Genomic DNA, 72089 nt, shown 5'->3' on the forward strand with positions numbered 1-72089 from the left:
GATATTCACGGACTATGATTAGATTCCAAGTTCTATAATCACTGAATGTGATTTGTTCCTAAGGAAGGTCTTGCCTGTGTCATGTAGGAACCCAGGGATGGAGCCCAGGTAAGAAATCAAGGAGTCATCCTCCACTTTGTTGTTCACCTTCTGTGTGTTCCATACATCACCCCAGCATGCCCCCTGCCCTGATGTACGGCCTTGTCAAATGCAAGCTAATGCTCCACATGGCACGCATCTGTGCCCACCTAGCAGACCACTGAGGAGGCTTCTTCAGAAAACCTCAGTCTCCTCTTTTTCTCCAAGTTTTATCAGTTCCAGACACTTTATTGGTGCTAATCAATGTTTATTGAGTGAAAATACAGAGGTCGATTTAGCAAGGTAGTTAAATGATAGAAAAAATAACCCCACCAGCAAACTGAGGCTAAACCTCAAGGAGAACTTCCTTTGTGTTTCCTTACCTGTGTTATTGTGTTGTCTCTAGTTCAGCAACCCCAGAGGTCTGCCCCTTGGCGACTCTCTAGACCTCCCAACGACTCCCACTCAGTCTCTGCTTCTATCCTCAGGCCCTGCATTGTCCCTCTGTGTCTTTCTCTCAGCTCCAGCAAGAGAACAGAGACGTGGCCAGTCATGACACAAATGAACCTATCTATATAACAGAAACAGAATCAGGGACATAGAGAATAGACTGGTGGTTGCCAAGAGGGAGGGGGTTGGGGAAGGGGTGGAGTGGGAGGTTGGGGTTAGCAGATGTAAGCTATTACATGTAGAATGGATAAACAACAAGGTCCAACTGTATAACGCAGAAAAATATATTCAATATACTATGAGAAACCATAATGGAAAAGAGTATAAGAAAAAGAATGTATACATATGTATAACTGAATCACTTTGCTGTACAGCAGAAATTAACACAGCATTGTAAATCAACTATACTTCGATAAAAAACTATTAAAACTAAAAGCTAAAAACTAAAAGCAGGCATAGGCAATATGTAAACAGATGGGCACGAGTGTGTTCCAATAAAATGCTGTTTACAAAAACAGGTGGGGTGTAGTTTACTGACACCTGCTTCAGTCCTCGACTTTCTGCATCGCACTCCGTCTCACTTCTCCCTGCTTGAGGTCTCTCGCGCCTGGTGTTTCTGGTCTGTTTTATTTATCTGTTCCAATTGCTGTTTCTGATCATCTGTCTTTCTTTTTCTTTATTCCACCTCAACCATAACTCTACTCAACCTTCTCATTTTCTCCTACGAGGACTTATCGATGGCCTCCTTGGGGGCTTCCTTTCCCTCACCTGCCTCTCTGGGCTGTTCTCAGCCTCTGGGACTCAAGTGGCTTGAAGAAGCTTGGAGCGGGGTCTTTTTATCCTGGGCTCAGCCTGGCAGGAAGAAACCAGAGGGTTTTTCCCACCTTTTCCTGATGTCACGATGTCTCACTCAGCTCTTGAAAACACTTGCCAAGTCCCCTCTTTGCACTCAAAACTCTAGTTTGGTAGCTTTGGGGTGAATAAAAACATTTCTATTACCTCTGGAAGGATTTAGTTTGTGTGTGTGATGGGTAAGGCAGAGGGATATAGGAATAAATGCATTTTCTTCAAATGTACTTGCTCCTTCAGTGGAGTTTGGGTGAATATATCTTGACCTCTACCTTATATCTTTTAAAAAAATTTATACTTTATTTATTTGTTTTTGGCTGTGTTGGGTCTTCATTGCTGCACACAGGCTTTCTCTAGTTGCGGCGAGAGGGGGCTACTCTTTGTTGTGGTGCGCAGGCTTCTCGTTGCGGTGGCTTCTCTTGTTGTGGAGCACAGGCTCTAGGGGCACGGGCTTCAGTAGTTGTGGTGCATGGGCTCAGTAGTTGTGGCTCGAGGGCTTAGTTACTCTGCAGCATGTGGGATCTTCCCAGACCAGGGATCGAACCCATGTCCCATGCATTGGCAGGCGTATTCTTTATCACTGCTCCACCAGGGAAGTCCCAGACCCCTACCTTATATCTTAAACAAAAATTAGTTCTGGGTGGATTATAGATCTACATTTGAATAGTAAAATGATAGAACTTAAAAAAAGGGAGAGAATATCTTCATGATCCTGTCAAAGCAAGAACTCCTCAAACGGTGACTAAAAAACATAATTATAAGGGGTAAATGATCAATTAGATTTCATTAAAATTAAGAACTTCTGGTTGTTAAAAGACATCACTATGATTGTAAAAGGGCAAGCCACAGAGATGGAGAAGCTATTTGCAATACATATATCTCACAAAGGACTTGTGTCCAGAACACACACACTCACACACACACTCCTACAGATCAACAAGAAAACAAGAAACAAAAATAGAAAGATGTCCAAACAACTTGAACAGGCAGTTTATGGAAGGGTATTTCTAAATTTCCAATAAACATGTAATAAAGTGCTCAATCTCAACAGTCACAAGAGAAATGAAAATTGAAACCATAATGTATTATCTCCACATCACCATTGAAATGGCTAATGTGAAAAAGACACCACCAAGATTGCTTAGTGTGTGGAACAGTTAAAACTTTTATACACTTCTGGTAATAAAAGTTGTATTAAAAATTTGGAAAAATTAGCAATATCCACTAGAACAGGACTTTCTATCCTCTGATCCAGTCATTATACTCCTAGGTATGTACCCAACAGAGGTATATACATAGAGTAACAAAAATATATGAATACAAACGTTCACAGTAGCACCATTTAAATTTTTTTAAATTGGAAACTGCTAAAATGACTGTCAACAGTAAAGTGGATACATAAATAGTGGTATATTCCGAGAAAGAGAGACTATACAATGAGAATGAACTACAGCTACGATCCACAATTACACACTAGGAAATGAATGAATCTCACAAGCACTACTTTGAAGGAAAAATCCAGTCAATAAAGAATTTATGCTGTATGATTTCCTTTTTATGAATTTCAAAATAAGAAAATCTGATCTGTGGTGTTAGATGTCAGGATAGTGGTGCTATTTAGGGGTGGATAGTACCTGGGAGGAGACACAGTACGATGGGCCACTGGGATGTTGGCAACATGCTATTTCTTCATCTGTACATTGGTTATATGGTTTCAGCTAGTGAAAGTTTATTGTCCTTTATACTTAAAGTTTGTGTTATTTTATGGATTTGTACTTCAAATTTACTTGAATTAAAAGGTTACTTTTAACGTCAGTATTCCTGCATTGTAGTGAACAAGAGAGAGAGATGATGAGGATAGCAAAATAGGTAGGACCACAGTATGGAATGTTTTTAGGACAGTAAGGACTCTGGGTTTTATTCTGAAATGGGAAGATATTTGATAATTTCAGTAAAGACAGCGAATAATATTAATGTCTTAATATGATTTCTGCAGTTTTTCTGATAAGGGATTGTGGCACGAGATAGGAAGAAAGAGACAAGATAGGTGACTTTTGCGGTGGTTCAGAGGAAGGATAATACTGACTCCAACCAGGATAAGAACATTGGAGATAATGAGAAGATGAGAAGTGATTCTATTCTTAGTACAGAATTTTGGGGAGAAACTATATATGGGAAGTGAGGACACGAGAAATCAGAGATGAATCCTAGGGTTTAAAAATTATTATTATGTAAAAATTATTATTTAGTTTGTGGCTTGAGCACCTTTACATACATGGTGACATTGTTGTGTATATTGAGTGGATAGAAAATATTCCACAAATGATAGGTATGACAATATTACATAAAAAAGATAATGAGCAGATGTTATAAACAAGTTCATAACAATAAATTCTACAACTTATATGAAAAGTACAAACTCCTTGAAAATCAAGTAACAAAAACTAACACATACAGAAAATTTGGATAGCTCTGTAATGATCTTTTGACTTGTCAGCTTGGCTAGGTTACATCCCTAGTTATTCAAACACTGTTCTAGGTGTTGCATAAAGGTAGATGTGATTAATGTTCATAATCAAATGACTTTGAATAAGGGAGAATATACTAGATAATCTGGGTTGGTCTGATTCAATAGTTGAAAGACCTTAAGAGTAGAACGGAAGCGTGCCTGAAGAAATCTTATGCATGTACAGTAACTTCAGCCCATGACAGATAGTTTCAGCCTGCCATTCCTGGCAGTCAGCCCTATGGATTTTTGACTTGCTCAGCTGACAAGTCCTTGTAATATATCTCTTAATGTATATCTTCTACTGGTTCTGTTTCTCTGGTTGAACCCTGAGTAATACAACCCCTATAATTATTAGAGAAATTTAACTCATAATTCAAAGCCTCCACATTTAGAAAACTCTGCAGTCAAATTGGTTAACTAGTAAATTGTATCAAAAACACTTAAGGGAGAAAAAATATTAATCATACATAATCTCTTTCAGAAAACAGAGGAAGAGGGAATGAATACTCGCCAAATCTAGTCAGGGATAATATAGCTCTGATATCGAAATTTGACAAGAACATTCCAAAAAGTAAAATTACAGACCAGTATCCATCATGAACACAGAAGCAAAAATGTTTAACAAAATATTAGTAAACTGAATCCTGCAATATATTAAGCGGATTTATCACAAGAATGCAAGATTTATTTAATTATTCTAAAAATAAGTCAATGTGATTCACCAAAATTAACTGAATAGAGGAGAAAAATCACAGTATTATTTCAAAAGATGTAGAGAAAGCATTTGACAGAGTTCAATAAGCATTCATGATAAAAGTTTCTGGAGAATAGAAATTGAATGGAATTATCTCTGTTTGATGAAGTTCACCTATAAAAAACCTACAGCTGACATTGTACTAATTGTGAAATATTTTCCACCTAATATCAGGAGCAAGGCAAGTATATCTCAACTCATTACTTCTATTCAACATTTACTGGAGGTTCTAGCTAGTGCAATATGGTAAGAAAAATTAAAAAAATAAAAGCATGAATTGGAAAAAATGAAGCAAATATATCTTTATTAACAGATGACAGATGATATGTCTTTATTAACAGATGATATGTCTTTATTAACAGATAACAGATTTCTAAGGAATTTACACAAATATATATTGGAATTAAGTGACTTTAGCAATGCCACAGAATATAAGGCCAATATATAAAAATCAATTATATTTCTGTATACCATCACCAAACAATTGGAAATAAAATAAAAAATAAATTCACAACAGCATAGAAATCATAAAGTATTAGGACTATATTTAACAAAAATGTACAAGACTTCTATACTGAAAACTTTTATAAAACAATCCAGAGAAAAATTCAAGAAGATATAAATAAATGAACTGATATACAGAATTCATACATTGGATAACACACTACTTAAAATATATCAGCCCTCTTAAATTAATCTATTGATTCCTTGTAATCCCAATAAAAATCCTAGCTGGCTTTTTTGGGAGAAATTAACAGGCCAAATTTAAAATTTATATGGAAATGGAAAGAATCTAGACTAATCCAAATAATCTTGGAAAAGAACAAAATTGTGGGTCCCACACTATCTGATTTCAAGACTTAGACTTGAAGTCTAAGATGTTCATCCATCAAGAATGTGTCGCTTTGGTATATGATAGACATACAGATCAATGGAACAGTATAAAGAATCCAGAAATAGACCCAACATTTATGGTCAAGTAAAATGTGTAAATGACCAAAAAACATGTGAAAAAATGCTTAACAACATTACTAATCAGGGAAGTGAAGTTAAAATCCCCATGAGATACCATTTCAGATCATGAAAATGGCTAAGATTAAAGTAAGTGACTTAAACAAGCGTGGCAAGGATGTGGAACACTTGGAACTCACATACAATGCTGGTGAGAGTGCGAAATGGCACAGCCAGTTTAGAAAACAATCTGGCAGTTTCTTATAATGTTAAACGTACATCTCTGTTATGACCAAGAAGCTTCATTTCTAAATATTTATTTAAGAGAAATAAAAACATATATCCATAAAAGACTTGTACATAAATATTCATAGTAGCTTTGAGTAGCTCCAAATTGAAACAATCCAAATGTTTATCAACATATAAATGGATGAATAAATTGTAGATAATTCACACAGTGGAATACCCTATCAATTAAAAAAACCCTAAAAAAACTACTGATAAAAGCAACAGCATGATGGATATCAAAACATTATGTTTGGCAAAAAAAGTCAAATACAGCAGAGTGAGTTCTGTATGATTCCGTATGTATGATGTTCTAGAATAAGCAAAACTCACCCGTGGTGATAGGAATCTGAACCGTGGATGCCTTTGGGAGGGAATTAAGTAGAAAGGGGTATTGGAAATACTCTATATCCTCCTTGTGCTCAGATATTACAGGGACTGTTATGATAGGATCATGGTATCTATCCACTTAACTCATCGCCTAAGTTCTAAAATTATTCTCCTAGAAGTCTACATACTTGAATTATATTATCCACATTAGGCATAATGAAAAGACGTATTATATTTTTTCTTATTTACATGGTTTTTTTTATACATCTTTATTGGAGTATAATTGCTTCACAATGCTGTGTTAGTTTCTGTTGTACAACAAAGTGAATCAGCCATATGTGTGCATATATCTCTACACCCCCTCCTCTTGAACCTCCCTTCCACCCTCCTTATCCCACCCTTCTAGGTTGTCGCAAAGCACTGAGCTGATGTCCCTATGCTATGCTGCTGCTTCCCACTAGCTATCTATTTTACAGTTGGTAGTGTATATATGTCAATGCTACTCTTATTTCACCCCTGCTTTACTCTTTCACTTTTACTCTCAGTGGCTACAAGAACTTGTTGTATAAAATCTGAATCAGCTTTCTTGACCATCGATAAGTGCTTTCTTGGAAAGCTCCAGAAGTTCTGAAAAAAGTAGTCTTTTTTATACTCATACAGACAAGGGTATGTTATTTCTTCTTCATGGATGCTCTTCCAGGTGAGAGGAAAATGTTAGTATCCATACAGCGGCCAAACTGTGGAGATTTCTTTGAAAGTCAGGAGTTAGTTTTCAGGAACTGACATGAATTAGAACTGCTGGGAAAAGACTTGATATGTGCTCCAGTCCCCAGCTACATGTAGGCTGAGAGGTCCCAAGTCAGTCCTCTTCATGCCACTGGGATCTTCTGAGGACAAGAACAGCTTGGACAGAACAATGAATAGAGTGATTCTGTCTGGCCAGGTATGGGGCTGGTGGATAATTAAGACTGATAAGCACACATGGATGGATGGATAAATGTATGTGTGGGCAATAAACTAATAGAGCATAGAGGAAGTTCAAGCAAGAATTTAAAGTTTGTTTGCTGTGTTCCCACTGCTGAACTGAGGTCTAGAAATATAAAATAATGTGTCTAGGGTCGCACAGTGAATACCGGAACCCAGTAACCTGGTTGACAGTGCCCTATTCTTTCTGAGACATTATCAGCTCTCATCTCATGCTTGGCCAAATCTTAGTTTCCAGAGGGAAGAGAAGAGGAGAAGAGTCATTCTGCGAACTTTTATTGAGGACCTCATTTGTCCTGGGAACAGTTTGGTGTTGGGCATATAGCAGTGAGTAATACATGAAACTTAAACCCATCAAGGTCAGTGGACATTAAACAAATGGTTACATGAATAATTCTTTAATAATTCTATATGTGTCATGAAAGAGTGGTTCAGGGTTATAAGAGGATAAAACAGGAGGAACTAACCTTATGTAGAATAATCAATAGAGTTAGCCTGAACACTCTACAGTACATGAAAGTCAACTAGGGAAAGATAGCTCCTGGCTGAGAGACTGGCATGTGTGGTGGGTGGGAGGGAAGGAACGTGGAACATATGAGGAGCAGAGAGGCCAGTGTGACCAGAGCTCATAAGCCAAGCCAGGGGAGCATGTTGTGACTCATGCTTCATGGGATTAGATATGTGGGGATAGCCAAACAATCATAGCCTTACGGGCCAATGTTAAGGAGGTCAGTTATGTTTTTAAGTGTAACAGGAAGCCACTGAAGGGTATCAAGCAAATAACATAGTCTCACTTGTAGTTTGGCTGCAGTGTGGTTAATGGCTTATAGGGCATCAGGGGTTGAAGAAGACCAATTGAGAGTCTCTTATAATTAGGCCAGGTGAGAACTGACGGTACCTGGATGAAGGTAGCATGAGTGAGATGGAGAAACATAAATGGGAGAAATAGAGGCACTATCAGGTGGAACTGTTAAGCTCACAATATTAGCTCCAATTATTCTAATAATTCCTTGAGTCTGGTACCTGTGATAACGTCTGTGCAGTCAAAATTATAACACAACTGATAAATACAGTTAAGTCTGCCCTACTTGGGTGCAACCTCCCTGAGATGTTTAGTGTTCCATTTTTGCTTTTAAGTGAGCATCCAGGTCATTTCCAGCTAGCAAAACTGAACCCCCTGACAGATATTTCAAATATGTGACTAATGTTGCCAGTTTTCATCTCAACTGGCCTGGATATAAATCCAATACTAATTTGAGCTTGTGGCAAATATATGTAATTTCCCTCCTCATTTTCCAATACCCTTTGAACACCTAACTATGTATGGGCTATTTTATAGACTTATGCATCCTTTCTTCCCAAAGTAGAACCCAGAAAATCAGTCTCACAGTGTCTTTTACAGCCTGGGCTCTACCAGTCAGAACATGCTCCAGAAAGAAGCAGAGGGAAGAAGGTCTCCTTGTAGAATACATTTTGCTGGCAAGGGTGGTGGCTCTCTTTTGTTATTGGCTGAAGATGCAAGGGTGTGCTCCTGGCACAAATGTTGCATTGGTGGAGCGGAGGCGGTGGTGGCAGCAGCTTCCTCACCAGGCCAGTTCTGTGGTGTGGTTTTGGGCATAGTTCCTCGATACTTAGCTTCAAACCTGGTTCTTTAGCTCTCTCAGTAGTTCCACCCAATAGCCTTTTAATAGCCTTTTAATAAGCTCTTTAATAAGCTTAGTCAGCCAGAGTGAGCTTCTGTCGCTTGTAATTAATATCCCCAGCTGATGTAAAACTAGACGTTATTAATTACACGGTATGAAGTTGTTCCCTGAAATGATGTCATGAAATTGAAGTTCTCAGAAGTATGATTGAACAAGAAAAATAGGTCTGATCAAAGCTTCTGTTCATATTTGGCTTACATCAGGGTTATGACAAACATTTATCAACAAATAAGAGTAATGCATGCCTCTATAATAGTCCAAAGAAACTATTTCACAGGGCCATCATATAGATGAATTTCTGAACCTACCTGCTAAAAATCAAAATATAGAAAAATAAACAATGTACACATCTCTGAATTACTGATTGAATCTTTCCTGCCTGTGTGTGTGTGTATGTGTGTATGTGTATGGTGAGGAAGGTGCTGTGAAATTTCCTGAGGAAGCCATGAGCAGGTGAGAGAGTGGCCCCAGCGGGAAAGATCCAAGGCATAAACACTTCTAGAAGCTAAGGAGAGACTTCAGTCCAGGCCCTCCCAGCTCCAGGAAAGGAGCCCTCTGGAACATCTCAGACTCAGGACTTCTAGCCTCTGTTAAAACACCTCTAGTGACAAGCTGTAACTGCTTTTTAAGGAAGCCACTCTCCTGGGAGATCGGCTTTGAGAAATGTCTGTCTTGTACCAAACTGAAACCTGCCTCCTATAACTTCTACTCACTCTCCCTATGTCTACCACTCGAACCTCATTAACAACTTGTGCATCCTCCTACAGTGCCTTTAGGCATCAATCTCTCTGGTCTTTCCCATCAAAACCTTCAGTCTCTCTTGTCTTTCCCCTCAAAACCTTCTCTTTTTCAGGTTAAGCAATTCTGTTGCCTCTGCATTTCCACATATGACCCAGTCTGATGTCCTTTCTCTCCTCCCACGGAGACAGTATTGACAGAGTTGGAGTCAGACAGACTCTATATTATTTACTCGATGCATAACCGGGGGCAAGTTACTTAATCTCTGAGATAATTGCATTTATTATAAAGGCAATGCACTCCCAGTCCACATGACTTGATTCATATCTTGAGTCTACCTTTTCTACTTGTGTAATTGATCTTAAATTATTTAATACCTAGCCATAAATCATTTAAAAGACCAGTTGTTAGTGACTGTGAAGTTTAAATTATTTAACACAAGTAAAGACCTGGCTCAGAGAAAGTGCTCCAAAAATAATATCATTGTTATTCCAAGAATGTGGTAGTTCCTAGGAGGCTAATGGTCATGACAGAGAGGTTTTAGTTCCTGAGACTGAAAAAGGAGGTGAGAGGACAGAGTGCCCTTTACATTCAAGCTTAAACTTTATAATAATACAGTTTAAATGAGAAAGCATTAATTGAAATAGAAAAGGTCTTCATCATTTCTTGCAGGTTTCTTAATCCTGGGGGAAGATGCTTTATCAGTAGTAGCAGCAGCAATACAAAGTGACTTGCCATACTTCTCTCCAGATCCTCGAATCTGTCCACTCAAGACTTGAGCCCTGCCCTACCTTGCAGTCAGCAGAAGTGCTTCCATCAAAGTTTCAATTCTATCTCCACAAGTCCTCTTCTTCCTCCTCTTCCTCCTTCTCTGTCTTCTTTTTTTAAAAAAATTTATTTATTTATTTGCCTGTTTGTATATTTAATTAATTATTTATTTATGGCTGTGCCACACAGGCATGTGGGATCTTAGTTCCCTGACCAGGGATTGAAACTATGCCCCCTGCATTGGAAGCACGAAATCTTGCTCACTGGACCACCAGGGAAGCCCCTCCTTCTTTTTAACTGTCTGGATCTCCAGAGTCTCCTATGGTCCCTCCTTTGTCACTTCTTCATCTCTCTTCCCTGGCTGGGCACTCACTCCTCTTTGCATTAGTTTCTACCCTTCCTAGTCTTAAATTCCACTCTCCCACAAGAAACCATGCTGGGGATGGATGCCAAGTGAACAGGAGGATGGGCCTCTTAGGGAACAATGTTTTATTGGAGAAAGCAGAGAAGGAGCCAGCTGGGTTGTCTCTGGAGCAGCTGGTCGAGGAAGTGGAGAGTATGCAAAGGATGAATTTAGCCCTCTATGAAGGTGGGGGAAGGGACCTAATATGCTCAGCCTTTTATTGAGTTGTCCACACTTCAGGACAATTTTGTTCAAATGTGAAGAGATCTAGAGAAGGGAATTAAACCTATGTCCTGAAGATCGTTCCTATCCAGAAGCTGGAAGAAATGACTCTGTCTTGACCATTGCAGATAAGATAAAGGCAGCTCTGTTTCAGGAAAGATCTTGAAAGTATGTTAATTCTGTTTCTTATGGGAGATGCTCCCAAGAAAAATGATCAACTGCACTTTGGTTTGCTTTGTAATTACTACTGAGGACGTCACTTCTGCTAAGGTGGGCATTCCTCCTGATGTGGGTCATGCTTCAGCTGGCTGTGAGGTGGGTGCAGAGTTCAAGGTCCTTGGGTGTGGACAAGGCTCACGTATCTGGGGATCTTACTTTGTTACTGCTGCTGAAAGGATGTCTTTCTTGGATCTAAGTAAACCTGTAAGATACAGGAGACATAAATGTTCAGACATCACATCTTCCCAATTTTGAAGTAAAGTTCCTTTTACTATAGATGGGAATCCCTGATCTTTTCAGCCTTGAAGTCCTCTAGGCCAAGTCAGCCAGGAGAGCTGATGCAATCCCATACTGCAAAGTTAAAACTTGCTTGCCAAATAATAGGATGTCCGGTGTCTTGAGACTGCAATCAGTGGCCCACATTAGACCAATGAGCCAGAGAAGGCTCCACACTGGCCCCAGAAATACTGACATTTCATGTGTGTTAACTTCGTTCTCTTTCAACTCAACTATCTCTTGTTTATTTTGCATTATTTTTGTTTATGTTAGAAAACCTAGCTTCAGAACCGTGAAGGAACTCCTCCAAAAGCAAACCACAGGCAAGTGAGAGGGGTTGCCTAATTATTTTTTTCCCTACACATCACCTTTCATCAGAATGGTGAATATTTTGAAAAAGATCTCATAAAAGGGATAGTTGAAGGAAAAAGGGCATTTAATGAGTCACTCTTCCTTTGCTATAGTCTACTTTGCCATATTGTTTTCTTCCCAATATTAGACAATGAAATCCCCAGGGACAGACACTGTACCTTTATTTTCAGCACCAACCCCAAGATCAGGTGAATGGTTGGTAGTCAGTACAAGTTTGTAAATAATGGAATAATATAGGTAATTTCAAAATATATAGTTTTTTACAAATACGCAAATAGTTAATTGGCAGAATTTTCAACATTTCCTGTTCTTCTCTGAAAAGATTTCCTTAAACATATTTTCTCCTTCATCCTATGTATAAGCAAGCAACAGTCACAGTAAATCGAACAAAACAACCCCCCCCCCCAAATCTAGTTGTTTTGATATGCAATTTCAAATATTTATGCCTCCTTTCTTTTTTCACCTTGTTGCATTAAGAACTCCAGGAAGGCTGAGTAAAAATGGTAATAATGGGCTCCTTGATCTCATTCCTGATCTCAGAGGGGAACTTTCAATATTTCACTATTAAGTATGATGTTTCCTGTAGATATTTTTGCAGACACTCCATTAGATTAGGGAAGAACCTTTTATTCCTAATTTGTGAAGCATATTTATCAGAAATAAAAGCTGAATTTTATCAAAAAATTTTAATATTAATCAAGACAGTTATGTATTTAAAATAATTATGCTTTCTGGCCTCCTGAATTGAAAACTGTCCCACTGTTTTTCATTCTCTGGAAGAATTTGCATAGAATTGGTGTCATTACTTCCTTAAAAATTTGGAACTCTAGGATACTAGTCAAGTTCTAGTTCTCAACCTGTATGGTGGATATATGGGTGTTCATTTTGTTATTTTAAAAAAAGGATGCATATACTTTTCTCCTATATGTTCTCATATACTTTTTGAATTATGATACTTTTTTTATAATACAACTTTTGAATGAAAAAATTTTGGAAGAATTCACAGTGAAGACTACTGGGTCAGTATTCTTCGTGGAAAAGTTTTTAATAGCTGATTCATCTACTTTATGGAACTATTCACTTTTTTAATTTATTTTTGTATTAGTTCTTGTAAGTTGTATTTTTATAGTTTGTCTAATCCAATTTTAAAATTTATTTGCTTAAATTTATTCATAATGTTCTATTATTATTTTTTGAATGCCTGTAGGATCTGTAGTCATACCACTTTGTCCACCAATACCACCAATATTCCTAATATTGGTTATTTATGTTTCTCCTTTTATTTCTTAGCCAGTTGTCTAGGAAATTATTGTTACTAATACATTTTAAAACCATCTTTTGGCTTTGTTGATTTTTCTGTTTTCTGTTTGTTTTATATTTTGTTTATTTGTATTCTTTATTATTTTCTTCTACTTTCTTTAAGTTAAATTTGTTCTATTTCTAGTTTCTTGAGATGGAAGTTTAAATAATTGATTTTCAGTTTTTTTCTTTTCTATTATATGTACTAGGGACTCTAAATTTCTCTCAAAATAGCACTGCATCGAATGAGTTTTGATATGTCACATTTTGATTATAATTCACTTAAAATATTTTATAATTCTCATAGGAATTTGATATGACCCATGGGTTATTTTGAATTATATTATTTAATTTCTAATTAGTTTGTGATATTCTAGTTACCCGTCTGTTATAAATTTCCAGCTTTATTCCAATGTAGTTGAAGCATACATTCTGTATAATTTTAATCCTTTAAAATTTGTTGAGACATATTATGACAAGCATGTCATCTGTTTTGGTAAATATTCCATGGGTATATTTTATTTGGTATGATATTCTATATATTACAATAAGGTCAAGTTTGTTAATTGCAATAGGGAGAAATTCTATTTCCTTATTTATTTTTTGGTCTGCTTGTTGTATTAACTTTTGGAACTGGAATGTGATTTTGATTTGCCTCTATTTTTGTTCTGTCAATATTTTCTTTATGCATTTTGAAACCATGTTTTGAGATACATACAGATTTAGAATTACTAAACCTTTGTGTTGCATTGATCATTTCATTCTTATGAAATGCCATTCTTTATCTTTAGAAAGGCTTCTTGACTTAAATTTTACTCTGTTTGGTATTAGTATATCTACACCAGGTTTCTTACGGCTATTGCTTACAAAGTCTATCTTTTCCATACTTTTACATTCAACTTTTCTGCTCCTTTTAATTTGGTGTGTCTCTTATAACAACATATAGTTTAAGGAAATCCAGTGTGACAATCTTGGTGTAATATTGATGTATTTAGCCTAATAACATTTAATTAATTACTAATATCTACCATCTTACTACATGTTTTATGTTCATTTTCTCTTGCCCTTTTTTGAATTAATATTTTTTATATTTTATTTTCTTTTGATTAATTTCTTAGTTTTATATTCTTTTAGTATTACTGTAGATAATGAATATTTAGCTTATTAGAGTATAATGCAAATTATTCATATTATTACTCTTACCATTCCCCTGAATACTTAACTTTTTAGCATCTCACCTCATGCAGCTTTAGATTTTGCCAAATATTTTCTGAACAATCAATCATGTGTCACACTATCCCAGTGAGATGATCAATAGCTTCTCTGTCTCTCAAAAGCTGAATGTCTGGGAAAGCCCAGAATATCAGTCTCTTGTTTTCTGCCAAAACTGGCAAATGCTCCCAGAGAAAAAGCAGCAGCTGCAAAAGTCAACTCTTCTTTCTAAGATTTTCTCCTCTTTATGATATTAGTCTCTCTAGTCTTCATTTCTCTAGGAACTCTCTGAATTCTTTAAACAACTGGCTTTAAAATTATAACAAATTTTTCTATTTGTTCCTGGTGAGAGTGTTGGTTTGCCATAAGCCACTCCATTCTACTAAGAATACTATGAAATTAAATTTTAATCATTTAAGTCAATTCAAAATATGTTTCTGTTACTTGTGCTTAATAATCTCCTTAATGATACATGTGAGCCAAGACCTGAGCGATGAGAAGCATCATTCAGGGAAGAATGTTCCAGGCAGAGGGAAATGCAAAGAGACAGAGCTTGTTCTATTGCAGAAGTGGAAATGAGGCAGTGTGGTGGAATATAATGAGTGGGATGGATGGGTTGGGGGAAGACAAGAGATGGAAGAAGAGGTAGAGACAGATTATGTAGAGCCTTTTAGATCACTGAAATGGTATCCTCTAAATTACATTTAAAGAGATTATCATGGATTCTGAATAAAGAATAAATTATTTGGAGGCAGACATGGAAGCTGCAGAACTACTTTGGAGGCTATTTCATTAGTTCAAGTAAGAGATGATGGTGGCTTGCCTTAGGGTTTTGACAGTGAAATTGGAGGAAAGTAGATAAAATAGAGTCGTATTTCAGAGTATTTGTTTTCAATCCATGTTCTAAAGAACCTAAGATTTTCCAGAGATATTCACAGGCTAATAGAACAGGTCTGTATCTCCCTTCTATGAATTTCAACCAGAGTAGCCCAAGTTTACTCTTTTGTATGTTGCAGTTCTATGTAAGATTTTAGTTAAGATAATATTCTGTAAAAAAAAAAAAAAAAAAGGAAAACCCCAGTAATGGAGGTAGAACCTATGGACTTGTTGTTGATTATATGGTGGCAGGGAGTAAAAAAAGTCTGAAATCCATGACACATAAAGTTTTTGGCCTTAAGAGATGCATAGATTGTAGTATCAAATTTTTATTCCTCTTTTTCCACTTTGCAAGTGAGATACACCAGAACCAGAAAGAGAAAAACCCTCTTCTAATGTCCCTCCAGTGCCTTCTACTGACAAAGCTTAACACCTAACAACTGGAAAAAGAGGAATACTTATAAAGCCCAGATCCCTTATCATGGTACAGGCAAAGAAGGCTGGCTTTGGAGAAGAAAGACAATAAATTGATAACTGGTACAGGTCTTTGGGAGGGTAGGGCTCAGGAATGTATGGATGGCAAAATTTGGGTTTCAGGAAGTGTAGAGTCTGGAATTGTTGGGAGAGCAATGGAAAGAGGGTTATGTAGAGGGCAGAGTTCTGAGGTTTGGGGAGGACAAGGATCAGGAATGTGTGTTTTGCAGAGATCAAGGGTTTGTAAGGGACTGGGTTGAAAGGTGTGTGGAAGCCAAAAATCAGATTATGGGAGACAGGGTTCAGAAATGTGGAGATAGCAGGGTTTGGGGTTGTAGGGTGAAAAGCTGTGATATTAAAGATGGGCATAGTTTATTTCTCTATTGAGAGGTATGTGTGTGTGGTGGGGGGAATATGGGTTCTTGAATATGGGCAGTCCTATGACTGCTTTTTTATTGTAGAAGTGACAGTAGGTCAATTTCCATTTTCTTTCTTTTGATGTGTTGAGCCATAGTGCAAGAATCTGGCCATCCTCCTGGAGAGACCTTGAAATTACCTGGCGAAGGAGAGGAGCATAACTGAGTCTAGCCTTACATCATTCCTGTCAAGGCATGAGGCAGGGTGAATGTGGATGAATCTATCTTGAACCTTCCAGAGCAGAACAGCTACCAGGTGAATACCACCAAGTAGTCCCAGTTAATGCCATATGGAGCAAAAGGATTACTCAATCAAGTGTTATCTGATTATCTGGTTCATAAAACTGTGAAATCTTTATCATAATTTAATCACAAACAACTTTATCTACTAGGAGATGAGACTGGTGAAACAAAGACGTGCTGCCAAGATTTCCATTAAATAAATGATTTTCTGTCCCAGCTCTTGGGAGCCATCATCATCTTCAAGGTTGGCTTCAGCTTCAGAGAGCTGCCTCTTTCAAGAGCACACCAGTCTAGGGTGGGCCACATCCAGTGACTGCTCATGGGGTAGATGGAGTGATTTCATTTCTTTTTTTTGCTGAGTAATATTCCATTGTATATATGTGCCACAGCTTTTTTTTTTCTTTTTCTTTTTTTTTCTTCTTTTTTTCTTCTTTTTTTTTCTTCACATCTTCTTTATCCATTCATCTGTCGATGGACACTTAGGATGCTTCCATATCTTGGCTATTGTAAATAGAGCTGCAATGAACATTGTGATACATCACTCTTTTTGAATTATGGTTTTCTCAGGGTAAGTGCCCAGTAGTGGGATTGCTGGGTCGTATGGTAGTTCTATTTTCAGTTTTTAAAGGAACCTCCATACTGTTTTCCATAGTGGCTGTATCAATTTACATTCCGACCAACAGTGCAAGAGTGTTCCCTTTTCTCCACACCCACTCCAGCATTTATTGTTTGTAGATTTTTTGATGATGGCCATCCTGACCAGTGTGAGGTGATACCTTATTGTAGTTTTGATTTGCATTTCTGTAATGATTAGTGATGTTGAGCATCCTTTCATGTGTTTGTTGGCAATCTGTATATCTTCTTTGGAGAAAGGTCTATTTAGGTCTTCTGCCCATTTTTGGATTGGGCTGTTTGTTTTTTTGATACTGAGCTGCATGAGCTGCTTGTAAATTTTGGAGATTAATCCTTTGTCAGTTTCTTCATAGGCAAATATTTCCTCCCATTCTGAGGGTGGTCTTTTCATTTTGTTTATGGTTTCCTTTGCTGTGCAAAAGCTTTTATGTTTCATTAGGTTCCATTTGTTTATATGTTTTTATTTCCATTTCTCTAGAGGGTGGGTCAAAAAAAATCTTGCAGTGATTTATATCATAGAGTGTTCTGCCTATGTTTTCCTCTAAGAGTTTTATAGTGTCTGGCCTTACATTTAGATCTTTAATCCATTTTGAATTTATTTTTGTGTATGGTGTTAGGGAGTTTTCTAATTTAATTCTTTTACATGTAGATGTCCAGGTTTCCCAGCACCACTTATTGAAGAGGCTGTCTTTTCTCCACTGTATATTCTTGCCTCCTTTATCAAAGATAAGGTGACCGTATGTGTGGGGGTTTATCTCTGGGCTTTCTATCCTGTTCCATTGATCCATATTTCTGTTTTGTGCCAGTCCATACTGTCCTGATTACTGCAGCTTTGTAGTATAATCTGAAGTCAGGGAGGCTGATTCCTCTAGCTCTGTTTTTCTTTCTAAGTATTGCTTTGGCTATTCGAGGTCTTTTGTGTTTCCATAAAAATTGTCAAATTTTTTGTTCTAGTCCTGTGAAAAATACCATTGGTAGTTTGATCAAGATTGCATTGAATCTGTTGACTGCTTTGGGTAGTATAGTAATTTTCACAATGTTGATTCTTCCAATCCAAGAACATGGTATATCTCTCCATCTGTTTGTATCATCTTTAATTTCTTTCATCAGTGTCTTATAGTTTCCTGCATGCAGGTTTTTTGTCTCCTTAGGTAGGTTTATTCCTAGGTATTTTATTCTTTTGGTTGCAGTGGTAAATGGGAGAGTTTCCTTAATTTCTCTTTCAGATTTTTCATCATCAGTGTATAGGAATGCAAGAGAGTTCTGTGCATTAATTTTGTGTCCTGCTACTTTACCAAATTCATTGATTAGCCCTAGTAGTTTTCTGGTAGCATCTTTAGGATTCTCTATGTATAGTATCCTGTAATTTGCAAACAGTGACAGCTTTACTTCTTCTTTTCCGATTTGGATTCCTTTTATTTCTTTTTCTTCTCTGATTGCTGTGGCTAAAACTTCCAAAACTAAGTTGAATAATAGTGGTTAGAGTGGGCAACCTTGTGTTGTTCCTGATCTTAGTGGAAATGGTTTCAGTTTTTCACCATTGAGGACAATGTTGGCTGTGGGTTTGTTATATGTGGCCTTTATTATGTTGAGGAAAGTTCCCTCTATGCCTACTTTCTGGAGGATTTTTATCATAATCAGTGTTGAATTTTATCAAAAGCTTTTTCTGCATCTATTGAGATGATCATATGGTTTTTCTCCTTCAATTTGGTAATATGTTGTATCACATTGATTGATTTGAGTATATTGAAGAATCCGTGCATTCCTGGGATAAACCCCACTTGATCATGGTGTATGACCCTTTTAATGTGCTGTTGGATTCTGTTTGCTAGTATTTCATTGAGGTTTTTTCCATCTATGTTCATCAGTGATATTGGACTGTAGTCTTCTTTCTTTGTGACATCTTTGTCTGGTTTTGGTATCAGGGTGATGCTGGCCTCGTAGACTGAGTTTGGGAGTGTTCCTCCCTGTGCTATATTTTGGCAGAGTTTGAGAAGGATAGGTGTTAGCTCTTCTCTAAATGTTTGATAGAATTCGCCTGTGAATCTATCTGGTCCTGGGCTTTTGTTTGTTGGAAGATTTTTAATCACAGTTTCAATTTCAATGCTGGAGATTGGTCTGTTTATATTTTCTATTTCTTCCTGGTTCAGTCATGGAAGTTTGTGCTTTTCTAAGAATTTGTCCATTTCTTCCAGGTTTTCCTTTTTATTGGCATATAGTTCCTTGTAGTAATCTCTCCTGATCCTTTGTATTTCTGCCATGTAGGTGTTACTTCTCCTTTTTCATTTCTAATTCTACTGATCTGAGTCTTCTCCCTTTTTTTCTTGATGAGTCTGGCTAATGGTTTATCAATTTTCTTTATTTTCTCAAAGAACCAGTTTTTAGTTTTATTGATCTTTGCTATTGTTTCCTTCATTCTTTCTCATTTATTTCTGCTGTGATCTTTATGATTTCTTTCCTTCTGCTAACTTTGGGGTTTTAAAAATTCTTCTTTCTCCAATTCCTTTAGGTTAATGTTAGGTTGTTTATTTGAGATGTTTCTTGTTACTTGAGGTAGGTTTGCATTGCTATATACTTCCCTCTTAGAACTGTTTTGCTGCATCCCATAGGTTTTGGGTCATCGTGTTTTCATTGTCATTTGTTTCTATGTATTTTTTGATTTCCTTTTTGATTTCTTCAGTGATCTCTTGGATATTTAGTAGTGTATTGTTTAGCCTCCACGTGTCCGTATTTTTACAGACTTTTTCCTGTAACTGATATCTAGTCTCATGGCGTTATGGTCAGAAAAAGATACCTGATATGATTTCAATTTTCTTAAATTTACCAGTACTTGATTTGTGACCCAAGATATGATCTATCCTGGAGAATGTTCCATGAGCACTTGAGAAGAGTGTGTATTCCATTGTTTTTGGATGGAATGTCCTATAAATATCAATTAAGTCTATCTTGTTTAATGTATCATTTAAAGCTTGTGTTTCTTTTTTTCATTTTGGATGATCTGTCCATTCGTGAAAGTGGGGTGTTAAAGGGCCCTACTATTATTGTGTTACTGTCGATTTCCCCGTTTATGGCTGTTAGCACTTGCCTTATATATTGAGGTGCTCCTATGTTGGGTGCATAAATATTTACAATTGTTATATCTTCTTCTTGGATTGATCCCTTGATTATTATGTAGTGTCCTTCTTTGTGTCTTATAATAGTCTTTATTTTAAAGTCTATTTTCTCTGATATGAGAATTGCTACTCCAAGTTTTTGATTTCCATTTGTATGGAATATCTTTTTCCATGCCCTTGATTTCAGTCTGTATGTGTCCCTAGGTCTGAAGTGGGTCTCTTGTAGATAGCATACATATGGGTCTTGTTTTCATATCCATTCTGCCAGTCTATGTCTTTTGGTGGGAGCATTTATTCCATTTACATTTAAGGTAATTATTGATATGTATGTTCCTATTACTATTTTCTTAGTTGTTTTGGGTTTGTTATTTTAGGTCTTTTCCTTCTCTTGTGTTTCCTGACTAGAGAAGTTCCATTAACATTTGTTGTAAAGCTGGGTTGGTGGTGCTGAATTCTGTTAGCTTTTGCATGTCTGTATAGCTTTTAATTTCTCCATCAAATCTTTTTTTTTTTCTAATCACATTTTCTTTATTTTTCTTTTTTTTTCACATCTTTATTGGAGTATAAATGCTTTACAATGGTGTGTTAGTTTCTGCTTTATAACAAAGTGAATCAGTTATACATATACATATGTTCCCATATCTCTTCCCTCTTTCGTCTCCCTCCCTCCCACCCTCCCTATCCCACCCCTCTAGGTGGTAAAAAAGCACCAAGGTGATCTCCCTGTGCTATGCAGTTGCTTCACACTAGCTATCTATTTTACGTTTGGTAGTGTATATATGTCCATGCCACTCTCTCACTTTATCACAGCTTACCCTTCCCCCTCCTCATATCCTCAAGTCCATTCTGTAGTAGGTCTGTGTCTTTATTCCCGTCTTGCCACTAGGTTCTTCATGACCTTTTTCCCCCCCTTAGATTCCATATATATGTGTTAGCATACTGTCTTTATTTTTCTCTTTCTGACTTACTTCACTCTGTATGACAGACTCTAACTCCATCCACCTCACTACAAATAACTCAATTTCGTTTGTTTTTATGGCTGAGTAATATTCCATTGTACATATGTGCCACATCTTCTTTATTCCATCAAATCTTAATGAGATCCTTGCCAGGTAGAGTAATCTTGGTTGTATGTTTTTCCCTTTCCTCACTTTATATATGTCCTGCCACTCCCTTCTGGCTTGCAGAGTTTCTGCTGACGATCAGCTGTTAGCCTTATGGGGATTCCCTTGTATGTTATTTGTTGTTTTTCCCTTGATGCTTTTAATATTTAATTGTATTTAATTTTTGATAGTTTGATTAATATGTGTCTTGGCGTGTTTCTCCTTGTATTTATCCTGTATGGGACTCTCTTTGCTTCCTGGACTTGATTGACTATTTCCTTTCCCATATTAGGGAAGTTTTCAACTATAATCTGTCAAATATTTTCTCAGTCCATTTCTTTTTCTCTTCTTCTTCTGGGACCCCTATAATTCGAAAGTTGGTGCATTTAATGTTGTCCCAAAGGTGTGAGACTGTCCTCAATTCTTGTCATTCCTTTTTTCCTTATTCCACTCTGTGGTAGTTATTTCTCCTATTTTATCTTCCAGGTCACTTATCCGTTCTTGTGCCTCAGTTATTCTGCTATTGATTCCTTCTAGAGAATTTTAAATTTCATTTATTGTGTTGTTCATCATTGTTTGTTTGCTCTTTAGTTCTTCTAGCTCCTTCTTAAACGTTTCTTGTATATTCTCCATTATATTTCCACGATTTTGGAACATTTTTACTATCATTGCTCTGAATTCTTTTTCAGGTAGACTGCCTATTTCCTCTTCATTTGTTTGGTCTTGTGGGTTTTTGCCTTACTCCTTCATCTAATGTGTATTTCTCTGTCTTCTTATTTTGCTTAACTTATTGCATTTGGGGTCTCCTTTTCGCAGGCTGCAGGGTAATAGTCCCATTGTTTTTGGTGTCTGTCCCCAATGGGTAAGGTTTGTTCAGTTGGCTGTGTAGGCTTCCTGGTGGAGGAGACTGGTGCCTGTGTTCTGGTGGATGATGCTGGATCTTGTCTTTCTGGTCAGCAGGACTGCATTCAGTGGTGTGTTTTGGGGTATCTGTGACCTTATTATGATTTTAGGCAGCGTGTCTTCTAATGGGTGGTTTTGTCTTCCTGTCTTGCTAGTTGTTTGGCAAAGGGTGTCCAGCACTGGAGCTTGCTGGTCGTTGAATGGAGCTGAGTTTTAGTGTTGAGATGGAGTTCTCTGAGAGAGCTTTCACCATTTGATATTATGTGGAGCTTGGAGGTGTCTCTTGGATCAATGTCCTGAGCTGTCTCTCTCACCTCTGAGGCACAGGCCTGACACCTGGTCAGAGCACGAAGACCTTGTCAGCTGCACAGATCAGAAGAAAAGGGAGAAAAAATATAAAATAAAGTTATTAAAATTAAAAAAAATATTAAAAATAAAGAATTATAAAGTAAAAATAAAAAAGAGAAAAAGATAGAAAGATAGAAGAGAGCCACTTAAACAAAACACAAATCCACCAATGATAATAAGTGCTAAAAACTATATGAAAAAAACTAAAACAAAACAAAAGAAGAAAAATGGACAGACAGACCTTTAGGACAAATGGTAAAAGCAAAGCTACACAGACAAAATCACACTAAGAAGCATATGTGTACACACTCACAATAAGAGAAAAAGGGGGAAAAATCTATATATAAAAAGAAAAAGAAAAAAAAGGAAGAGAACAACCAAATCCATAAATAAATCTACTAATGATAATAAACTCTATATACTAAAGTATGATAAACATAAAACCGGAAACAGATTAGATGCAGAAAGCAAACTCCAAGTCTACAGTTGCTCCCAAAGTCTGCCACCTCAATTTTGGGATGATTCGTTGTCCATTCAGGTATTCCAGAGATGCAGGGTACCTCAAGTTGATTGTGGAGATTTAATCCTCTTCTCCTGAGGCTGCTGGGAGAAATTTCACTTTCTGTTTTTTGTTCGCACAGCTCCTGGGGTTCAGCTTTGGATTTGGCCACACCTCTGCCTGTAGGTCTCCTGAGGGCGTCTTTTCTTCACTCAGACAGGACAGGGTTAAAGTAGCAGCTGCTTAGGGAGCTCTGGCTCACTCAGGCCAGGGGTAGGGAGGGGTACAAAATGCGGGGCGAGCCTGTGGCTGCAGAGGCCAACGTGACGCTGCCACAGCCTGAGATGTGCCATGTTTTCTCCTGGGAAAGTTGTCCCTGGATCACGGGACCCAGGCAGAAGCAGGCTGCACAGGCTCTTGGGACGGGAGGTGTGGATAGTGACCTTTACTTACACACAGGCTTCTTGGTGGCTGCAGCAACAGCCTTAGCGTTTCATGCCCATCTCTGGTTCCGCTGATAGCTACAGCTCACGCTTGTCTCTGGAGCTCGTTTAGGCAGTGCTCTGAATCCCCCCTCCTTGTGAACCATGAAACAATGGTGTCTTGCCTCTTAGGCTGGGCCAGACATTTTCCCGGACTCCCTCCTGGCTAGCTGTGGTGCACTAGACTCCTTCAGGCAGCCAACCCCAGTCCTCTCCTTGGGATCTGACCTTCAAAGCTGGACCCTCAGCTCCAACCCCCCACCCGCCCCGGAGGTTGAGCAGACAAGCCTCTCAGGCAGTTGAGTGCTGGTCAGCACTGATCATCTGTGTGGGAATCTCTCCGCTTTGCCCTCTGCATCCCTGTCACTGTGCTCTCGTCCGTGGCTCTGAAGTTTCCCCCCTGCCCTGCAAGCTCCCGTCTCCACCAGTGAAGGGGCTTCCTACTGTATGGAAACTTTTCCTCCTTTACAGCTCCCTCCCACGGGTGCAGGTCCTGTCTCTAGTCTTTTGTCTATTTTATTTTCCCTCTTTCCTTTTGCCTTACCCAGGTACTTGGGGGGAGTTTCTTGCCTTTTCGGAAGTCTGAAGTCTTCTGCCAGCATTCAGTAGGTGTTCCGTAGGAGTTGTTCCAGATGTACATGTATTTCTGATGTATTTGTGGGGAGGAAGGTGATCTCCACATCTTACTCCTCTGCCTTCTTGAAGGTCAGTGTCTGTTTTATACATATTAGTGTATATATGTCAATCCCCATCTGAAATTGGGTTTCTATTTACAATTAGAAGAAGGGTTGCCAGCACCTGCTTGGAGGTGTGTCTAGGGTACCTGTAGGCAAAGCCTGGGTTTCCTTCACGCTCCTGAACTATGTATTATCAAGTGCTTAACTGAGCCCAGAGTAGTTCACTCTGCAAAGCACAGCAGACATCATTTTAGACTGGGAAGTTTTCAAGGCGGACACTATTCTTTCAACTGTCTAGCCATGATAATAGCAGAGCAATGGTTCCTTGGGTTATCTGATTGTAAGCAGTTACTCCTTGCAATATTCTTCCTTAGAAAAATTGGCAGCAAGATATTATCTTGAGGTTTTTAAAATGTAGACTACTTTGGCCAATAAAATAGACTCCAGATTACTGATAAGCATCTTCATATATGGAACAATCTAATTTAAGCCAAATGAATCTGAGAGAGTGCATGTCAAAGATTAAAAAAATTTTTTTTGTAAGGTTAGTAATGAGCCAGATACCATCTACAAGGGCATCTCTTTGTGTCTGTTTACAGAAACATGCCATTACTGTGTGGGTGAATATCTATATACGGAGACATACATCCAGTTCATTTTAGAGGAATTTCACATGTTTTAGATATAACTAAGAAAGGATTGGGAGGGTTTTTCCTAAACACAATCTTATACTCACCACCCATGAATATTATTCTGTACATCCTGATTCTTGAAGAAGTGTCAAAGTGCAGATTTTCTTAGTCAAAATAACCAGAAATCTTTGTATGCGGCCAATACTCTTGTCATACTTGGTTCCTAACAGAGACTTAAAGGCTATATAGGAGCTGCTGGCAGTCTTAAAGTGCTTGTAACAGATTTTTCCATAATGTGATAGGAAGTGAAACAGTTAACAAGCACAGTCAGACTGAAGCTTGCTTGCTAATTATAAGTGAAATATGAGATTGATAGACCCACCCTGAAATTTATTAAAAAGAAAGTGAACTAGGCACTATCACATACTATTGGTGTGAGTGTCATTTGATTAAAACACTTTGGAAATTAATGCCATACATTTAAAAAATATTGATACTTCTGTTTTTGACTCAATAATCCCATTTCTTAATTTGCATATTATTTAAATACTCTGAAACGATAAAGACTTAAACAGAAAAGGAATGTTACAGTTTTTTATTCATTTCCTACTGCTGCTGTAACAAGTGACTATAAACTCATCAGCTTAAAGCAAAGGAAATTATATTAGGCATTTTGTTGAGTTTTTGTAGCAAAAATTTGAGGTGGGTATTTTTTTTTATCTCTATTTTACAGCTGTGTAGGTAAACTGATCTTCAGAGAGGGTGGGAAATATTTAATGTCACACAGTATTGTTGCCTATAGATGTCTACATAGCCAAGGCACTCAAGCTTTCCCCTGGAGGGCATAGTGCATAATATTAGCTGAAGTGTTACTGTGGTTCAGCAAATTATACTAATAAGTTATCACTGGGTTCTCTGTCAGCCATATTTTATTTATTTAGGGAAAAATACCCATGAATTGAATGGTGGGATCAATGACTCCTGGAGTTTCATTCCCTGAGTGTACTAAGAATATCTGAAAATGCACTAAATGTCATTTCAAAAGAGAGGGCATGATAGAGTCCATTGAATTAACTTTTTTAGGGGAAAGTAGCACAAGATATTTGGAGAGTATGAGTGGAAAACTTTTAAATGGATACAGCCCAGACATTGAATCAATTTTGAAGATAATGAGAAGAGAGGAATTTGGGTTTCTAGTAGACCACAAGTCACTCATGGTCATGGGTGCCCCAGAGACCAGATCAATGTGTAAATCTACAAATGTAGAGCATTAGAAGGGGGCCCCAGCCTGTGATTTTATGGCCTAGGAAACTGAGGGATCATGCAGTCCTGTTCAAGCTCATTTAGGGAGCTATCAGAAAACACACCCAACATGGGACTGTCAGCACTAGGAAATCAAGATAAGACTTTGTGGCTCTGTTTAAGTCATTTAATTGTCAAGAAAAGCCAAGAGATCAGTAGAACATGGTAAAAGGGGAGTTTAGAAAAACTGTGGGTAAGGGTTAAAATATGTGGGTTTAGCAAACCCTGGTCTCTACCATCAGGGGAAACAAAGCTGGGTGCTGGGCAGTTGAAATTGAATGAGGTAGTGAGTTTTACATACCAGATGCTTGGAAGCTGGGGAGTGGGGAAAGCACCATCTCTGACTATGGAAGAGCATCACACTGTCAAAGATTTTTCTCCTATTTCCTAATTGGCACATGACACTGGCACAGGGAATATGAGACAAGGTCTCAAGTGAATCACTGTGCACTTCCTCAGTGAAGGGTGAGGAAGATCGTGGACAAGGAAGTTTTGTGATATCACCATGAGTGTGGCAAGTCATTTTTGAGATTGCCAGCAGATGGTATTTGGGTTGGGAAATAAGTGCACCATGTCAGTCCTGGGCTGTTCTCCCTGTGTAGGGCTGCCTGGCCCTTATAAAAGGAGTTTCCATCTCAGTGGTGCTATCTTCATGACACTCAGTGATAGGTCTTCTTTGGAGCCTGTGGTGAGTACAAATCTTAGAGGTCTTTTTGGCACTTGAGTGGTAAGATTGAACCTGGAGGTGGAGGTGACTTTATTTTAACCTATTAGTGCTCCGTATGGGGAAAAGAAGAAAATGAGGTATAGGGGTAAATTTTAGCTGGTATTTGGTAGGTGATCCTGAATGTGATGAGAGAAATGGAGTCAGAGGTATGATCTTAAACTGAAGGAGAATAAGAGATATGAGATGCTGTGCTGTAGCCCACCCTACATTAGTTCCAAATGCATCCCTCTCAGAGTTCAATCCCATTGAGTGCTGGGTATGGACCTTTGCATTTCTCCTCAAAAGCCCACAGTCACGTCAGTTAGACCAGCAACCAGGGCCTCATGGGAGATATAAGTAGAGATTTGTTTTGGGATTGGCTACAATTTTAATATCCGGGTTCTTCTTCTCCAGATAGTGTTTGTATTCACACAACACCTGCATAGGTAATTTTGTCTTTAGAAAGTGGTAGAATGAGAGATTAACCAGAAAACCTGAAGATCTGAGGGCAAGAGGTGCTAAAAAAGAATGGTGAAGAAGTTACACAAAACTATAAAGACTCTATAAGGGATCATAGAAAGTTCTTGGAGACGGCAGGGTTGTGTGCCCAGCTAATTGTTCTACCAGTAGGACTGTCTCTGTTATGAACAGTGTTGTCTGTTTGTATTTCAGATTCCTTGAGACCCAGGAAAGATGTCTTACCAGCAGCATCAGTGCAAGCAGTCCTGCCAGTCACCTCCTGTGTTCATACCTAAGTGCCCTGAGCCTTTCCCACCTAAGTGCCCTGAGCCTTGCCCACCTAAGTGCCCTAAACCTTGCCCACCTCTAAAGTGTCTGGAGCCATGTCCCAGTCCTCCATGCCGACCTGTGCAGTGCCCACCTCCACTGTGCCAGCAGAAATGTCCTCCTGTGCATCCATGCCCACCCTGCCAGCAGAAGTGTCCACCCAAGTATAAGTAACAGCACCAGATTTCATCAGGACCATGAAACAACAAGATCTAGGCTTTTCTTAGCCTAGGACTCCATCATCCTTCCTTCAGCCATGGTGATGGACTGCACCTTCCTTAACCTCTCTCCTGGATTGACAGCTGACAGAGAAAAGGCTGGTTCCTGAGACAGACACCATGTTGTTGGAAGAAGAGCAGCAGGATCATCACCTGATCTTGCTTTGTCATCTGCCTGTCTGTAATCAGGCTGTGATCTTACCCTGTGAACACTTAGTATGTATATTCTTTTACTTCTCCAATAAAGCACACTTCATGGTTGAGCTCACATTTCTTCTTCTTCTTCTTTCTTCTTCTTCTTCTTCTTCTTCTTCTTCTTCTTCTTCTTCTTCTTCTTCTTCTTCTTCTTCTTCTTCTTCTTCTTCTTCTTCTTCTTCTTCTTCTTCTTCTTCTTCTTCTTCTTCTTCTTCTTCTTCTTCTTCTTCTTCTTCTTCTTCTTCTTCTTCTTCTTCTTCTTCTTCTTCTTCTTCTTCTTCTTTCTTCTTCTTCTTCTCCTTCTCCTTCTCCTTCTCCTTCCTTCTCCTTCTTCTTCTTCTTCTCCTTCTTCTTCTTCTTCTTCTCCTCTTCTTTTTCTTCTTTTTGTATTTTTGCATTTAGTGTTTTAATCTCTTCTGTCAACTACAACTACTCTTCTGAGCATTCTTTTTCATTCCTATTGAATTATTAGAGTTAGACTTATTCCATCACTGTGTTCAGTTTTGCCTGAAATATGCCTTTAGGATTGGATACATCAAATAATTATTTTATTGGTTTCAAACTCATTTCTACCTCCTCCTACCTTGTGTGACCCTGAAAAAAATTGAACTCTCTCAGTCTCAGTTTTCTTATCTGTACAAAGTATGAAAGAATGTATTCCACTCAGTGGACTAATAGAAATAAATTAATTTATTCACAAATGTTTCCTAATTATCTAACAAGTGCCAGGCAGTCTCTTGTGTGCTAGAGATATGATGATGGTGACCAAAGTCCTTGTCTGCCTAAATTCTTGAGGGAATTTTACACACACACACACACACACACACACACACGACAAATAATAGTTAGGCATGGTTTAGAAACAATTGTTTAGAAAAGCTCTTCCAAAGTGGCTCTATGGGCAAAGACCTGAATGAACAGAAGAGTAAGCTGTGGGTAGGTGAGCATATCTGGGATGCACTGTACCAGTGAAAGGAGATGGCAAGTGCTAAGGCAGAGCAAAGTAACAGCAGAGGGGACAGTGATCAAGGAGACACTATCCCCAATTGAGGTCTGAGAGGTTGGATCTTGAAGACGTAGTAAAGATTTTGATAATTTATTCACAGTTGACAGCCATATTATGCAGAGGGTCAAAGGTCTTAAATCTTATAACTATGTAATTTTCAATTATCACATATTTCTTTTTATTAAAAGTATATATGGCTTTTCAAAGACATTTTCAAAGAAGGTTAAAAGAACTGAGGAATAAATTAAAACTCTTTTGCAAGATGAAAATTTATTTTGAGAGGGTCACTAGGTGACATGTCAGTCTATTAGTTTCCCATCTTATAGGGAAGTCGACCCCATTAATTTCCATCACCTTATAGGTACCAAATGCATAGGAAAGTTTACTCTTGTTGTGCAGCCAATGATAAAGGAATTGATTTTCTTTTTAGGAGGGTTGACTTTACACTCTTGAAAAGGGCTCTGGCCTAATATTATTGTGGATAGATTTCCCTCCCTCTTCTGTCTTTAAGAAAAACAAAAAATAAAAGCCCTTCGTTTTTTGGGGGCACATGATGAACACATTCAGAAAGTTCTTAAACTTTAGCTGTATAACTGAGCGTGGATAATTATAAATTGATCACACTTTTATCATTAGTCAAGAAATTCAAAGTCAAGAAAAATAACATTACCAATCCTTCAAAAAGTTTCCTTGTTAAATTACATCCTATACCTTCTCCACTAGAAGTAACCACAATCCTGACTCCTAATAATCACTTTCCTGTTTTTCTTTATGTTTTTTAACCACCAGTATAGAGGCATCTCTAAAAGCTATAGTTGTTTTTCAGTTTTTGAACTTTATATAAATGGAATTATACTGCATGCCATCTTTTTGTCTCTTTCAATTAACACTATGTAGTTTTAGTTTATTCACTGGTGTATTTTAGAATATCATTGTATGGCTATACGACACTTCTTTTCTCTCTTTGTTCTACTCTTGGTTGACCTTTAAGTCATTTCCTATTTGGAGCTATTAGGGCCACTGTGACATTTTCTTCATACCTGCTAGTGCACATGTTCACACATTTCTCTAGGGTATATTCTCAGAAGTATATGCATCTTGTACTTTGATAGATAATGCCAAACTGTTTTTCAAAATACTTGGACCAACTTAAACCCCCTACCAGTGGTGTAGTGTATTTGCTGTTTATGCTATCTCTTTAAATTGGTTGATCATTTCCACACTGTTGAAAGTTTTACACATCTGGTGTACATTGTGAGTAGTGATCTTTCCTTGTGTTTTGAATAAACTGTTTATTAAGTATTAATGACTTTTAGAAGCTTTGAGAATACTTTTATTGGCCATTTGGATGCATCTATTTTTGTGTGTGTGCAGTGCCTGTTGCACATGTTTCTATTGAGCTGTCTGTCTTTTTATGACTTTCTTTATGAGTTATTTATAAATTTTGGATACTGATTTTTTCAAACATATATTTCATTTTATTAAGTAAATATCTGGCAATATGATAAGGTAAAAATAAATGAATTAGGAGATAGACCCGTGCTCAAAGTTTGATTTCAGCATTTTCTTGCCCTAACACCGAACAAGACCTTTTATATCTTTACATATTAATTTGTTCATTTGCAATGTAACAATGATACTGTATTTTCTCAACTCAAATCTATATATTTCTTTGCATGTTTTTTTCTAAAAATAATTTTTATTGGGGTATAGTTACTTTACAATGTTGTGTTAGTTTCTGCTTTACAGCAAAGCGAATTGGCTATACATATACATATATACCCTCCTTTTTGGATTTCCTTCTCATTTAAGTTACAACAGAGCATTGGGTAGGATTCCCTGTGCTATACAGTAGGTTCTCATTAATTATCTATTTTATACATAGTAGTGTAAATATGTCAATCCCAGTCTCCCGATTCATCCCACTCCCCTTTACTCCCTTGTTATCCATGCATTTGTTCTTTATTTCTGTGTCACTATTTCTGCTTTGCAAATGGGTTCATCTGGATCATTTTTCTAGATTCCACATGTAAACAATATTATACAATATTTGTCTTTCTCTTTCCAACTTACCTCACTCTGTATGACAATCTCTAGGTCCATCCATGTCACTGCAAATGTCATTATTTTGTTCCTTTTTATGGCTGAGTAATATTCCATTGTATATGTGTACCACCTTTTCTTTATCCATTCCTCTGTTGATGGACATTTAGGCCGTTTCCATGTCCTGGCTATTGTAAATACTGCTGCAATAAACATTGGAGCGCATTTACCTTTTGGTATTATGGTTTTCTCTGGGTATATGCCCAGAAGTGGGATTGCTGGCACATGAAAAGATGCTCCACATCACTAATTATTAGAGAATTGCAAATCAAAACTACAATGAGTTATCATCTCACACTGGAGAGTATGGTCATCATCAAAAATCTACAAACAATAAATGCTGGAGAGGGTGTGGAGAAAAGGGAACCCGTCTACACTCTTGGTGGGAATGTAAATTGATACAGCCATTATGGATAACAGTATGGAGGTTCCTTAAGAAACTAAAAATAGAACTACCATGTGACCCAACAGTCCCACTCCTGGATACTGATTTTTAATAACAATTTGCCTAACCCATTGTAACTAAGATTTTCTCCTATTTTCCTCCAGGAATTGTAGAGTCTTAGATCTTACATTTTAGTCTGTGATACATTTCAATTGCTTTTTGTATGGTGTGAGGTAAAGGTCAAAGTTTCATTAATTTCTGTATCAGTATCCAACTGTATGAGTACCATTTGTTGACAAGATTATTTGTTTTGTCCATTGAATTACCTTGGCTTTTATGTTGAAAATCAATTGACCATATATGTTGTGGGTGTATTTCTGGATTTTCTATTATTGTCTATTGATCTCTTGTCTATTCTTATGCTGATAGCATACTGTCTTAATTAGTGTAGCTCTATAATGCAATCCTAAAATTAATTCTCCAACTTTGATGTTCCTTAGTAAAATCATCTTGGCTGTTCCAAGTAGTATTCATTGCTATGTACATTTTATATTAGCTTGTCAATTTCTTTAAAAATCCCACTGGCAGTTTGATTGGAGTTACATTAAATCTATACATTAATTTGGGAAGAAGTGATAACTCAGCAATACTGAGTCTTTTGATCCATGAACAAGGGATATTTTACCAATTATTTATTTTCTCTCAGCAGCAAGTTTATAGTGCTCAGTGTAAAGGTCTTGCACATCTTTTGTTGAAGCTTTCAATATTTCTTTATTTATTGACAAAAACAATGTATTTTATTCTTTTGTTAGATTATAAAATATTTACACTCAAATTCATTCATACATTATAAGTGTTTGAAGTTAGTATAGATGGACTGCATGTGTATTTTCTATTATTATTTAAAATAAAAGAACCTGTAGTCACAACCCTGGCTCCAACCTGCTTTTTTTTCACCGCATTAACTGTCTTTGATTTGAAGGCAATACAACGCCTTATAAATTTATGGTCAATAAGACTTCCCAAACACACATTATTAAACTTCTAACAGTAATATATGAATAACATCAATGTTATTTCTCTCCTCATCTCCCCAGAACTCCTGTTGTGAATTTCCAACCAGGGGTCCTGAAATGACCTTAAAATCATCACTCTACAAGTAATTTTGTATTTCTCCTCTCACTAACTCCAAACCTTGATTCTTAAAATTCTGTTAATTAAACTACCATTCTCCAATTCACCCAGCCTAAAAAGTTGTTATTGGCATTGATTAGTCCATAGCTTTTTCTCCTGATAGCTAACTAGCCAATAGATCTTGCTGACTGAGTTGTCCTTCAAAAAACCACTTGGAGTCATCTCATTCTTTCATTTCCTGTGTCACAACCAATATTCATGTCACATTCATCTCTCATTCTGCATACCACACTAAACTCACTGTCCTTTTAAAAAAAATACCCACACACCTCTCTCTCTCTCTCTCTCTACCTATCTATTTATCTATAAAATAACTAGATTTGAAAGATAATTCAATTAGGGACTTAAGTATCATTTAATAGCTTTAACTTTTGGAAAATTACTTAAATCCATGAAACTCATTTTTCTCAGCAAGTGAAAAAAATCTCTAGCTCAAAAATTTAATATGAAGGGGCTTCCCTGGTGGTGCAGTGGTTGAGAATCTGCCTGCTAATGCAGGGGACACAGGTTAGAGCCCCGGTTTGGAAAGATCCCACGTGCCACGGAGCAGCTGGGCCCGTGAGCCACAATTACTGAGCCTGCGCGTCTGGAGCCTGTGCTCCGCAACAAGAGAGGCCGCAATGGTGAGAGGCCCGTGCACTGTGATGAAGAGTGGCCCCCACTTGCCGCAACTGGAGAGGGTCCTCACACAGAAACGAAGACCCGACACAGCCATAAATAAATAAATAAACAAATACTTTAAAATAGGAAGACTCAATTTAAAAAAAAAAACTAATATTAAGATTAAATAAAAATTTTTTTAAATAAAATATTTTAAAAAACACATGAGTCTGAAATATCACTATAATGGGAAATATTATTTCTTCACCCTTTTATTTTTTTAGTCTTTCATTTCTTTTTTTTTTAAACATCTTTATTGGAGTATAATTGCTTTACAATGGTGTGTTAGTTTCCTCTTTATAACAAAGTGAATCAGCTACACATATACATATATCCCCATATCTCCTCCCTCTTGTATCTCCCTCTGACCCTCCCTAACCCACCCCTCTAGGTAGTGACAAAGCACCGAGCTGATCTGCCTGTGCTATGTGGCTGCTTCCCACTAGCTATCTATTTTACATTTGGTAGTATATATAAGTCCATGCCACTCTCTCACTTCGTCCCATCTTACCCTTCCCCCACCCCGTGTCCTCAGTCCATTCTCTACATCTGAGTCTTTACTCCTGTCCTGCCCCTAGGTTCTTCAGAACCATTTTTTTTTTTAGATTCCATATATATGTGTTAGTATATGGTATTTATTTTTCTCTTTCTGACTTACTTCACTGTGTATGACAGTCCCTAGGTCCATCCACCTAACTATAGCTGAGTAAAATTCCATTGTATATATGTGCCACATCTTCTTTATCCATTCATCTGTCGATGGACACTTAGGTTGCTTGCATGTCCTGGCTATTGTAAACAGAGCTGCTTTGAATATTGTGGTACATGACTCTTTTTGAATTATGGTTTTCTCAGGGTATGCCCAGTAGTGGGATTGCTGGGTCATATGGTAGTTCTATTTTTAGTTTTTTAAGGAACCTCCATACTGTTCTCCATAGTGCCTGTATCAATTTACATTCCCACCACGAGTGCAAGAGTGTTCCCTTTTCTCCACACCCTCTCTGCATTTATTGCTTGTAGATTATTTGATGATGGCCATTCTGACTGGTGTGAGGTGATACCTCATTGTAGTTTTGATTTGCATTTCTGTAATGATTAGTGATGTTGAGCATCCTTTCATGTGTTTGTTGGCAATCTGTATATCTTCTTTGGGGAAATGTCTATTTAGGTCCTCTGCTCATTTTTGGATTGGGTTGTTTGTTTTCTTGATATTGAGCTGCATGTAAATTTTGGAAATTAATCTTTTGCCAGGTGCTTCATTGGCAAATATTTTCTCCCATTCTGAGGGTTGTCTTTTCGTCTTGTTTATGGTTTGCTTTGCTGTGCAAAAGATTTTAGGTTTCATTAGGTCCCATTTATTTTTGTTTTTATTTCCATTTCTCTAGGAAGTGAGTCAAAGAGGATCGTGCTGTGTTTTATGTCATAGAGTGTTCTGCCTATGTTTTCTTCTAAGAGATTCATAGTGTCTGACCTTACATTTAGTTGTTTAATCTATTTTGAGTTTATTTTTGTGTATGGAGTTAGGGAGTGTTCCAATTTCATTCTTTTACATGTAGCTGTACAATTTCCCCAGCACCACTTATTGAAGAGGCTGTCATTTCTCCATAGTATATTCTTGCCTCCTTTATCAAAAATAATAAGTGCGTGGTTTTATCTCTGGGTTTTCTATCCTGTTCCATTGATTTATATTTCTGTTTTTGTGCCTGTACCATAATGTCTTGATTACTGTAGCTTTGTAGTATAGTCGGAAGTCAGGGAGTCTGATTCCTCCAGCTTCGTTTTTCTTCCTCAAGATTGTTTTGGCTATTCGGGGTCTTTTGTGTTTCCATACAAACTGTGAAATTTTTTGTTCTAGTTCTGTGAAAAATGCCACTGGTTGTTTGATAGGGATTTCTTTGAATCTGTAGATTGCTTTGGGTAGTATAGTCATTTTCATAATGTTAATGTTCTTCTAATCCAAGAACATGGTATATCTCTCCATCTGTTTGTATCATCTTTAATTTCTTTCATCAGTGTCTTATAATTTTTGGCATACAGGTCTTTTGTCTCCTTAGGTAGGTTTATTCCTAGGTATTTTACTCTTTTTATTGCAATGGTAAATCAGAGTGTTTCTTTAATTGTCTTTCAGAATATTCATCATTCGTATATAGGAATGCAAGAGATTACTGTGCATTAATTTTGCATACTGCTACTTTACCAAATTCATTGATAAGCTCTAATAGTTTTCTGGTAGCATCTTTAGGATTCTCTATGTATAGTATCATGTCATGTGCATCAGTGACAGCTTTAATTCTTTTCTGATTTGTAATCCTTTTATTTCTTCTTCTTCTCTGATTGCTGTGGCTAAAATTTCCAAAACTATGTTGAACAATAGTGGTGAGAGTGGACAACGTTGTCTTGTTCCTGATTTTAGTGGAAATGGTTTCAGTTTTCACCATTGAGAACGATGTTAGCTGTGAGTTTGTCATATGTGGCCTTTATTATCTTGAGGTAAGTTCCCTATATTCCTATTTTCTGGAGGGTTTTTGTCATAAATAGCTGTTGAATTTTGTTGAAAGCTTTTTCGGCATCTATTGAGATTATCATATGTTTTTTCTCCTTCAACTTGTTAATATATTGTATCACATTGATGGATTTGCATATATTGAAGAATCCTTGCATTGCTGACATAAAACCCACTTCAGCATGGTGTATGCTCCTTTTAATGTGCTGTTGGATTCTGTTTGTTAGTATTTCCTTGAGGATTTTTGCATCTATGTTCATCAGTGATATTGGCCTACATTTCTCTTTCTTTGTGACATCTTTGTCAAGTTTTGGTATCAGGGTGATTGTGGCCTTGTAGAATGAGTTTGGGAGTGTTCCTCCCTCTGCTATATTTTGGAAGAGTTTGAGAAGGATAAGTGTTAGCTCTTCTCTAAATGTTTGATAGAATTCGCCTGTGAAGCCATCTGGTCCTGGACTTTTCTTTGTTGGAAGATTTTTAATCGCAGTCTCAATTTCAGTGCTTGTATTTGGTCTGTTTATAATTTCTATTTCTTCCTTGTTCAGCCTCAGAAGGTTGTGATTTTCTAAGAATTTATCCATTTCTTCCAGGGTTTCCATTTTATTGACATAGAGTTGCTTGTAGTAATCTCTCATGATCCTTTGTATTTCTGCAGTGCAGGTGTTACTTCTCCGTTTTCATTTCTAATTCTGTTGATTTGAGTCTTCTCCCTATTTTTCTTTATGAGTTTGTCTAATGGTTTGTCAATGTATTTTTCTTCTCAAAGAACTAGCTTTTAGTTTTATTGATGTTTGCTATCATTTTCTTCATTTATTTTTCATTTCTTTCTGCTCAGATCTTTATGATTTCTTTCCTTCTGCTGACTTTGGGTTTTTTTTTTTGTTCCTCTTTCTCTAATTGCTTCAGGTGTACGTTTAGCTTGTTTATTTGAGATGTTTCTTGTTTATTGAGGTACGATTGTATTGCTATAAAGTTCCCTCTTAGAACTGCTTTTGCTGCATCCCATAGGTTTTGGGTTGTCGTGTTTTCATTGTCATTTGTTTCTAGGTATTTTTTGATTTCCTCTTTGATTTCTTCAGCAATCTCTTGGTTAAGTAGTGTATTGTTTAGACTCCACTTGTTTGTATTTTTATTTTTACAGATTTCTTCCTGTAATTGATATCTAATCTCATTGCGTTGTGGTCAGAAAAGATACTTGATATGATTTCAATTTTCTTAAATTTACCAAGACTTGCTTTGTTACCCACGATATGATCTATCCTGGAGAATTTCCATGAGCACTAGAGAATAAAGTGTATTCTGTTTTTCTTGAATGGAATATCCCATAAACATCAATTAAGTCCATCTTGTTTAATGTATCATTTAAAGTTTGAGTTTCCTTATTTTTTTCATTTTGGATGATCTGTTCTTTGGTGAAAGTGGGGGTTAATGTCCCCTACTCTTATTGTGTTTGTGTTGATTTCCCCTTTTATGGCTGTTAGCATTTGCCTTATGTACTGAGGTGCTCCTTTGTTGGGTGCATAATTATTTACAATTGTTATGTCTTCTTCTTGGTTTGATCCCTTTATCATTATGTAGTGTCTTTCTTTGTCTCTTGTAATAGTCTTTATTTTAAGGTCTGTTTTGTCTGATATGAAAATTGCTACTCCAGCTTTCTTTTGATTTCCATTTGCATGGAATATCTTTTCCATCCCCTCACTTTCAGTCTGTATGTGTCCTTAGGTCTGAAGTGGGTCTCTTATAGACAGCAAATATATGTTTCTTTTTTTTTTTTTGTATCCATTCAGCCAGTCTATGTCTTTTGGTTGGAGCATTTAATCCATTTTTCCTTTATGGTAATTATCGATATGTATGTTTCTATTACCATTTTCTTAATTGTTTTGTGTTTGTTATTGTAGGTCTTTTCCTTCTCTTGTGTTTCCTGCCTAGAGAAGTTCCTTAGCATTTGTTGTAAAGCTGGTTTGGTGGTGCTGAATTCTCTTAGCTTTTGCTTTTCTGTAAAGGTTTTAATTTCTCCATCAAATCTGAATGAGATCCTTGCTGGGTAGAGTAATTTTGGTTGTAGATTTTCTCTTTCATCACTTTAAATATGTTTTACCACTCCCTTCTGGCTTGTAGCGTTTCTGCTGAAAAGTCAGCTGTTAACCTTATGGAGATTCTGTCGTATGTTATTTGTTGTTTTTCCCTTGCTGCTTTTAATATTTTTTCTTTGTATTTAATTTTTGATAGTTTGATTAATATGTGTCTTGGTGTGTTTCTCCTTGGATTTTTCTTTATGGGACTCTCAGCACTTCCTGAACTTGATTGACTATTTCCTTTCCCATATTAGGGACGTTTTCAACTGTAATCTCTTCTAATATTTTCTCAGTCTGTTTCTTTTTCTCTTCTTCTTCTTCTGGGACCCCTATAATCTGAATGTTGGTGCATTTAATGTTGTCCCAGAAGTCTCTAAGACTGTCCTCAATTCTTTTCATTCTTTCTTTTTTATTCTGCTCTGCAGTAGTTATTTCCACTATTTTTTCTTCCAGATCACTTGTCCGTTCTTCTGCCTTAGTTATTGTGCTATTGACTCCTTCTAGAGAATTTAAAATTTCATTTATTGTGTTGTTCATCATTGTTTGTTTGCCCTTTAGTTCTTCTAGGTCCTTGTTAACCGTTTCTTGTATTTTCCCCATTGTATTTCCAAGATTTTATATCATCTTTCGTATCATTACTCTGAATTCTTTGTCAGGTAGACTGCCTATTTCCTCTTCATTTGTTTGGTCTGGTGGGTTTTTACCTTGCTCCTTTTTCTCCTGTGTGTTTCTCTGTCTTCTCACTTTGCTTAACTTACTGTGTTTGGGGTCTTGCTTTTACAGGCAGCAGGTTCATAGTTCCCATTGTTTTTAGTGTCTGCCCCCAGTGGGTAATGTTGGTTCAGTGTGTTGTGTAGGCTTCCTTGTGGAAGGGATTAGTGCCTGTGTTCTGGTGGATGAGGCTGGATCTTGTCTTTCTGGTGGGCAGGACCACATTCTGTGGTGTGTTTTGTGGTGTCTGTGAACTTATTATGATTTATGGTAGCCTCTCTGCTACAGGTGAGGTTGTGTTCCTGTGTTGCTATTTGCTTGGTATAGGGTGTCCAGCACTGTAGCTTGCTGGTTGTTGAGTGGAGCTGGGTCTTAGCTTTGAGATGGAGATCTCTTGGAGAGCTTTTGTTGTTTGATAGTACATGGAGCCCGGAGGTGTCTTGTGGACCAATGTCCTGAACTCGGCTCTCCCACCTCAGAGACACAGTCCTGACACCTCACCAGAGCACCAAGGCCCTCTCAGCCACACCGCTCAGAAGAAAAGGGAGGAAAAAAGAAAGAAAGAAAGAAAGAAAGAAAGAAAGAAAGAAAGAAAGAAAGAAAAAATAAAATAAAAAGAAATAAATTTTTAAAAATAAAAAAATAAAAGAAATTATTAAAAATAAAGATAAAAAGAAAAAAGAAAGAAAGAAGAGAGCAACCAATCCAAAATACAAATCCACCAGTGATAACAAGTGCTAAAAACTATACTAAAAAAAAGACAAACATACAAAAAAAAAAAAGTCCCGACAGAACCCTAGGATAAATACTGAAAGCAAAGCTATACAGACAAAATCACACAAAGAAGCATACTCATATACACTCACAAAAAGAGAAGAAGGAAAAAAAAATGTGTGTATATAAAAAAATTTTGAGAGCAACCAAATCAAAAGAAAAATCTACCAATGTTAATAAACTCTAAATACTAAACTAAGATAAACATAAATTCAGAAGCTAGTCATTGGCATACAGCAAACCCAAGTCTACAGTTGCTCCCTAAGTCCACCATCTCAATTTTGAGATGATTCATTGTCTGTTCCAGTATTCCAGAGATGCAGGGTACATGAAGTTGATTGTGGAGATTTAATTCGCTGCTCCTGAGGCTGCTGGAAGAAATTTCCCTTTCTCTTCTTAGTTCACACAGTTCCTGGGGTTCAGCTTTGGATTGGCCCCATCTCTCCCTGTAGGTCACCTGAGGAAGTCTGTTCCCGCCCTGACAGGATGGGGTTAAAGGAGCAGCTGATTACAGAGCTCTGGCTCACTCAGGCCGTGGGCAGTGAGGGATATGGGATTCAGGGGGAGCCTGTGGTGGCAGAGGCTGGTGTAACATTGTAACAGCGTTGAGGCACGCTGTGTGTTCTCCCTGGGAAGTTGTCTCTGGATTATGGGACCCTGGCAGTGACAGGCTGCACATGCTCCCGGGAGAGGTGGTGTGGATGGTTACCTGTGCTTGCACTCAGGCTTCTTGGTGGCTGCAACAGCAGCTTTAGCATTTCATGCCCATCTCTGGTGTCCATGTTGACAGCCTTGGCTTGGCTTGTGCCCATCTCTGGAGCTCGCCCAGGTGGTGCTCTGAATCCCCTCTCCTCACACACCCTGAAACAATGGTCTCTTGCCTCTCAGACAGTTCCAGACTTTCCCCCAGACTCCCTCCCGGCCCACTGTGGCACACTAGCCCACTTCAGGCTGTGTTCATTCAGGCAACCTCAGTCCTCTCCCCGGGATCTGACCTTCGAAGCCAGAGTCTCAGCTCCCAGCCCCCACCCATCTTGGCCGGTAAGCAGACAAGCCTCTCAAGCTGGTGAGTGCTGGTTGGTAGCGATCCTCCATGCAAGAACCTCTCTGCCTTGCCCTCTGTAGCCCCACTGCTGTGCTCTCCTCGGTGGCTCTGAAGCCAGCCCCTGTCTCCATCAGTGAAGGGGCTTCCTAGGGTGTGGAAACTTCCTCCTTCACAGCTCCCTCCCCGAGGTGCAGGTCCCATCCCTATTCTTTTGTCTCCATTTTTTCTTTTTTCTTTTGCCCTACCCAGTTTCCTGGGGGAGTTTCTTGCCTTTTGGGAAGTCACAGATCCCCTGCCAGCATTCAGTAGGTGTTTTGTAGGAGTTGTTCCACATATAGATGTACCTCTGATGTATTTGTTGGGAGGAAGGTGATCTCCACGTCTAACTAACTCCTCTGCCATCTTGAAGGTCTCCCCCAGTATTTATTTTTGATGCTATTATAAACAGCATTTTAAAATTTTATTGTCTAATTGTCCATTGGTATATGTGACCTCTTTTACCTTTTCCGTTGCTGTGACCCTGCTTGAAAGTACTTGAATATCTGATTATTTCAACTGTCTCCTTATCATCTTCCTGCTTTCATTCTTGCTCCAACAACAAGTGCTCACCACTATAGTCAATTTCTCAAAGATTATGTCATTTCTCTGGGTCAAACCCCTCACATAGATCAGAGTAACAGTCAAGAGTCTACAGTGATCTACAAAGCCCAACATGAACTGAAACCCACTACTGAAACCTACCTTATTTCTTTTTATTCTTCTCCCACCTATCAGAAAATCTTAAGTGGGATTGAGAAATTTGATAGATGTCCAATAGGTAGTTTAGAAATGTGTCCCATGCTCTTGGATTGGAAGAATTAATATTGTTAAAATGGCCATACTACCCAAAGTAATCTACAGATTTAATGATATCCCTATCAAATTATGCATTGCAGTTTTCACAGTACGAGAACAAATAATCCTGAAATTTATGTGGAACCACAAAAGACCCAGAATTCCTAAAGCAATCATGAGGAAAAAGAACAAAGTTGTAGGCATAACCTTCCCAGACTTCAGACAATACTACAAAGCTACAATATTCAAAACAGCTGGGTATTGGCACAAAAACAGACATATAAATCAATGGAACAGAATAAAGAGCCCAGAAATAAACCCACACACCTACGGTCAAATAATCATTGACAAGGGAGGCAAGAATATACAATGGAGAAAAGGCAGTCTCTTCAGCAAGTGGTGTCAGGAAAGCTAGACAGCCTCATGTAAAACAATGAAGTTAGAATACACCCTCACACCACACACAAAAATAAACTCAAAATGGCTTAAAGACTTAAATATAAGACAGGACACCATAAAACTCCTAGAAGAGAACATAGGCAAGACATTCTCTGATACAAATTGTAGCAATATTTTCCTAGGTAAGTCTCCCAAGGCAATAGAAATAAAAACAAAAATAAACAAACGAGACTTAATCAAACTTAAAAGCTTTTGCACAGCAAAGGAAACCATATGCAAAATGAAAAGAAAACCTATGGACTGGGAGAAAATATTTGCAAAAGATGAGACCAACAAGGGGTTAATTTACAAAATATACAAGCAGCTCATATAACTCAATATTGAGAAAACAAACAACCCAATCAAAAAATGGGCTGAAGACCTAAGTAGACATTTCTCCAAAGATATACAGATGACCAACAGGCACATGAAAAGATGCTCAATGTCGCTAATTATTAGAGACATGCAAATCATAACTACAATGAGGTATCACCTCACACAGGTCAGAATGGCCATCATCAAAAGGTCTACAAATAATAAATGTTGGAGAGGATGTGAGGAAAAAGGGAACCCTCCTAGACTTTTGGTGGGAATGTAAATTGTTGCAGCCACTAAAGAGAACAGTATGGAGGTCACTTAGAAAACTAAAAATAGAGTTACCATTTGATCCAGCAATCCCATTCCTGGGCATATATTTGGTGAAAACTCTAATTCAAAAAGATGCATGCATCCCAGTGTTTACAGCAGCACTATTTACAATAGCCAAAACATGGAAACAACCTAAGTGTTCATCCACAGATGAATGGATAAAGATGTGAGAGAGATATATATATATCTATTAAGCTGTAGAAAGAAAGAAAGAATGCCATTTTCAGCAACTTGGATGGGCCTAGAGATTATCATACTGAGTGAAGCAAGCCAGACAGAGAAAGACAAACACATGTAATATCACTTATGTGTGGAATCTAAAAGGTAATATAAATGAACTTATTTACAGAACAGAAACAGACTCACAGACATTACAAACAAACTTATGGTTACCAAATGGAAAAGAGAGGGGGGGATAAATTAGGAGTATGGGCTTAACATATACACACCACTATATATAAAACAGATAAACAACAAGGATTTACTGTAAAGCATAGATAACTAACCATATTCAATAACTTGTAATAACTTATAATGAGAAAGAATCAGAAAAAGATATATGTATAACTGAATCACTTTGCTGTACACCTGAAAGTAATACAATATTGTAAATCAACTATACTTCAATTTAAAAAGTGCTAAATACAAAATCAGGAAACAAAACAAATCATCTTCCTATATGTTAGAAAAAACACAGAGAAAATAAAATTCTAATTATAATATAACAATATGTGAAGGACATTGAAAAAATATAACAAAATTTGTGCAACGTTTCCATGGTGAGAAAAGAGTGACAAACATGTAAATGAATTAAAGTTCCCACTGTTGCAAACGTGTCAGTTTTCTCCCAAATTGATCTGTGGAGTCAAACCAAACCCCACTCAAAAACCTAGCTAAACAAATTGATTGTTAAATGTGTACGGAAATGGGAACATGTCCACTTTCAGTCAAAAACTTTCTTAAATTCCATATATTCTTATTCTGTGTTCTATTTCTAGTGCACACAGATCCACAATTAGATCAGTCTGCACTGGCTGGTCGGGGCTCTGTCCATTCCAAAGACTTATTGCAGACTAATTTGACCTCATAAAGTGCCTCTTTAAGTGTGGGATACAAGCTGTAAGAAAATAAAAAGGCTGATAAGTGCAAATTCCAAGTTGGCGCCTGGGGAGAAATTAGTTGGAACCCATTATTGTGCAATAGTTGCATCCGCACACTTAGTTGGAGGGGTTGGCAGGAGTTGTGAGATGAAAGCAGGAAAATCACACCCTCCAGAATGAAAGCAGAGGGCAGAGGTCTTCTAGTGGTCATCCCAGGAAAGACTGTCACTCTAATAACCAGTGTTGTGGTCTGTTTCTCTCACTAGCCTATAGGTGAGTGAAAAAGCAGGGATTTAAGCTTGTCAACTAGTCAATAAATGAATGTTTGTGACTTTGGCTCATACTTTCTTTATCCATACAGAGATGAGAAACAGCTACACCTTTTAAAAAGAAAGGGCTTTAGCCTTTGTTCTGGCAGCAAAGTGTAAGAATGCTGAAGGGACAGAATCTCACTCTGCAATAAGTCTTGAGAAGAGAAACCCCTAAGGTTTAGGTGGAAATGGGAATTTAAGGGGAAGGAAACATAAACTAAATAGAAGGGTCTGTGGGAACAAGAAAATATGTAGGGGGCCTGGAGACTTGAGCGGGGTCAATAAAAACTGCTGTGCAGTCTCCCCTGAACTTCATCTCCGCTGCTCAGAGGATGACCCTGGGCATGGCTGGCCAAGGATACTCAATTCTTGGCAATAGAACTAGGACCAGAACTAAGAGCTCTGGAGGACCTGCCTGGTATTTTCTGTTTTATCCACTACAATATTTTATGGAGGAAATGGACATTGCCACAGATGACATTTAGTCCCCTCAAATTATGTGATCACTAGAAACACTGTTGACAATTGTGATCATTAATAATAATTATGAAAAAATAATAATTCATAGTTAAGAAGTTCTTAAGTGAATGGTAGTTAATAATAATGCAAAATTTTTCATAACCTAGTGAATAATATACAGCAATTATCAAAGGTTTCTGTGTTAACCAAAATGCATTTAAAAATAATCCATTGGTTAGTTAATAAAAATACATGAATATAATTGTTCTTTGGAATAACTAAATGATGAGATTAACAGACTGAATTTTTTGAAGATACCATGAGATGAGGTGAGAAGTAATAAATGACCTCTTTTTGCCCTTCAAAGTTTGGAGAAATGGAAATGTCAGCTTGTAGAAGTCCTATGAAGAGTTAGTACTGTACCATGTTTGGGGTGAAATAAGCTGAAAATCTGCTACATGATGCCAGCCAAAGACTAAACCCCTCACAGACCTAATTCATGGAAGAATGTCTTGAGTTTTCAGCAGATCCCGGGTGAGGTACAGATGGTACAGTTTTTATGAAAGAGACAAGGGTCCTGGTGGTCAGTGTTGCCAGGGTGTTCTTATGCCCATTATTGTGCAGCAGGCTAAGCAGAAGAAATTCAGCCTCATCTAAATCCATTTGTGGTCATTAAAGAAATCTTGAAACCAGCAGACCTTAGACCAAAGCTAAGTGGCTTACAAGGGGGAGCAGTGTTGAGGGGGCAGCCAGGTAGACAGGCTTCATGAGCTTTAGCATCTCTCTTTCCAGATGCAGAGCTGAGTGGAAGGTATCAAAAGATGAACTGGGATGGATCCAAAATCTCTCAAGTGTCCAGTTGGTGGCAAATTAGAGAACTCTCCAAATTTTTCAGCTGCTACAAGTGGTTGTTCCTTCCAGATACAGAGGTTCTCAGGTGAGTCACTGAATACTTGTCCTAATGATAAGGGTCCTAAGGTTGAACATTCTTAGAATTCAGGGAATATGTCAAGTCAGTTTGGAATTTCAGATGGATTGCATTTTGGTTGTGAAATAGTTGGACCAGCCCCGTCTTGGGCTCTTCTGCTTCTCCCTGCTGGGGCAGCTGGCTCTGTAATGGAGCTCTCTGCTGTGTTGCTGCCATCGACCTGACCTTGACTGCAGACATACTTTGGAGACTTGGTGAGTGTGATTTCTTTGTGCCTTCTAGGGGGTATAGATCTCAGAGGTGTTGGGATTTAATTGGGTTGTAGCAAGTATGATTCAATAGAATATGAGGACTGGGAAATTTTGTTGGATTATTATTATTATTATCATTGGCTGCACCGCATGGTGTGTGGGATCTTAGTTCCCCAACCAGGGATCGAACCCGGGTCCCCTGCAGTGGAAGCGTGGAGTCTTAACCACTGGAAAGTGCAGTGGTTAACGCTAGGAAAGTCCCTGTTGGATTATTTTGACTTGATTTTGATGAATTGTTTTGAAGTCTGAATGAGAAAATAGAATTGTAACTTAAAATTAAAGGAGAGTGAGAAACACGAAATTCTCCCTTGTCCAACAATTCTTTAAAAAAAAATCTCTTGTTGTGGTTTTAATAGCATGTGTCTTAGAAGAGGAGCCCCTTTCAGGTGGAATCTTACTATTGACAATTGACCCTGAAGAGTATTTTTTTTCTGTGCCTAAATCAACCTAATGAAACCTTCACTACTGACATCATGAGACATAATTATGATAGGTGTTTTCTGTAGGATTGGACAGAAATTGAGAAATTTTTACTACATTCCTTATAATGTTGTTTGCATTTAAAACATTTCTTATTTATTCAGATCATGGAAATCTCTTGATACACAGGCAAAAGAAAAAGAAGGATCTTGCCAGAATCTTCCATTTTGTTGATGAGAATTATAAACAGGGAGGCAAGAAAACATACACATAAATACAAGAGTGGGGTATTAAAAGATCAAAGTAGATTATTGGAGATAGGAGAGATAAAGGTATGGTTCTTTCTGATTTCCCAAGACACAGGAATGATGTCCTACCAGTGACAGGAGCAGCGCAAACTGTCTTGCCTACCGCTCCTGTGTGTCCACCTGTCTCTTGAGCCACACTCACCTCCAAAGTGTCTGGAGCCATGTCTACCTTCTCAGTGCCCACCACAACTGTGCCAGAAGAAATGCCCACCTGTGCAGTCATTCCAACCCTGCAAGCAGAAATGAACACCCTCAAGCAAGTAGCAACCTCAAAAGCCTTCAGGATCATGAAATGTCATGAAAAATGATTCTGTCCCAGGACTCATCACCTCTCTTTGAACCCTTTCACAATGACATCTTCACTAACTCATGGCCTTTATCTGCTTGGAATGTTATTAGAGAGAGAAGTCTTTCGTTTTGCAGTCAGCATACTGTTACTTGGCAGGGACGGAACAGCTGACAAGTACCACCTTGGTGATTAGAGCTTCTCAGAGTCTCTGAAGAAAGAGCAGTAAGATCGGTGCATCTTGCTCCTAGAGTGTTGGCTGGCCTATGGTGTTTCTGTGTATCTGTGACCTGGGCAGCAATTCCATTACCTGAGCTCTTGGACTTCCCTTCAGCTTCCTAAGTAAAGCACGTGTTCCATGATGAAACCCAAATATACATTCTTCATTTTAACCTACCTTTTTTAGCCTTTGTAGTTCTTAATTCTTGTGTCCCTCTTCTTTCCCTTTATCTTTTCCTTTATTTCCTCATCCTTCTCCACTTCTTTGTCCTTCTCCCTCTACCCCCATTGTTTGATTACTTGATTCACAAATAATACAGCAGGGATCTTTGAATTGGGACAGATGTGTGGCATATACCAGAGAATTCTTCTGCATTGCTTCATGTCCATCCTCTACTCTATACTTGCTTTGTAAACTTGGAAATGTTTCTTAACCCTTCTGATGATCAGTTTCTTCAACTTTGAAATTGGACTAATAATTTCATGAAAAGTATTAGTGAAAGATTCACCTTGGCTATTTAATAAGAAAATGTATGTGATACGTTTTCCACAGTGCCTGTCATATAATTAACATTCACCAAATGATAGTTGAAATTATTATTATTATTGAATTGTTCAAGACTATACAAGAAAAGCTAATATATGAAATTAAAAAAATCATCAAAAGTTCTTAACTTTAGTTGGTCTTTCACAGCGTACTTGCTCCCTATCCTTTGAAATCTAGTATATATTCCTTGGTCCACTGCAAAAAAATAGGTGTTGGTGTTTAGAAGTTTATCCTGTGTAGACACATACTAGATTTTGAAATGTGGGTAGGAGAGAAAGAGGAACAATGACTGCCAGGTACAGAATAAACTACTTTGTCCTAACTTCTCCATAGTTGGATCTTAGGTGCACAGAATTTAATCATAATCATCCGTTGATATCACTGTCATCACTGGTTTAGGATGACCTTCCTTTTATGTAAGTATAAGTGTGTATTTATTTATTTGTTGATTTGTAATATATATATTGAAAAGCACTAGGACCATCTTTTGTTCTGATACTTACGCTTTGACCCTGGGTCCTGACACAGGGCTTCTGAAATCCTTGTAATTTCCTAGGTGATAAGAGTGTTTTTTGTTCTAATGAGGCAACTCTGGGTGGGCTCCTGATTGAGGGCTGGTTACCAAAAAAGACCAAGCCATGATTAGAAGCTTGGAATTTTCAACCCTGCCTCCAATATTCTTGAGAAGAGAGATGGGTTGAAAATATAGTCACTATAAAAAGCCCAGTAGTATGGGGTTTGGAGGCCTTCCAGGTTGGTGAACAGTTGAAGATGTAAGAAGAGGCACTACTGGAGAGGGCATGGAAGCTCCATGTCCTTTGCCACAAACCTGGCCCTGTACATTTCTTCTGTTTGGATGTTCATTTGTATCCTTTATCATATCCTTTTATAGTAGAGCAGTAAATGTATGTAAACTCTTTTCTTGGGTTCTGTCAGCCACTTTAGCCAAGTAATCTAACCCAAGGAGGGGGTCATCGAAACCTCTGATCCACAACTAGTTGGTCAGAAGCACGGGTGACAACCTGAACTTTCAACTGGTGTCTGAAGTGGTGGTGGGGCAGTCTTGTAGGACTGAGCCCTTAACCTGTGGAATCTTATGATATCTGCAAATAAATAGTGTCAGAATTAAGTTGAATTGTAGGACACCCAACTAGTGTTCAAGAATTGCTTGGTGGTTTGGGGAAACCGCCCCCCACCAAGCCCATTATGCAGGATTTTGGTACAGAATTTTTACCTTTACACCTAAAAATTGCTCTAAATCACGTAAAACCAAAAAATGATGTAATATCAGTCAAATATATTAATTCAGTACTCTAACAAGAGATTTCAATTTCAATTTCTTAATTTTGGTAGATGAAGGAAACAAGCAAAAATATAAACAGTTTTAATAACTTTAATCTATGGGGGTATGTATTAAATTGTGCATCCAAAAATTAGAGCATAAACATTTTTGTCAAACAAATATGGAGTACTCAGAAAACCTACTGACATATTCGGTCACAAAGCAAGTGTCAATAAATTTCAAAGAATAATGTCATACAGAGCAGATTCACTAATCAAAACACAATTAAATTAGAAGTAAAAGTAAAAAAGATAAATGCAAAGTCATTTATTTGAAAATTTAAATACAGATTATTAAGTAATTTTTTAAAAATGTGAAAAACAAGAGGACCTTCAAATGGTGGAGGAGTAAGACGTGGAGATCACCTTCCTCCCCACAAATACATCAAAAATACATCTACATGTGGAACAACTCCTACAGAACACCTACTGAATGCTGGCGGAAGACCTCACACTTCCCAAAAGGCAAGAAAATCCCCATATACCTGGGTAGGGCAAAAGAAAAAAGAAACACAGAGACAAAAGAACAGGGATAGGACCTGCACCTCTGGGAGGGAGCTGTGAAGGAGGAAAAGTTTCCACACACTAAGAAGCCTCTTCACTGGTGGAGATGGGGGTGGGCAGGGGGGAAGGTTCAGAGCCATGGAGGAGAGAGAAGCAACAGGGGTGCAGAGGGCAAAGTGGAGTGATTCTCGCACAGAGGATTGGTGCCAACCAGCACTCACCAGCCTTAGAGGCTTGTCTGCTCACCCTCCAGGGTGGGTGGGGACTGGGAGCCGAGGCTCCGGCTTCGGAAGTGAGATCCCAGGGAGAGGACTGGGGTTGGCTGTGTTGGTTACAGCCTGTAGGGGGCTAGTGCACCACAGCTAGCCAGAAGAGAGTCTGGGAAAAAGTCTGGACCTGCCTAAGAGGCAAGAGACCATTGTTTCAGGGTGTGCGAGGAGAGGGGATTCAGAGCACTACCTAAATGAGCTCCAGAGACAAGCGCGAGCCACGGTTATAAGCGCAGACACCAGAGACAGGCACGAAATGATAAGGCTGCTGCTGCAGCCACCAAGAAGCCTGTGTGCAAAGGCAGGTCACTATTCACAGCTGCCCTCCAGGGAGCGTGTGCAGCCTGCCACTGCCAGGGTCCCATGATCCAGGGACAGCATCCCTGGGAGAACACACGGCATGTCCCAGGCTGTTGCAGTATCATGTTGGTCTCTGCTGCCGCAGGTTTGCCCAGCATTCTGTACCCCTAACTGCCCCCTGGCCTGAGTGAGCCAGAGCCTTCTAATCAGCCGCTCCTTTTACCTCCTCCTGTCTGGGTGAAGAATAGACACCAGAGGGCAACCTACATGCAGAGGTGGGGCCAAATCTAAAGTTGAACCCCAGGAGTTGTGCAAAAAAGGAAGAGAAAGGCAAATTTCTCCATGCAGCCTCAGGAGCAGCAGATTAAATCTCCACAGTCATCTTTAAGTACCTTACATCTGTGGAATACCTGAATAAACAATGAATAATCCCAAAATTGAAGCAGTGGACTTTGGGAGAGTGTAGACTTGGGGTTTGCTGTATGCAACTGACTAGTATCTAATTTATACAGTTATCTTAGTTTAGTTTTTAGCACTTGTTATCATTAGTGGATTTGTTTATTGGTTTGGCTGCTCTCTTCTTCTTTTAAATTATTTTTTAATTTGTTATTTTAAAAATATTAAAAACATTTTTAAAGTTTAATTTCTTTATTTTATTCCTTTATTTTTTCTTTCTTTCTTTTTTCTCCTTTTTCTTCTGAGCTGTGTGGCTCACAGGGTCTTGGTGCTCTGGCTGGGTGTCAGGCCTGAGCCTCTGAGGTGGGAGAGCTGAGTTCAGGACATTGGACCACCAGAGACCACCACACCTCACTTAATATCAGTCAGCGAGAGCTCTCCCAGAGATCCCTGTCTCAACACTAAGACCCAGCTCCACTCAACGACCAGTGGTGTGTCCAGCAAGCTCCAGTGCTGGACACCTGATGCCAAACAAATAGGAAGACAGGAACACAAACTTACCCATTAGCAGAGAGGCTGCCGAAAATCATAATAAGTTCACAGACACCACAAAACACAACACCTGACGCAATCTGTCCACCAAAGAGAAAAGATACAGCCTCATACACCAGAACACAGGCAACAGTCCCCTTCACAAGGAGGCCTACACAACCCACTGAACCAACCTGACCCACTGTAGGCTGACACCAAAAACAATGGGAAAGATGAACCTACAGCCTGAGAAAAGAAGACCCCAAACACAGTAAGTTAAGAATAATGAGAAGACAGAGAAATTGGCGGCAGATGAAGGAGCAAGGTAAAAACTCACCAGACCAAACAAATGAAGAGGAAATTGGTAGGCTACCTGAAAAAGAATTCAGAGAAATAATAGTAATGATGATCGAAATTCTTGGAAATAGAATGGAGAAAATAGAAGACCCATTTACGAGGACTTGGAAGAACTAAAGGGCAAAAAAAAAAAAAAAATGACGAGAAACACAGTAAATGAAATTAAAAATTCTCTAGAAGGAATCATAAGCAGAATAACTGAGGCAGAAGAATGGATGAGTGACCTGGAAGATAAAATAGTGCAAATAACTACTGCAGAGCAGAATAAAGAAAAAAGAATGAAAAGAATTGAGGACAGTCTCAGAGACTTCTGGGACCACATTAAATGCACCAACATTCAAATTATAGGGGTATCAGAAGAGGAAGAGAAAAAGAAAGGGACTGAGAAAATATTTCAAAGGATTATAGTTGAAAACTTCCCTAATATGGGAAAGGAAAGAGTCAATAAAGTCCAGGAAGGATAGAGAGACACATACAGGACAAATCCAAGGAGAAACACACCAAGACACATATTTACCAAACTATCAAAAATTAAACACAAAGAAAAAATATTAAAAGCAGCAAGGGAAAAACAACAAATAACACAAAAGGGAATCCCCATAAGGTTAACAGCCAATCTTTCAGCAGAAACTCTGCAAGCCAGAAGGGAGTGGCATGATACACTTAAAGTGATGAAAGGGAAGAACCTACAACCAAGAATACTCTACCCGGCAAGGATCTCATTCAGATTCTATGGAGAAAATAAGGGCTTTACAGACAAGCAAAAGCTAAGAGAATTCATCACCACCAAACCAGATTTACAACAAATGCTAAAGGAACTCCTCTAGACAGGAAACACAAGAGAAGCAAAAGATCTACAATAACAAACTCAAAACAATTAAGAAACAGGCAATAGGAACATACATATCGATAACTACCTTAAATGTAAATGGATTAAATGCTCCAACCAAAAGACATAGACTGGCTGAATGGATACAAAAACAAGACCCATATATATGCTGTCTACAAGAGACCCACTTCAGACCTAGAAACACATACAGACTGAAAGTGTGGGTATGGAAAAAGATATTCCTTGCAAATGGAAATCAAAAGAAAGCTGGAGTAGCAATTCTCATATCAGAAAAAATAGACTTAAAAATAAAAATTATTACAAGAGACAATGAAGGAAACTACATAATGATCAAGGGATCTATCCAAGAAGAAGATATAACAATTGTAAATATTTATGCACTGACAGAGGAGCACATCAATACATAAGGCAAATGCTAACAGTCATAAAAGGGGAAATCGACAGTAACACAACAATAGTAGGGGATTTTAACACCCCACTTTCACCAATGGACAGGTCATCCAAAATGAAAATAAATAAGGAAACACAAGCTTTAAATGATACATTAAACAAGATGGACTTAATTGATATTTATAGGACATTCCATCCAAAAACAACAGAATACACATTCTTCTCAAGCGCTCACAGAACGTTCTGCAGGATAAATCATATCTTGGGTCACAAATCAAGCCTTGGTAAATTTAAGAAAATTGAAATCCTATCAAGTATCTTTTCCGACCACAACTCTATGAGACTAGATATCAATTACAGGAAAAAATCTGTAAAAAATACAAGCACATGGAGGCTAAACAATATGCTACTTAATAACGAAGAGATCACTGAAGAAATCAAAGAAGAAATCAAAAAATACCTAGAAACAAATGACAATGAAAACACGATGACCCAAAACCTATGAGATACAGCAAAAGCACTTCTAAGAGGGAAGTTTATAGCTATACAATCCTAACTCAAGAAACAAGAAACATCTCAAATAAACAACCTAATCTTAAACCTAAAGCAATTAGAGAAAGAAGAACAAAAGAACCCCAAACTTTGCAGAATGAAAGAAATCATAAAGATGAGACCAGAAATAGATGAAAAAGAAATGAAGGAAAAGATAGCAAAGATCAATAAAAAGAAGCTGGTTCATTGAGAAGATAAACAAAATTGATAACCATTAGCCAGACTCACCAAGAGAAATAGGGATAAGACTCAAATCAATAGAATTAGAAATGAAAAAAGAAGTATAACTGACACTGCAGAAATACAAAAGATCTTGAGAGATTATGGCAAGCAACTCTATGCCAACAAAATAGACAATCTGGAAGAAATGGACAAATTCTTAGAAATGCACAACCTTCTGAGACTGAATCAGGAAGAAACAGGAAATATAAACACACAAATCACAAGCACTAAATTTGAAACTATGATTAAAAATCTTCCAACAAAGCAAATCCCAGGACCAGATGGCTCGACAGGCAAATTCTCTCAAACATTTAGAGAACAGCTAACACCTATCATTCTCAAACTTTTCCAAAATATAGCAGAGGGAGGAACACCCCCAAACTCATTCTATGAGCCAACAATAACCCTGATACCAAAACCAGACAAAGATGTCACAAAGAAAGAAAATTACAGGCCAATATCACTGATGAACATACATGCAAAAATCCTCAACAAAATGCTAGCACACAAAATCGAACAGCACATTAAACGAATCATACACCATGATCAAGTGGGGTTTATCCTAGGAATACAAGGATTCTTGAAGATACGCTAATCAATCAATGTGATATACCATATTAAAAAATTGAAGGAGAACACCATCTGATCATCTCAATAGATGCAGAAAAAGCTTTCAACAAAATTCAACACCCATTTATGATAAAAACCCTCCAGAAAGTAGACATAGAGAGAATTAACATCAACATAATAAAGGCCATATACGACAAACCGACAGCCAACATCGTTCTCAATGGTGAAAAACTGAAACCATTTCACTAAGATCGGGAACAAGATAAGGTTGCCCATTCTCAGCACTATTATTCAACAGAGTTTTGAAAGTTTTAGCCACAGCAATCAGGAAAGAAAAAGAAATAAAAGGAATCTAAATCAGAAAAGAAGAAGTAAAGCTGTCACTTTGCAGATGACATGATACTATACATAGAGAATCCTAAAGATGCTATCAGAAAACTACTAGAACTAATCAACGAATTTGGTAAAGTAGCAGGATACAAAATTGATGCACATAAATCTCTTCCACTCCTATACACTGATGATGAAAAATCTGAAAGAAATTAAGGAAAGAGTCCCATTTAACATTGCAACAAAAATAGTAAAATACCTAGGAATAAACCTACCTAAGCAGACAAAAGATCTGTGTGCAGGAAACTATAAGACACTGATGAAAGAAATTAAAGATGATACAAATGGATGGAGAGATATACCATGTTCTTGGATTGGAAGAGTCAACATTGTGAAAATGACTATATTACCCAAAGCAATCTACAGATTCAATGCAATCCCTATCAAACTAGCAATGGCATTTTTCTCAGAACTAGAACAAAAAATTTCACAATTTATATGGGAATACTAATGACCCTGGATAGCTAAAGCAATCTTGAGAAAGAAAAACGGGGCTAGAGAAATCAGATGCCCTAACTTCAGACTATACTGCAAAGCTACAGTAATCAAGACAGTATGGTACTGACACAAAGAGAAATATAGTTCAATGGAACAGGATAGAAATACCAGAGATAAACCCACTCACATATGGTCAACTTATCTTTGTTAAAGGAGGCAAGAGTATACAATGGAGAAAAGAGAACCTCTTTAATAAATGGTGCTGGGAAAACTGGACAGCTACATGTAAAAGAATGAAATTAAAACACATGCTAAGTCCATACACAAAAATAAACACAAAATGGAGTAAAGACTTAAATGTAAGGCCAGACACTATAAAAGTCTTAGAGGAAAACAAAGGCAGAACACTCTATGACATAAATCACAGCAAGATCCTTTTTGAACCACCTCCTAGAGAACAGGAAATAAAAACAAGAATAAACAAATGGGACCTAATGAAACTTAAAAGCTTTTGCACAACAAAGGAAACCATAAACAAGATGAAAATACAACCCTCAGAATGGGAGAAAATATTGGCAAATTAAACAACTGACAAAGGATTAATCTCCAAAATATTCAAGCTGCTCATGCAGCTCAATTCTAAAAAACAAACAACCCAATCCAAAAATGGGCAGAAGACCTAAATAGATATTTCTCCAAAGAAGTTATATAATTGCCAACAAACACATGAAAGGATGCTCAACATCACTAATCATTAGAGAAATGCAAATCAAAACTACAATGAGGTATCATCTAACACCAGTCAGAATGGCCATCAACAAAAAAATCTACAAACAATAAATGCTGGAGAGGGTGTGAGAAAGGAGAGCCCTCTTGCATTGTTTGTGGGAATGTAAACTGATACAGCCACTGTGGAGAACAGTATGGAGGTTCCTAGAAAACTAAAAATAGAACTACCATACAAACCAGCAATCCCACTACTGGGCATATACCCTGAGAAAACCATAATTCAAAAAGAGTCATATACCACAATGTTCATTGCAGCTTTATTTACAATAGCCAGGATTGGAAGCAACATAAGTGTCCATTGATAGATGAATGGATAAAAAGATGTGGCACATATATACAATGGAATATTATTCAACCATAAAAAGAAACGAAATTGAGTTATTTGTAGTGAGGTGGATGGACCTTGAGACTGTCATATAGAGTGAAATAAGTCAGAAAGAGAAAAACGTATACCATATGCTAACACTTATATATGGAATCTATGAAAAAAAAAAACGGTCTGAAGAACCTAGGGGCAGGACAGTAATAAAGACTCAGATGTAGAGAATGGTCATTAGAACACGGGAGGGGGAAGGGTAAGCTGGGATGAAGTTAGAGAGTGGCATGGACATATATACACTACCAAATATAAAATAGATAGCTAGTGGGAAGCAGCCACATAGCACAGGGAGATCAGCTCGGAGCTTTGTGTCCACCTAGAGGAGCTGGATAGGGAGGGTGAGAGGGAGAAGCAAGAGGGAGGAGATATGGGGATGTATATATACAAATAGCTGATTCACTTTGATATACAGCAGAAACTAACAGAACAATGTAAAGCAATTATACTCCGATAAAGATGTTAAAAAAAAAGAAAAAATGGGAAAAGCACCTTAGAACTGAATAATAATGAAAACACAACATTATGAATTAGGGAAATAGAGGGAAAGCTGTTTCCAGTCAAATTTATGGACATAATTGCTTTTATTATAAAATTAGAAAGTTAGAAAAGGTAATAATTTTATATCTATCTTAAGATATTTTTGAAAAGTACAACATAAAATAGGGAGAGGGAAGATAATTCAAATATGATCAGGAATTGATAATATGGAAAATAAATATATAATTTTGAAAAACCAACGTGCCAAAAACTCGTTCTTTGAAAAAGCAGTCAAAAAGCTGGCTATCTGCTAAGATAAAGAAAAGAGAGAAAAGAAATTTTATGTTTACATAGAAATTGAATATATATATATATATATATATATATATATATATATATATATATATATATATATATATTCAATCTAAAGGAGAAATAGAGAAATTTATTCTAGTCAATCTGAGGATTGTAACCCAGGAGAGAGTCTTTCAGAAAACCCTGAGGACTGTTCTGTTTTTAGAAGTTGAAGACACAGTCATATCCATATTTGAACGAAAGGATTGTACATCAAAATAACACACTGACATTTTACATAAAGTTCACTAATGATGCATAGTCCAGATCTGCATGTACAAGGTGAGTGGTAGGTCATGATGACCACTTACAGAATTATGAAAGAAAAATTAATCTTCTCAGGAGTTACACTGTTGGCATCAGCATAAGGAAAAATACATTGATTTTTTAAAAAACATCTTTATTGGAGTATAAATGCTTTACAATGGTGTGTTAGTTTCTGCTTTATAACAAAGTGAATCAGTTATACATATACCTATATCCCCATATCTCATCCCTCTTGCATCTCTCTCCCTCCCACCCTCCCTATCCCTCCCCTCTAGGTGGTCACAAAGCACCGAGCTGATTACATTAATCTTTATGGTCATGCAGGCATTCCCAACTTAGAGGAGATCTGGTTAATATACAATGCAAATGCACATTGCACATTAAGGAGTGTTCAATATGGGCAGGGAGTATGTTATGCTTACATTTCCTTGTCCTGCCTTAAACATTAATTTTTTTCCATCAGGTATTATTTTTTATAAAACTTTCAACAAACTTTCTACAAAGGACTGGGGAGTAAATATTGTATGTTTTGAGGGCAATATAGACTCTGTTGCAACTATTTAATTCTTCTTAGCAAGAAAACAGCCATGGAGAATACATAAATGAGTGGACGTGGCAGTGGCTGTGTCCTAATGGAACTTTATAAAAATACTTTTTATAAATTGTAAAAAACAGGTGGCATGCTGGATGTGGCAGAAGCTGTATAATATCTTCTTCTTATATTGCTAATGTCTGTTTTACTTTCATTCCCAATATTAATAATGTGTGCTTTGTCCCGCTTTTACTGAATAGTTTCTGTAGAAGTCTATTTATTATGCTGGCCTTTTCAAAGAAAGAATTTGTGTTCTTTTATCTCTGTTGAGGTTTAACCGTGCTGTTCTTTTACCAGCTTCAGAAAGACTATCTAAAGTATGTATTTATTGCTATACATTTCTCTCTAATGAGTTCTTAGCCTTATTTAATAAATTTTGATGTATTTGATGTATTTTAATTTTAATGATTCAACTAAAATTAAAAAAATCAGTTCCATTGTGATTTCCTCTTTGATGCAAGGGTTATTTAGAAGTGTATTGTTGAAATTTCAAGCACTTGAGGATTTTCTTGCTACATTTTATTTTTTAATTTCTAGCTTTATTTTACATGGTCATATAAGATTCTGAATGATTCAAACTTTAACATTTTTGAAACTTGGTTTATGCCAGTCATGTGGTCATTAAAAAAATGTTCAACATGCATTAAATTAATTAATTAATTAATTAATTTTTAACATCTTTATTGGAGTATAATTGCTTTACAATGGTGTGTTAGTTTCTGCTATATAACAAAGTGAATCAGTTATACATATACATATGTCCCCATATCTTTTCCCTCTTGCGTCTCCCTCCCTCCCACCCTCCCTATCCCACCCCTCTAGGTGGTCAAAAAGCACCGAGCTGATATCCCTGTGCTATGCGGCTGCTTCCCACTAGCTATCTATTTTACGTTTGGAAGTGTATATATGTCCATGTCACTCTCTCACTTTGTCCCAGCTTACCTTCCCCCTCCCTGTATCCTCAAGTCCATTCTCTAGTAGGGCTGGGTCTTTCTTCCAGTCTTGCCACTAGGTTCTTCGTGACCATTTTTTTTTTTTTTAGATTCCATATATATGTGTTAGCAAACGGTATTTGTTTTTCTCTTTCTGACTTACTTCACTCTGTATGACAGACTCTAGGTCCATCCACCTCAGTACAAATACCTCCATTTCGTTTCTTTTTATGGCTGAGTAATATTCCATTGTATATATGTGCCACATCTTCTTTAACCAATCATCTGTTCATGGATACTTAGGTTGCTTCCATGTCCTGGCTATTGTAAATAGAGCTGCAATGAATATTTTGGTACATGAGTCTTTTTGAATTATGGTTTTCTCAGGGTATATGCCTAGTAGTGGGATTGCTGGGTCATATGGTAGTTCTATCTTTAGTTTTTTAAGGAACCTCCATACTGTTCTCCATAGTGGCTGTATCAATGTACATTTCTACCAACAGTGTAGGAGGGTCCCCTTTTCTCCACACCCTCTCCAGCATTTATTGCTTGTAGATTTTTTGATGATGGCCATTCTGATTGGTGTCAGATGATATCTCATTGTAGTTTTGATTTGCATTTCTCTAATGTTTAGTGATGTTGAGCAACCTTCATGTATTTGTTGGCAATCTGTATATCTTCTTTGGAGAAATGTCTATTTAGGTCTTCTGCCCATTTTTGGACTGGGGTGTTTGCTTTTTTGATATTGAGCTGAATGAGCTGCTTGTAAATTTTGGAGATTAATCCTTTGTCAGTTGCTTCATTTGTAAATATTTTCTCCCATTCTGAGTGTTGTGTTTTCATCTTGTTTATGGTTTCCTTGCTGTGCCAAAGCTTTGAAGTTTCATTAGGTCCCATTTGTTTATTTTTGTTTTTATTTCTATTTGTGTAGGAGGTGGGTCAAAAAGGATCTTGCTGTGATGTATGTCATAGAGTATTCTACCTTCATTTTCCTCTAAGAGTTTGATAGTGTCTGGCCTTACATTTAGGTCTTTAATCCATTTTGAGTTCATTTTTGTGTATGGTGTTAGGGAGTGTTCTAATTTCATTCTTTTAAAAGTAGCTGTCCAGTTTTCCCAGCATCACTTATTGAAGAGGGTGTCTTTTCTCCACTGTTTGTTCTTGCCTCCTTTATCAAAGATAAGGTGACCATATGTGCATGGGTTTATCTCTGGGCTTTCTACCCTGTTCCATTGATCTATATTTCTGTTTTTGTGCCAGTACCATACTGTCTTGATTACTGTAGCTTTGTAGTGTAATCTGAAGTCACAGAGCCTGATTCCCTCAGCTCTGTTTTTCGTTCCCAAGATTGCTTTGGCTATTCGGGGTCTTTTGTGTTTCCATACAAATTGTGAAATTTTTTGTTCTAATTTTGTGAAAAATGCCAGTGGTAGTTTGATAGGGATTGCATTGAATTTGTAGATTGCTTTGGGAAGTAGAGTCATTTTCACAATGTTGACTCTTCCAATCCAAGAACATGGTAAATCTCTCCATCTATTTGTAACATCTCTAATTTCATTCATCAGTGTCTTATAATTTACTGCTTACAGGTTTTTGTCTCCTTAGGTAGGTTTATTCCTAGATATTTTATTATATTTGGAGTGTTTTCTTAATTTCACTTTCAGATTTTTCTTCATTAGTGTAGAGGAATGCAAGAGATTTCTGTGAATAAATTTTGTATCCTGCTACTTTACCAAATTCATTGATTAGCTCTAGTAGATTTCTGGTAACAACTTTAGGATTGTCTGTGTATAGTATCTTGTTATCTGCAAACAGTGACAGCTTTACTTCTTCTTTTCCAATTTGGATTCCTTTTATTTCTTTTTCTTCTCTGATTGCTGTGGCTAAAACTTCCAAAACTATGTTGAATAATAGTGGTGAGAGTGGTCAACCTTGTCTTGTTCCTGATCTTAGTGGAAATGGTTTCAGTTTTTCACCATTGAGGGCAAATTTGGCTGTGCGTTTGTCATATATGGCCTTTATTATGTTGAGGAAAGTTCCCTCTATGCCTACTTTCAGCAGGAATTTTATCATATATGGGTGTTGAATTTTGTCAAAAATTTTCTCTGCATCTATTGAGATGATCATATGGTTTTTCTCCTTCAGTATGTTAATATGGTGTATCACGTTGATTGATTTGCGTATATTGAAGAATCCTTGCATTCCTGGGTAAACCCTACTTGATCATGGTGTATGATCCTTTCAGTGTGATGGTGGATTCTGTTTTCTAGTATTTTGTTGAGGATTTTTGCATCTATGTTCATCAGTGATATTGGCCTGTAGTTTTCTTTCTTTGTGACATCTTTTTCTGGTTTTGATATCAGGTTGATGGTGGCCTCATAGAATGAGTTCAGGAGTGTTCCTCCCTCTGCTATATTTTGGAAGAGTTTCAGAAGGATAAGTGTTAACTCTTCTCTAAATGTTTGATAGAATTCGCCTTGAAGCCATCTGGTCCTGGGCTTTTGTTTTTTGGAAAGTTTTTAATCACAGTTTCAATTTCAGTACTTGTGATTGGTCTGTTCATATTTTCTATTTCTTCCTGGTTCAGTCTCGGAAGGTTGTGCATTTCTAAGAATTTGTCCGTTTCTTCCAGGTTTTCATTTTATTGTCATATAGTTGCTTGTAGTAATCTCTCATGATCCTTTGTATTTCTGCAGTGTCAGTTGTTACTTCTTTTTCATTTCTAATTCTATTGATTTGACTCTTCTCCCTGTTTTTCTTGATAAGTTTGGCTAATTGTTTATCAATTTTGTTTTTCTTCTGAAAGAACCAGCTTCTAGTTTTATTGATCTTTGCTATCATTTCTTTCATTTCTTTTTCATTTATTTCTGATCTGATCTTTATGATTTCTTTCCTTCTGCTAACTTTGGGGTTATTTTGTTCTTCTTTCTCTAATTGCTTTATGTGTAAGGTTAGGTTGTTTATTTGAGATATTTCTTGTTTCCTAAGGTAGGATTGTATTGTTATAAACTTCCCTCTTGGAAGTGCTTTTGCTGCATCCCATAGGGTTTGGGTCGTCGTGTCTCTATTGTCATTTGTTTCTAGGTATTTTTTTATTTCCCCTTTGATTTCTTCAGTGATCTCTTGGTTATTAAGTAGTGTGTTGTTTAGCCTCCATCTGTTTGTATTTTTTACAGAATTTTCCTGTAATTGATATCTAGTCTCATAGTGTAGTCTTTGGAAAAGATACTTGATATGATTTCAATTTTCTTAAATTTACCGAGGCTTGATTTGTGACCCATGATATAATCTATCCTGGAGAATGTTCCATGAGCACTTGAGAAGAATGTATGTTCTGTTGTTTTTTTTATAGATGTCCTATAAATATCAATTAAGTCCATCTTGTTTAATGTATCATTTAAAACTTGTGTTTCCTTATTGATTTTTATTTCGGATAATCTGTCCATTGGTGAAAGTTGGTGTTAAAATCCCCTACTATGATTGTGTTACTTTTGATTTGCCCTTTTGTTGCTGTTAGTATTTGCCTTATGTATTGAGGTGCTCCTATGTTGGCTGCATAAATATTTTCAATGGTTATGTCTTCTTCTTGGATTGATCCCTTCATTATTATGTAGTGTCCTTCTTTGTCTCTTCTCATAGTCTTTGTTGTAAAGACTATTTTCTGATATAAGAATTGGTACTCCAGCTTTCCTTTGATTTCCATTTGCATGGAATATCTTTTTCTATCCCCTCACTTTCAGTCTGTATGTGTCCCTAGGTTTGAAGTTGGTCTTTTGTAGACAGCATATATACGGGTCTTGTTCTTGTATCCATTCAGCCAATGTAGGTCTTTTGGTTGGAGTATTTAATCCACTTACATTTAAGGTAATCATCGATATGTATGTTCCTATTACCATTTTCCTAATTGTTTTTGGATTGTTATTGTAGGTGTTTTCCTTCTCTTGTGTTTCCTGCCTAGAGAACTTCTTTTAGTATTTGTTGTAAAGTTGGTTTGGTGGTGCTGAATTCTCTTAGCTTTTGCTTGTCTGTAAAGGTTTTAATTTCTCTGTCAAATCTGAATGAGATCCTTGCTGGGTGGGGTCATCTTGGCTGTAGGTTCTTCTCCTTCATCACTTTAAATATGTCCTGCCACTCCCTTCTGGCTTGCAAAGTTTCTGCTGAAAGATCAGCTGTTTACCTTATGGGGATTCCCTTGTGTGTTATTTGTTGGTTTTCCCTTGCTGCTTTTAATATGTTTTCTTTGTATTTAATTTTTGTTAGTTTGATTAATTTGTGTCTTGGCGTGTTTCTCCTTGGATTTATCCTGTATGGACTCTCTGTGCTTCCTGGACTTGATTAACTATTTCCTTTCCCATATTAGGGAAGTTTTCCACTATAATCTCTTCAAATATTTTCTCAGTCACTTTCTTTTTCTCTTCTTCTTCTGGGATCTCTGTAATTCAAATGTTGGTACGTTTAATGTTGTTTCAGAGGGCTCTGAGACTGTCTTCAATTCTTTTCATTTTTTTCCTTTGTTCTGCTCTGCAGTAGTTATTTCCACTATTTTATGTTCCAGGTCACTTATCCGTTCTTCTCCCACAGTTATTCTGTTATTGATCCCTTCTAGAGAATTTTAAATTTCATTTATTGTTTTGTTCATCACTGTTTGTTTGCTCTTTAGTTCTTCTATGTCCTTGTTAAACGTTTCTTGTATGTTTTTCCATTCTATTTCCAAGATTCTGGATCATCTTTACTATCATTATACTGAATTCTTTTTCAGGTAGAGTGCCTATTTCCCCTTCTTTTGTTAGGTCTGGTGGGTTTTTGCTTTGCTCCTTCATCTGCTGTGTGTTTCTATGTCTTCTCATTTTACTTAACTTACTGTGTTTGGGGTCTCCTTTTTGCAGGCTGCAGGTTCGTAGTTCCTGTTGTTTTAGGTGTCTGTCCCCAGGGGCTAAGGTTGGTTCAGTGAGTTGTGTAGGCTTTCTGGTGGATGGGACTAGTGCCTGTGTTTTGGTGGATGAGGCTGGATCTTGTCTTTGTGGTGGGCAGGTCCAGGCCTGGTGGTGTGCTTTTGGGTGTCTGTGGCCTTATTATGGTTTTAGGCAGCCTCTCTGCTAGTGGATGGGGTCGTGTTCCTGTCCTGCTGATTGTTTGGCATAGGGTGTCGAGCATTGTAGCTTGCTGGTCGTTGAGTGGAGCTGGGCCTTGGCGTTGAGATGGAGATCTCTGGGTGATTTTTGTCTTTTGATATTACGTGAAGCTGCGAGGTCTCTTGTGGACCAGTGTCCTGAACTTTGCTCACCCACCTTAGAGGCACAGCCTAGCGCCAAGCTGGAGCACCAAGAGCCTTTCATCCACACGGCTGAAATAAAAGGGAGAAAGCAAGAAAGCAAGAAAGAAGATAAAATAAAATAAAATAAAATAAAATAAAATAAAATAAAGTTATTAAAAGTAAAAATAGAAAACAATTATTTAGAAAAAATTTTTTAAAGTAAAAAAACAAAACAAAGAAAAAATGGACAGACAGGACCCTAGGACAAATGGTAAAAGCAAAGCTATACAGACAAAATCACACTCAGAAGCATACACATACACACTCACAAAAAGGGAAAAATATATATATATCATTGCTCGCAAAATCCACTTCCTCAATTTGGGATGATTTGTTGTCTATTCAAATATTCCACAGATTCAGGGTACATCAAGTTGATTTTGTAGATTTAATCCGCTGCTCCTGAAGCTGCTGGGAGAAATTTCCCTTTCTCTTCTTTGTTCACACAGCTCCCGGGTTTCAGCATTGGATTCTGCCTGCCTCTGCATGTAAGTTGCCTGAGGTCATCTGTTTTTTGCTCAGCCAGGACAGGGTTAAAGGAGCAGCTGATGTGGGGGCTCTGGCTTACTCAGGCCAGGGGGAGAGAGGGGTACAGATGTGGGCCAAGTCTGTGGCAGCAGAGGCCAGTGTGACATTGCACCAGCCTGAGCTGGGCCATGGGTTCTCCTGGGGAAGTTGTCCCTGGATCACGGGACCCTGGCAGTGGCAGACTACACAGGCTTCCAGGAGGGGAGGAGTGGATAGTGACCTGTGCTTGCACACAGGTTTCTTGTTGGCTGCAGCAGCAGCCTTAGCATCTCATGCCTGCCTCTGGTGTCCACGCTGATAGCCACGGCTCATGCCCATCTCTGGAGCTTGTTTAAGTGGCGCTCTTAATCCCCTCTTCTCACGCACCAGGAAACAAAGAGGCAAGAAAAAGTCTCTTGTCTCTTTGGCAGTTCCAGACTTTTTCCTGGGCTCCCTCCCAGATAACTGTGGTGCACTAGCCCTTTCGGGCTGTGTTCACACAGCCAACTCCAGTCCTGACCCTGGGATCTGACCTCTGAAGCCCAAGCCTCAGCTCCCAGCCCCTCCCGTCCTGGCAGGTGAGCAGACAAGTCTCTCAGGCTGGTGAGTGCTGGTCAGCACCGATCCTCTGTGTGGGAATCTCTCCACTTTGCCCTCTGCACCCCTGTTTCTGCGCTCTCCTCCATGGCTCCAAATCTTCCCCCCTCTGCCACCCACCGTCTCCACCTGCAAAGGGGCTTCCGAGTGTGTGGAAACCTTTCCTCCTTCAGAGCTCCCTCCCACTGGTGCAGGTCCCATCCCTATTCTTTGTCTCTATTTTTTGTTTTGCCCTACCCAGGTACGTGGGTAGTTTCTTGCCTTTTGGGAGGTCTAGGTCTTCTGCCAGCATTCAGTAGGTGTTCTGTAGGAGTTGTTTCACATGTAGATGTATTTCTGATGTATTTGTGGGGCGCAGGTTATCTCCACTTCTTACTCTTCTGCCATCTTGAAGCTTCTCCCCACATGCATTTTAAAAGAATGTGCCTAGATATTTTCATCCACCAGAGGACAGACAGCAGAAGCAAGAAGAACAAGTATTGTGTTGCTTGTGGAATGAAAACCATATTCACAGAAAGATAGACAAAATGAAAAGGCAGAGGACTATGTACCAGATGAAGGAAAAAGATAAAACCCCAGAAAAACAACTAAATGAGGTGGAGATAGGCAAGCTTCCAGAAAATGAATTCAGAAAAATGATAGTGAAGGTGATCCAGGGACTTGAAAAAAGAATGGAGGCAAAGATCAAGAAGATGCAAGAAAAGTTCAACAAAAACCTAGAAGAATTAAAGAACAAACACCTAGAAGAATTAAAGACAAACGAAGAGAGATGAACAATACAATAATTGAAATGAAAAATACAGTAGAAGGAATCAATAGCAGAATAACTGAGACAGAGAAACAGATAAGTGACCTGGAAGACAGAATGGTGGAATTCACTGCCATGGAACAGAATAAAGAAAAAAGAATGAAAAGAATTGAGGACAGTTTCAGCGACTTCTGGGACAACATTAAACACAGCAACATTCACATTATAGGGATCCCAGAAGGAGAAGAGGGAAAGAAAGGACGAGAGAAGACATTTGAAGAGATTATAGTCAAAAACGTTCCTAACATGGGTAAGGAAATAGCCCAACTCCAGGAAGCACAGAGAGTCCCAGGCAGGATAAACCCAAGGAGAAACATGACGAGACAGATAGTAATGAAACTGACAAAAATTAAAGACATAGAAAAATTATTGAATGCAACAAGGAAAAAAATGACAAATAACATACAAGGGAACTCCCCTAAGGTTAACAACTGATTTCTCAGCAGAAACTCTGCAAGCCAGAAGGGAGTGGCATGATATACTTAAAATGATGAAAGGGAAGAAACTACAGCCAAGGTTACTCTACCCAGCAAGGATCTCATTTAGATTCAATGGAGAAATCAAAAGCTTTACAGACAAGCAAAACTAAGAGAATTCAACACCACCAAACCAGCTCTACAACAAATGCTAAAGGAACTTCTCTAAGTAGGAAAAACAAGAGAAGAAAAGGACCTACAGAAACAAACCCAAAACAATTAAGAAAATGGTCATAGGAACATACATATCGATAATTACCTTAAACGTGAATGGATTAAATGCTCCAACCAAAGGACACAGGCTTGCTGAATGGATACAAAAACAAGACCCATATATATGCTGTCTAAAAGAGACCCACTTCAGACCTAGGGACACATACAGACTGAAAGTGTGGAAATGGAAAAAGATATTCCATACAAATGGAAATCAAAAGAAAGCTGGAGTAGCAATACACATATCAGATAAAATAGAGTTTAAAATAAAGAATGTTACAGGGACAAGGAAGGACACTACATAATAAGCAAGGGATCAATCCAAGAAGAAGATATAACAATTATAAATATAATGATCAAGGGATCAATGAAGAAGAAATAAGAATTATAAACATATATGCACCCAACATAGGAGTACCACAATACATAAGGCAACTGGTAACAGGTATAAAAGAGTAAATCAACAGTAACACAATAATAGTGGGGAATTTTAACACCTCACTTACACCAATGTACAGATCATGCAGATAGAAAATTAATAAGGAAACAGAAGTTTTAAATGACACAATAGACCTGAAAGATTTAAGTGATATTTATAGGACATTCCATGAGAAAAATTTATAGGACATTCCATCTGAAAATTTAAGTGATATTTATAGGACATTCCATCTGAAAAGCCTTGGTAAATTTAAGAAAATTGAAATCATATCAAGCATCTTTTCCGACCACAACACGATGAGATTAGAAATCAATTACAGGAGGAAAAATGTAAAAAACAGAAACACATGGAGGTTAAACAGTATACTACTAAATAACCAAGAGATCACTGAAGAAATCAAACAGGAAATGAAAAATTGCTTAGAGACAAATGACAATGAAAACACGACGATACAAGACCTATGGGATGCAGCAAAATCAGTTCTAAGAGAGAAGGTTATAGCAATACAATGTTACCTCAAGAAACAAGACAAATCTTAAATAAGCTATCTAACCATACACCTAAAGGAAATAGAGAAAGAAGAACAAAGAAAACCCAAAGTTAGCAGAAGGAAAGAAATCATAAAGATCAGAGCAGAAATAAATGAAATAGAAACAAAGAAAACAATAGCAAAGATCAATAACACTAAAAACTGGTTCATTGAGAAGATAAACAAAACTGATAAACCCTTAGCCAGGCTTGTCAAGAAAAAAAGGGAGGAGACTCGAATCAATAAAATTAGAATTAAAAAAGAGAAATTACAATGGACACCACAGAAATACAAAGCATCTGAAGAGATTACTACAAGCAATTCTATGCTAATAAAATGGACAACCTGGAAAGAAATGGACAAATTCTTAGAAAAGTACAAACTTCCAAGACTGAACCAGGAAGAAATAGAAAATATGAACAGACAAATCACAAGTAATGAAATTGAAACTGTGATTAAAAATTTTCCAGCAACCAAAAGTCCAGGACCAGAGGGCTTCCCAGGTGAATTCTATCAAACATTTAGAGAAGAGCTAATACCCATCCTTCTCAAACGCTTCCAAAAATTTGCAGAGTACGGAACACTCCCAGAGTCATTCTATGAGGTCACCAACACCCTGATATCAAAACCAGACAGAGATACTACAAAAAAAGAAAATTACAGACCAATATCACTGATGAATATAGATGCAGAAATCATCAATAAAATACTAGCAAAGAGAATCCAACAACACATTAAAAGGATCATACACCATGATCAAGTGGGATTTATCCCAGAGATGCAAGGATTCTTCAATATATGCAAATCAAACAATGTGATACACCATATTAAAAAAGTGAAGAATAAACACCATAAGATCATCTCAATGGATGCAGAAAATGCTTTTGACAAATTTCAACACCAATTTATGAAAAAACTTTCTTTAAAGTGGGCATAGAGGGAACTTAACTCAACATAATGAAGGCCATATATGACAAGCCCAAAGCAAACATCATTCTCAATGGTGAAAAACTGAAAGCATTTCCTCTAAGGTTAGGAACAAGACAATGATGTGAACTCTCGCCATGATTATTCAACATAGTTATGGAAGTCATAGCCATGGCAATCAGAGAAGAAAAAGAAACAAAAGAATACAAATTGGAAAAGAAGAAGTAAAACTGTCAGTGTTTGCAGATGACATGATACTACACATAAAGTATCCTAAAAATGCCACCAGAAAACTAATAGAGCTAATTAATGAATTTGGTAAAGTAGCTGGATACATAATTAACACACAGAAATTTCTTGCATTCCTATACACTAACAACAAAACATCAGAAAGAGAAATTAAGGAAACAATTCTGTTCACCACTTCAACAAAAAGAATAAAATACCTAGGAATAAACCTACCTAAGGAGGTAAAAGTCCTGTACTCTGAACGATAAAACATTGATGAAAATAATCAAAGATGACACCAACAGATAGAGAGAAATACCAGGTTCTTGGATTGGAAGAATCAATATTGTGAAAATGACTGTACTACCCAAAGCAATCTACAGATTCAACACAATCCCTATCAAATTACGAATGGCAATTTTTACGGAACTAGAACAAAAAATCTTAATCTTATGGAGACACCAAAGACCCCGAATAGCCAAAGCAGTCGTGAGGGAAAAAAATGGAGCGGGAGGAATCAGACTACCTGACTTCAGCCTATACTACAAAGCTACAGTAATCAAGACAATATGGTACTGGCACAAAAACAGAAACATAGATCAATGGAACAAGATAGAAAGCCCAGAGATAAACGCACGCACCTATGGTCAACTAATCTATGACGAAGGAGGCAAGGATATACAATGGAGAAAAGACAGTGTGTTCAATAAGTGGTGCTGGGAAAACTGGATAGCTACATGTAAAAGAATGAAATTAGAACACTCCCTAACACCATACACAAAAATAAACTCAAAATGGATTAGAGACCTAAATGTAAGACCGGACACTATAAACCTCTTAGAGGAAAACATAGGAAAAACACTCTTTGACATAAATCACAGCAAGATCCATTTTGACCCACCTCTTAGAGAAATGGAAATGTAAAGAAAAATAAACAAATGGGACCTAATGAAACTTCAAAGCTTTTGCACAGCAAAGGTAACCATAAACAAGATGAAAAGACAACCGTCAGAATGAGAGAAAATATTTGCAAATGAAGCAACTGACAAAGGATTAATCTCCAAAATTTACAAGCAGCTCATGCAGCTCAATATCAAAAAAACAAAAACCAAATCCAAAAATGGGCAGAAGACCTAAATAGACATTTCTTCAAAGAAGATATACAGATTGCCAACTAACACATGAAAGAATGCTCAACATCACTATTCATTAGAGAAATGCAAATCAAAACTTCAATGAGGTATCACCTCACACTGGTCAGAATGGCCATCATGAAAAAATCTACAAACAATAAATGCTGGAGAAGGTGTGGAGAAAAGGGAACCCTCTTGCACTGTTGGTGGGAATGTAAATTGATACAGCCACTATGGAGAACAGTATGGAGGTTCTGTGAAAAACTAAGCATAGAGTTACTGTTGCACTGTTGGTGGGAATGTAAGTTGATACAGCCACTATGGAGAACAGTATGGAGGTTCTGTAAAAAACTAAACATAGAGCTACCATAAGACCCAGCAATCCCACTACTGGACATATACCATGAGAAAACCGTAATTCAAAGAGTCATGTACCACAATGTTCATTGCAGCTCTATATACAATAGCCACGCCATGGAAGCAACCTAATTGTCCATTGACAGATGAATGGATAAAGAAGATGTGGCACATATATACAATGGAATATTACTCAGCCATAAAAAGAAACGAAATTGAGTTATTTGTAGTGAGGTGGATGGACCTAGAGTATGTCATACCGAGTGAAGTGAGTCAGAATTAGAAAAACAAAAACCATATACTAACACATATATATTGAATTAAAAAAAATCTTTCTGAAGAACCTAGGGGCAGAACAGGAATAAAGAAGCAGACTTAGAGAATGAACTTGAGGAATCGGGGAGGGGGAAGGGTAAGCTATGATGAAGTGAGAGAGTGGCATGGACATATAAATACTACCAAATGTAAAATAGAGAGCTAGTGGGAAGCAGCCACATAACACAGGGAGATCAGCTCGGTGCTTCGTGACCACTTAGAGGGTTGGGATGGGGGTAGTGGGATGGAGACACAAGAGGGAGGAGATATGGGGATATATGTATCTGTATAGCTGATTCACGTTGTTATAAAGCAGAAACTAACACACCATTGTGAAGCAATTATACTCCAATAAAGATGTTAAAAAAATGGATTAAAGACCTAAATGTAAGACTGGACACTATAAAACTCTTAGAGGAAAACATAGGAAGAACACTCTATGACATAAATCATAGGAAGGTCTTTTTTAACTCACCTCTTAGAGTAATGGAAATAATTACAAAAATAAACAAATGGGACCTAATGAAACTTAAAAGCTTTTTCACAGCAAAGGAAACTATAAACAAGATGAAAAGACAACCCTCAGAATGGGGGAAAATATTTGCAAATGAATCAATAGAAAAAGGATTAATCTCCAAAATATATAAACAGCTCATGCAGCTCAATATTAAAAAAATAAACAACCCAATCAAAAAATAGGCCGAAGACATAAATAGACACCTCTCCAAAGAAGACATACAGATGGCCAAGAGGTACATGAAAAGCTGCTCAACATCACTATTTATCAGAGAAATGCAAATCAAAACTACAATGAGGTATCACTTCACACTATTTAGAATGGGCATCATCAGAAAAATCTACAAAAAACAAATCCTGGAGAGAAAAGGGAACCCTCTTGCACTGTTGGTGGGAATGTAAATTGATACAGCCACTATGGAGAACAGTATGGAGGTGCCTTAAAAAACATAAAATAGAATTAGCATATGACACAGCAATCCCACTACTGGGCATATATCCAGAGAAAACCATAATTCAAAAAACACATGCACCCCAATGTTCATTGCAGCACTATTTATAATAGCCAGCTCATGGAAGCAATCTAAATGCCCATCTAGAGACGAATGGATAAAGAAGATGTGGCACATATATACAATGGAATATTACTCAGCCATAATAAGGAACGAAATTGGGTCATTTGTAGAGATGTGGATGGACCTAGAGACCGTCATACAGAGCGAAGTAAGTCAGAAAGAGAAAAACAAATATCATATATTAACACATATGTGTGGAATCTAGAAAAATGGTACAGATGAACCGGTTTGCAAGGCAGAAATAGAGACACAGATGTAGAGAACAAGCGTATGGACACCAAGGGGGGAAAGTGGAGGGGGGTGGTGGTGGTGAAAAAAAAAGAAAAGAAAAAAAAGGAAGAATGTGCCTTTTTTAGATGTTGTGTGTGATGTTTTTGACCTGTCAACTAGGTCAAGTGTGCTAACTATGTTTTTCAAATCCTTTCTATCCTTACGGATTTATACATATTTATTTTATCAGTTATTGCAAAAGGTGTGTTAAAGTTTCCCACTATGATTGTGGATTCATCTATGTCTTCATTTATTTCTGTCAGTTATTTACAAATTTTAAGTTATGTTATATGGGTCATGCAAATTTAGATTTGTTATACTTACTGATCGATTGACTTTTTCTTATTTTTGAAATATCCTTTTTTATGTCTGAGGTAAATAGATTTATGTCTAGAAAATGGTGGGCCTCTTTTGCAAGGATGTTAGTATGGGGATTGTGTTAATCTACTAAGGAGCTGAGGTGAATTTGGGATTTTTTGTTGTGGTTATGTCCGTACACCTCAGATTTTAATTTCTTCTAGTATTATCTTGTGCTTAGGGTGGTGGCTGGGGTGCTGGAGGGTTTCTCTCAATTTTCCTACTCTACCCTCAGCTGTGGGCCTTCCTGGTACACCTGCCCAACAGAGTTGGTCTCTTTCTACACTCTTACCTCTCCTCCACTGGTAGAGTACTACTGCTTGTTATTTGATGCTTATGAGCCTGGTAAGGGGAC

At 37.6% G+C, this 72089-nt stretch overlaps 1 protein-coding gene across 1 annotated transcript; it reads left to right on the forward strand.

The window, feature by feature from the left end:
- Positions 1–975: 975 nt before the first annotated feature.
- LOC309655342 (uncharacterized protein) lies at positions 976–27787 on the forward strand. Its single transcript, XM_082450458.1, has one exon. It carries the CDS (start codon positions 27503–27505, stop codon positions 27767–27769), a length of 267 nt encoding a protein of 88 aa, XP_082306584.1. The 5' UTR covers positions 976–27502; the 3' UTR covers positions 27770–27787.
- The last annotated feature ends 44302 nt before the right edge of the window (positions 27788–72089 follow it).

Source organism: Balaenoptera physalus, assembly GCF_965194825.1.
Source record: "Balaenoptera physalus genome assembly, chromosome: 1".
NCBI lineage: Eukaryota > Metazoa > Chordata > Mammalia > Artiodactyla > Balaenopteridae > Balaenoptera > Balaenoptera physalus.

Excerpts from the sequence above, each read along its gene's own strand:
- LOC309655342 (XM_082450458.1), top strand. The coding sequence starts at position 27,503 with ATGTCTTACCAGCAGCATCAGTGCAAGCAGTCCTGCCAGTCACCTCCT.